The sequence below is a fragment of the Scomber japonicus genome, chromosome 1, assembly GCF_027409825.1.
Source record: "Scomber japonicus isolate fScoJap1 chromosome 1, fScoJap1.pri, whole genome shotgun sequence".
Classification (NCBI taxonomy): domain Eukaryota; kingdom Metazoa; phylum Chordata; class Actinopteri; order Scombriformes; family Scombridae; genus Scomber; species Scomber japonicus.
This window is the reverse complement of record NC_070578.1, coordinates 30,508,548-30,580,636: the sequence shown is the minus strand read 5'-3', so window position 1 is coordinate 30,580,636 and position 72,089 is coordinate 30,508,548. Positions and strand designations below refer to the sequence as shown.

Genomic DNA, 72,089 nt, shown 5'->3' with positions numbered 1-72,089 from the left:
TGATATTTGGAAGACGGTGTTCATGTTTCTACTGCTGTAGCATGAGATTTCTTTAAATTATCAATGTGAGATGCAATTCACATGACAGGGGGAAATTTTTGACTTGCTTCTCTTTGGTTTATATTTGAGAGAGTCAAGAGTGTTAATCGGGGAAAGAGCATCATCTTTGGTATTGAAACAGCACCTGATACTGGGTTTCTTTAGCTCTGAATACACAACTGCTCTGCGTCACTCCTTTCAAAAACACTCCCATCTCTTATCTTTCTACTGTTTACTTTTGTGCACCTTTCCTCCAGTCTGTAGTATTGTTTGTAAAACACGTTACATACCCTCATTTACACTCTGGCACTGTATCCATGTCTCAGGTTCTGCCTCCCTCTTTACACACACACACACACACCTACACATACACCTACACACACACACACACACACACACACTCACACACACACAACATCCCAGCCAGTGCCTAATCGTATTTCAACACGGCGGATGATGCATAATTACATATTTGCCATGTGCTAATCTGCAATAGTGTCCTCATGTTAATTATGAGATGAGAGGAGCATTTGACACTGATCTGATAATCTGCACTGTACGCTGGAATGAGACACAATTGCATTAGATGAGACTCATTTCCAAGTGGAGTTTGCAGAACATGTAGTTAACGTTCCTGTTTATATGGGCTCCAAATAATTGAGAATGTTGTGGCAAGAGTTTTTAACAAGGTCCAAAAAGTGGGACCGCATTACTCTCATTCTTGCCTCTCTACTGGCTCCCTGCTATTTACAGAATGGCTTTAAAATGGGGCTGTTATTTTATACTAAGCATTAAAAAGTCTTGTCTCTGGTTACATTACAGAGCTTCTGAGATCTTCTAACCAAAGATGGGACAGACCCTCTCTATCTTTGCCCCAAAATGCTGTAATACCCTTTGTCCTGGAATGCAATTGTCTCATCCTTTTGAGATGTTAAAGAATGAATTTAAAATCTGCATTTACTCGTTGGCCTTCATATGTGCCTCACGTAACCAGCTCAGGCATTTCTTATGAAGCCTCTATAGGTGTATGTGTGTGTGTGTGTTTCATATGACTATTATCGTCTTCACTCTACAGTACATTACGTTTTGTCATTTGGCAGATGTTTTTATCCAAAGGGACTTACAAGCGAGGCAAGACAATCAAGCGTCAGAGGACAGCAACTCCAAAAGAGCCGTGGTACAAATTCACAAGTAGCTGAACAAGTGTACAATGAGAAAGAGCACTATATAGGTTTGTTTTTTAAAAATATTTAAAGTAAGACACAACTTGAAGTAGACAAGTGAGTAAGAAATATAAGTAAGAAAGAAGTGCAGCAAACAACAAAGTGTTAAAAAAGGTTAAAGGGTTCGAGCTGAGTTTTCAGGCGTTTCTTGAATGCACCAAGGGAGTCAAATCCAGTCACTCTCACTGTTTGTCTTCTTTCTTTGCTCTGTTTTTTCCTTTTCTGGTGTGCTGTGAAGTAGGTTGGATCAACTGTGTTGTGTGATAAGAGCTATATAAATAAAACTGAGTCAAGCTGACTTACACACACTTGCATTGTGGCTCTGGATGGCAATGTCAGGCACACATGAGGTCAACATTTGTGGAGTTAAACCGTCTTGTTTGATTGGCATAAAATTTGGTGACATATAGTCATGTTCCCTCAGGATGAGTTATAAATAACTTTTGATGTATGACTCAGCTATGCTTTGTGTTCAGTGCTAATTAGCAAATGTTAACATGCCAACATGCTAAACTAAGATGGTGAACATGGTAAACAATATATTTGCTTAAAACAGCTATAACTATAATAATGTGTAATATGAGAGGTTTGGCTCATAGTGTAATACCTACAGAAAATGATCAGTGAGTCTGTAGCTCCCCTCGGCTTTACAGAGCTTTATAGCGAGTTTCAGCTAATCGTTCAGCTGTCTGGTTGCAACTAGACTATTCTGGTTCGCTCTCAGCGCTCTCGCTAGTCCTTTTTGGCTGCACTAGTCAGCTGTTTTCAGAGAAAACTTTTGTAATTTGGCATGACTTCTCCCAGTGTTCATGTTTTTAAAGTATGGACCTAATTTGCATAATATCCATTAACCCATAGAAGCGGTGGGAGCTTCATAAAGCTGCACTCTTTTTTTCTCTCTTGTACTCATTGGTTACTCTCCTCTCCACTTCTAGAAAAATGGTCTGCTCAACATGTACTGGTGTGTAAAATCCACATCAATCTCAATTTATCAGATCAGGGTTTAATCAGTGAATTTGTTGTTTGCACTTAGATCCCACTGTGAATGTAATGTGTTGCTGGTAGTAGACAGTGGTTTCTTATCACTGTCTACTAACAAACTGTTTCATGGTAATTCAGGGTAATTCTCTGTAACATTTGTGATTTAATTAAGTCAACTCAACTTTTCAAGAATTTAACAGAAAGAGGCTGTGATGGATTTTATTTGAATCACGAGGAAGCTACAGCATACTGTCACCGGACCCCCTAAAGAAACAGCAGATTTCATTGTTACCTGTCTGAAAAGCTTATTGTGTCCTGAAACCATTTCCATTTCAATTCTTAAAAATGTCCTCCTGTGTCTGTGCTGTAACAAAGGCAGTGCTGATTTGCTGACACAGTACAGCTGTCTTCACCTATTCTCTACCTCTTGCTGTCTTCTGACTTTTCATTATTGTACTACAGGAAGTAAAGAAACAGGCAGCTGTTGTTAGAGATGTGTGTGAGCTTTGACTCACTGCAGGAAACTGTCATTTAAAAAATTATCAACTGTGTTCATTGTTTAGCCTGAACACAAAATGAACAATTTTCACTTTGCTAATGTCCTTCCCTTAAAAGATATCGTCCAGTTGTAGCTTAGCAACCGTACCTAAGCACAACAAGGCTGTAAAGCTTTTGATTTCTAACTGTGACAAAATGGTGCTCAGAATATAAAGAGTTTGGAGGCTATTCATCTTTTTTTTAATCATCTTTATGAACCTAAAACATAGAGAAAGAGTGTAAGAAATGTATTCAACTGTGTTTATCTGTTCTAATGTTAGCTACGATCGTTAGCATGTTGGATTTATAACCTACAGTACCAAGTGTCACTTCCACATCCAACAAATATATTATTAACTCACTACATTAGTTTGTCGTATGACAAACTAATGTCATAAAAGCTCCCAGATATTGGCTCTGTGCAGCTGTTTTTTGGATTTTGGGAATACTTTATCAGCCCCAACCAAAGTAACTTAAGATATTGTTGCTGTCGGACACTGTCTGGCATTTTATTGATAAGATATACTTTATTGTCCCGCAACGGAAATTTGTCTTGTTTCTCCAAGCTGTTGCATCACACAACACACGTCGACAATGGCACAATTCACATGTAGACATAGAACATAGATCATATACACATACATTCAAGTTTAAGCCTGCTTAATGTGTTTAATTGTGTAAATTCACATGATTAGTGAGACAGCACATATGTGGTATAATAATAGGAAATAAAGAAAACATGGAAATAAAAACAATCATTTAAGAAATCCACATATGGTCAAACCAGATTAATAATAAAATCATTATTCCATTACATAAATTAAATTATACATGACAGCTTCTGTAAATAACTGAAATAAGTAGATTTTTTTTAAATGACTAAAATCAAACCAGATAGTAAACAGTCAAATCAAAATAACTTAATAATAAAATCCACTACTTGTAGCTATTCAGCGTCTTGATGGAGGATGAATGAATGAGTTATACTGTACTGTACTGGTTCAGTCTCGATTTCGGGATTCTGAACCATTGGGCTGAAGGCACAACTTCAAATTCAGAGATCAGGATGTATGTTGGATCATTCAGAATTTTCTCTGCCTTTTCAAGCACACATAGATCAAACAACTAACTGATTTTATCAAAAAAATAATCAATATATTAACCAATAATGGAAATAATAATTTGTTGCATACATTCATGTGTTTAGGCCAAGCAGCCAAACAGTGTTATATTAGTCTAATCTTGTCTGTATGATACTTATAATACTGGCACTGACTAGAAAAATGCAGTTTCTTTATTTCCATGTGTTCTAGACAGGTTATTAATAATTAATACATTATATGTAGCCATCAAATGCATATTTAAGATTGTTTTTACAGGGTTCTTCTTTTAAAATGAGTCAGTCAGACAAACAGAATTTTCATCCAATTCATGGAGCTAACGTTAGCTTAATTAGCCGTTGCGCTACTGCTGATAAAAAATGCCAGGGACAGACGTCATTTCAGGTGACAGAGTTGAAGATTTAGCACCAGAAATGAGAAATCTGCTTTTGTCTGCCATGTCTGAAACCAAAGATTCATCATGTAAGACGATGTTTGGGTGATAAATCTACTACTATTATCACTTATAAAGTGAATGTGATGTGTGAAAAAGAAAAGCTTGACAACATAATTAAGAAGGGCAAGAACAGCCAACTAAGGTGAGTCAATCTTAACATAAAGATTTGCTACAAAAGTACTAGAGGAAAGTTATGTTCATAAGCATGACTCAAGTAGCAGTGCGTATCTGTAGCTCTGCATATCATTTCTAAAAAAAAAGAAGCTAATTACAGTTGTGTCATTTGTGTGAAAGTTTAGGGGCCTGTCTGGGTCACAGTTTAACTTATCAGTGAGGGAAGGTGGGCCTGGTGATAATGAGCCATGGGCTGAAATTATCTTCCTATCCAGACCACCAACACAACACAAACTGCCTCAATTATAAAACTATAATTACTGGTGGCCTTGCAGCTATTTTAATGTGCAGAACCCTCACTTGAATGTCTGTTTCTCAGAGTATAATGTTTTTTAATTTAGTGTTGATAATATGACATACAGTGAGCAGCGTGGTGTTCAGCCTCTGCACATAATAGGTAGTTTGAGTGCAAGTAGTCATTAGTGAGTCTCTACAAGCTCCTAAAATACACACATACAGGTTTCCTTTTGGCGACATTGTGGACGATACAACATATGCATCCACTAAAAAGTGCACAGACTCAAATTTGTCAAAGCAGGCTTTAGCCCGGTGATGGATTGCAACTAAAAAAGCTGAGTTTTCATTCGGCTGTCAGGAGGAGCTGCCAGCTTCAGCACTTGTATAACCTCTTAAAAAATGAGCAGCTTTATGGTAATTGCTATGGAAGTATTAAAGTAATACATACCAAGTAATAAGTGAACTGTTGCAATTAATTTTAACTAACGCACAAAATTGTACATTATATTATAACAGCTTAGTCAAATGAGAGTTGTTGAACCTTGCCTTGATATAAGTTATTGTCATATGAATTAGATTGGTTTAGACACATGCTTATGATAAATTAAGCTTGTGAACTACTTTCTATCAACATTTTCTCAAATGTGTGCGTCTACCCGAGGGTATTTTTCACAAAATATGTAATTTCATATTTAAATGACTAAAATCTGTATCTAGTCTTTAATCTCTGAATCTGTCGTGTTGTTAGCATCACATCATCGACATCAAGATCACATCCCATATGTTTGCATTTTTTTGGCATTAATTTCAAGTGAGAGCCGAAGACTTTGGAGTGGATTTGCATGTAAAGATAAACTCCTTGAATACTTTGGTTTAAAAAAAGTTTGTATTCTTCACTCATTCTCCTGTCCTTCACTTTGTTCACTGGTTAAACAGAGCTTCCTTAGGGGGAGAACGAGAGCTCAGAAAATATTTATGAAATAAACACACCCTTGTTCTTTCTCGGTGTCTCTCTGCAATGTTGTACTTTAAGTAAATTAAAAGATACCGGATGCCATAGCTCATGAATCTTTGATGACCTTGAGAAGACAGACAAAGTGAAAAACAAAAGAAGCTCAGCTCATAGTGCACACTGGCTTCAGATCAATCAAATGTCGACACTCATCTCTGCATGCAATCTGAGCTTCTGTGACTCAGTGTTTTTCAAAAAGCATTGAGTGCTAAAATGCCTTTGCTAAATGCAAAATGGTGCGACAGTATGATGTACTAATACTATGCATTGCTTTGCTGACCTGCAGAAATAGGGACACAAGGCTGAAGCTTTACAAAACAGTCTCTATATTATATAGTGTTTCCACAGTTTTGTGTGCATCAAGTGGTGATTCACATATCTATTGAGAACTGTGCTTCATAACATGATATATATGAATATAGACATACAGTTTATACATTTATTTGACTTTGAAACAGTTTTGTGAGTATGTTTGAGCAAAGATCTTAAACTGGGACATTTTGCATGGACATCTCTGGATTAGTGAAGTGAAATATTTATTTTGTGTGATTGTTTTGTTAATTATTTAATTTCATTCATTTTTCATAACAAGTTACAGTGTAATGTGATGCTCAGCACAAATAGAAAGAAAGAAAGGTCTGTTGATGTTTGATACAAACCTAAATTATGATCATAGTATTAGCTCATTAAAAACAGCTAGCTTAGAGTCTTATGTGAAGAAAAAATTCAGTCTATGAAGATGTGCACAGTTATAATGGGTTTAGCTACATTACTATTAGTTATAGGAATAGGCAGGTTTAATAGAGGTCCTGAAGACTTCATTCGAGATGTTATGTCTTATTGCTCGTTAATAAAAATGTCTTCTGATTCTGATTCTGATGATTAGTAAAAGCTTGAGCTCTAAGTAAGAAGCTAGATTCCTGTCTTACCAAATGTTTCACCACTGCAACAGTAATTTTGGTATCTTATCAATCCATGTGAGCTGGAAGCATGGAAACAATATGACTAAATCTGTAACCTGTCACATGCTCATAACTGAATCCTCCATTCACACCATTTGGTTCCTGTTGATAAATCAGTTTCAGTGCACCACTCAGGAATATGAAACAGGATGACTTAAAGGCAATTAATTTCCAAAGTCAACTGCTTCCAGGCCTGTATCAGTTATATCCCAGGGTACCTTGTGTGAAAATTAGCATTTGATTATTTCCCTTTGCTCTCCGCCTTTCATTAGCAATACAACTTTATCGTTCTCAAGGACCAAGAATATAAATGAGCATTCTAACTAACAAACTATTATCAATCCAAATGGTCTCTGTGGGTTTTTGTGTATATTAGGAGACAGTGAAACCACTCTTCATTAGTGCAAATTACAGTGCCACTCTGTGAGGCTCAGTCTGCTTAAAACCGAGACAAGAGATTCGCAAACCATGAACACATCCTAAGTGAGCGCACAAATCACTGAATGACATTCCAGTGCCTGAAAAGGAAATGGTTAGACGTTGTCACATTGATATAGCTGTGACAGAGCAGTTCAATATGAATGTCTGCAGAACGTCTCCATCCTCAATGAAACCTCCCTTCTCTCTCTGCTTATCTCTGTCCACACAGCGCTGTCAGTCAGTTCATTTCTCTTTCTTGTGCCTGAGGTTGATATCAGATACAGAGAGCACCACATTAAAGTAGCGTGCCTACTCTCCTTTTTCCAAAAGTCAAAATGAGAAATGGACTGAGAATACAAATAGCCATAGATCAAATGAATGTTAGGGATTTCGAACGCCTTATCTCACTCAGTCAGTCAGTTTAGAGTTGGCGCATGCTACAAAGACTCAGAGAGAGGAATATGGCCTCAGAGATCCTCCCAGCTATCCTCCTGGCTGCAGTGGAAACAGGTGCATCTGCTCACACATAGTATATTCAATTTTGCCTCCAACATTTAATTATGTTTTGATGGCTCGTTTAAAACAGGTTTCTATTTGCTGCTGCTTTTTTTTTTTTGCTTTATTTTTCCAATCCGCTGCAGCTAGAAATTTTAGGGTAAAGTTCATCCAAGCTTGTGACACTAGTTTGTGCAGCATTTTTAAGGAGGGAATTTGATTTATAAGACAGAGCATTAAGCCCGCTAATCCTTATTTTCTGCTGCTGTCGTTCTGGAATGATTTTTGACAGGTATTAAAAGTAAGACTGGTGTTTGAAGTTCTTTTTAAACAGCTTCAGGGAGTCCATATTTTTTCAACTTGGAGGTAAGTAGACTTTGAGAATTTGAGCCACAGAAAACAGCCAGAAATCTCCTCAGCTGTGCTGTGTTTAATCAGCCTTTGAATGGATTTCTTTCTTTTTTCTTTTTTTCTTTTTTTTAAAAGGAGCCTGTTAATTTCCATAAAATTTCAGTTTTTCTTCTGTGAGTGGAATATGATGGAGATGGCTGCTACTGCTTGTCATTGAAAAATGTGATTAAGCTCTGAAATATTCTCCGCACTGTAGTCTGAAGAACCCTTGCTGAGTCGTCACCAAAAGCAACTCGTATATTCCCTTTCTGCATTCTTCAGTGTGGGAGAAATGAAAAAAGGGAAATTATCTGCTTTGAAATGACTCTATTTAATCCCCAATTCAAATTCTTGGGTCTTTACTTTTGGTTGCAGTACATCTTCCTTTCAACAGCGATAGCGCAGAATATTTCTCTGCACAAAAGGGAATGACTGGATTTGTATGCTGTATGCATGACGAGTGGAGAAATGAGCTGTGAAGTTACATTTTCTTAACATTTCAATCTGTTTTCAGTCCCATTACGCTCCCTACTGTCATCACTGTAAATGATCTTACACAGTATAGCAGTTAGTATGTTTCTCTTCATTCCTATAAGGATCTTGTTTTGGATCAACATGAAGGTTTACAGTTCTCCTGAAAAACAGTATAACTTCTGAAATGCATTGTACAAAAGGAAACTACATACTGCAGCTCTTCAAATTTAGCGTGTCACAGTGAAATGTCGTGTTGAACTTTTTCTACATTCATTTAGAAACCAAATTCTCTCGTTACAACACAGTTCAGTTGCTTTTGTTCACTGGCCATGTCAGGCAGCTATTTTAATAGCTATGAGAAAAAGTTCTAATAACTAATAGAAAGTTTCTTGGCAGTGCACAATACTTTACACTGAAAAATAAAGCACACATAACATTGTCCTCCCACAGTTAGCTTCACACAATGCTTTGGGGAAAACAATATCATGTGAGTTTCTTTGCTTTACAATACACAGTACCAATCCTAGAGGACACACACAGGAACAATATAGTAAAAAGAATGGGAGAAAAATGGCAATGCATATTTTTGAGTTCATATCTGACTTCAAATAAAAAGCCATCAACATAGCTTTATAACATACTTTGAAAAGAGCCTCTATAAGACATTACAATATGGCATTAGTTCTTCATAGCTTTATTTGTTGAGATCGTATGGAATGATTTCTACAGCAAAAACCTACAACATGCAATACATGAACAGAAGTGAAAATCGAATTCTCTAAAAGCCCAAAGTCATGCAACATTGACCTTAAAGGATAGGTTCATACTTTGTCAAGTCTGTCCTAAAACATCAGTCAGGTGCTCACATGAAAATTAAAGGGGTTTTCCACACTGGAGTCGTTCCTCCTGTTCATACTAGCTGTGTAAGATCCCTTTCAAATGTGCTTTCAATGTAAGTGATGGGAACAAAAGTGTATCTCTACAGTCATTTTGTTCGGAAATGCATTTAAAAGTTTAATTGAGGCTTAGTTAAGGCTTCAGCGGTCTGAGTTAGTCATATCAAGTGGATATCTGCCACATTTACAGTCTTTTTAGCATCACATTCTCTCTTTGTGTTTCCCTGTTAAGCTGCAGTGGAAGTATAGTAATAAAAACAAAGACTTTTGAATTAAAAAGACGGTCATGTTGAACGATATCTAGTTGCTTTGATTAATGTGGACGGCTTCATATTAGCATCAGATATACTTTTAAATATATTTTTACACAGAAGGAGTCTTCTGGATTTTAGTCCCTATCACTTACATTGCAAATGCATTATGAAGGGATCATTTAATGGTCAGTACGAATAGGAGGAATGATTACAGCAAGAAAAACCTATTTCAATGTTCATTTGTGCACCTAACTGTTGTCATGAGACAGATTTAAAAAAATGTGAACCTGTCCTTTAAGCTATGCCATAAAGAACATCAATTAACTAAGTTGAATCTATGTATTGATTTTAATAAATATGCTGGACTATGACATCTTATAGCCTCTGTTAGAGCATCACTGCCAGTCAGCCATGGGCATAAGAGACACTTAAAGTGAAAGAGTGAGAGCACTTGCGCAGTTTTTCAAATGTTGCATCATGCTCATGCTGAGATCTCTGCCTGTGATGATATTATCTTCCTTTATTCTTTCTTATAGAGTATTTCTTAAGATTTGGTATCAGCACGCCAAAGAAAGGGGAATAGCTCACTTATTTAAGTCAAAATACTCTCTTACTCCCTCATGCAAAAGACATTAGGGTTTAAAGAAGAGCTAGAAATGGCACTTTACGTGATACATTTGAGAATTTCAACAGTGTTTCTTCATTCCAGTCACAGCACTGCAGTATACTCTGCCTGGTGAGGAAACCCACTCAAACATGTGTACAAAGACGGAAACGCAACAGAGACACTCATCCAATTAAGGATGATGAATTAAGGGGCTGCTGCCGGACAGGATACCAGGAAATACATCGTAAGACTAAAACCATGCATCATTCAGGTGGCCGAAAAATAGTGGAATTAGCCAGCATCAATCTAAACTGCCATTTTTTCCCCCCAACAACATTCATTGAGAAGAGGAAGAGTCATGGTGATAATTGTTGCATTGATCAGACAATTGTTCTCCTCTGAAACAAAAAAATGATAATACTTGAATTTGACAGAAGGACCCAAGGAACTTAAAGGGCAGATTCACAGTTTTTCAAGTTTGCCTTAAAACAACAGCCAGGTGCCCATATGAACACTGAAAGAGGTTTTCCTCACAGTAATCTTTTCTCCTGTTCATACTGGCTTTTTAAAAATCCCCTTCAAATGTGCTTTTGATGTAAGTGATGGGAGCCAAAATCCACAGTCTGTCCACACACTTATTTTGTGCGAAAATGCATTTAAAATTTGATGTGACACTTAAATGAAGCTTCAGCAGTCTGCGTTTATCATATCAAGTGGATATCTACTACATTTACAGTCTTTTTAGCATCAAATTCTCTCCTTGTGTTTTCTCAGACAGCGTTTCCCTGTTGAGCTACGTTGGAAAAATAGTAACAAAAATTGAGACTGTGACATTAAAACAACTGCAACGCTGAAATATATCTACTTTATTTGACTAATTCGGACAGCTGAAACTTCATATTAGCTTCAGATAAACCTTTAAATACATTCAATACATTTTTGCACATAAATCTTGTGGATTTTTGTCTTTCATCATCACATTGTAATTGCATTATGAAGGGAACAATTGTGAACCGGTCCTTTAAAAAGATTTCTTCCCTTAGCCGACAATGATTTAACTTTTTACCTGCAGACATAATAATCAAGACTTGGCCTGAAAAAAGTGACGGATGCACTGTGATGAGAGATGATGGTGAGATTATAGGAGAGATTATAGGTGTGTCTCATGACCACAAGATGCTGTGATATATGATACATGATGTGGTGCCTTCTAAGATGCCATATGCAGGTGCAACAGTGGGACACAAGACTCTCTGTCATAAAATGAAAGCATTATTTAGGCAACCCAGTGTTTCTTGCAAGGTTTCTGCACATAAACTCACACGCTTTCCTCTATTGACAACATGTTTCAGATTAATCACTGACTGAGACCAGGCAAGATAATCTACATTATCTGACTCTAGTTGGTTAGTTGTAGTATTTATTGTGTCCAGCTCACAGGGACTGACACAGCACCAAAAATACTGCTGCAATGGTGAAACCAAGAACTTTAGTAAAATAAAATCTGCTACAAAAAAGGTTTGAACTCTTTTTTTCTAATCCTCCAACGAGAAGAAGAAATCCTCCAACGAGAAGAAGTTATCATAAAATACATTTTACTAATGAACAATACAATGAAATTGACCTGATCTTTATTCTTATCTTTATATTATACATCTGTTTGCACAATTATACAACAAAGTCTATATTTACATTGTAGTCATCAATATAGATTGGATTAGGTTCGATTAGATTATATTAAGGTAAATAGTACTAGACAAGTACTAAACAATGGTGCAATTGGCTTTTAACCTTGTTGGCACCAGTTGGCACCCCATTTTTTGTGCACAAGCCCGAAAATGTACCCAAAGTAAGGTTACAATTGTTCAACATTGGTCTCATTTAAAAGGTAAATCCTACAATTTTACAACCAACCAATCATATCATACTACTACGACTACTACTAATAATAATGATGATAATACATTTTATTTATAGAGCACTTTTAACAATACTCACTTTACAGAATCAAAGACAATTCAAACAATAAAACCATACAGAATAATTGGGGAAGGGGGGGGGAAAGCAATAAAAGCAAGGCAGAGGAAAAGAGACAAAATAGAAAAACAAGACAAGAGAAAAACATCAAACATTAAAAGCAGATTTGAAAAGGTGAGTCTTGAGGAGAGATTTGAATTTGATTAGGGTCAGTACCATCACAGAAGGATTTGGGGAGTAAGTGGGGGCAGCAACTGAGAAGGGTCTGCCCCTCCAGATATAGGCTTGTCTATACATCACTTATACAAATAGTCAATAAAAATGAGTGGTTTCACACAAAAAAGTAGGATAATTTAATATTTATTTTATTGTATATGTCACATTTGCCTCTCCAGTCTTCTCCACTGGCTCCTCTCTCCTGCTCTGCTCTGATTGGCCCGTGGATAACCCCCCGAGATTTCACTGTATCTCGCGATACTGAGATTCCTTCCCAGTGAGCAGCGGATCCGGAGCTGAAGTCAGTCGCTGTTGTGGCTGCAAGGCAACTCAGTCGGTCAGTGAGCCAGTCCTCTTCTCTCTTCAACCGCGATTCACAGCCTGAGGTTAACCCCACGAGTCTTTTCAACTTACCCACCAACTACTGCCGGTGTCCCTTGAGCAAGCTGCACCCCTTTACTACACCTTTACTCCCGCAGGTAAGGCTGCTAACGTTTCGTCTTGTTGGCTGCAGACTCTCATATGCACACAGCTAGCTCATATGTTCACACTTCAGTTTCTTCCCACCACCACCACTTAAACCTTACTTGTCTTCATTTCCTCTCCTCTAACATGTCACCCCCGTTTCTTTGTGAAACACTTTACCGTCCTGTCTTCATGCCCACCTCCTCCGGCTGGTCTGCTCCTGTTATCGGAGCCACAGCAGGAGGAGGAGGAGGAGGAGGATGGAGGAACTTCAAAAGCTCACTGTTGACTCTGTGTCTTTAGCTTGTATGCTAACGACACATCTGCTTAGTGTTAAACTGGCTGTGTGCGGGCTCACTTTGCTAGCTGCGGAACACTAAAAAACAGCTCCTGGTGTTGTTGTCTTGTTGTGAAAGGTTAGCAGTGACAGGGTGGTGTTTTAGTTGGTGTTTGTGTTTGAATGGAGCTGGGCAGAAACTGGACAAACTTAACTTGGGTAGCTAACCTCCAGCTGGTGTTTGGTAAAGAACTGATTTGTGCACTTACGCTGCTGAAGTCACTGAAACTTAAAATCCCACTCCATACCAGGGGCGATTTTAGACCCTCAGCACCCCTAAAAATAAATGATAATGATCATTGTATTTTTCCCCCTAACAATAATTTTATACGACTTTAATTATTTTGCGAGCCTGTCTGTCAGAGATGGGACAAACACTTATGCTACAGGTTCAAATTGTTTTATTAACAGCTTTACTGTACTTTGGATAGTTCTGCCATTAATATATAATCTTTCCCTCAGGGTTCATTTATTATCTAACCCTAACCTCTCTGTAGAAATCTGTCATTGTTTATTCAGAACCATTATTATACACTATAGTAGACCACTCTACTGTATATTTCTTGTTTTAATTTATGTTATCCAGTGAAATTAGTAATTTAGCAGGAGGTTTGAACCCTTGCAGGGCATTGAATGTCAAATTCTCATTAGGAGCTGAGCCCCCTAAAGGTCGCCCCTGCTCCAGACATTTATTAAAACATTTCAATAAAACAATAGTAGGAAAAAATATAGTAGGAAAAAAGTAACATTATGTACAAAAGTAATATTGGTGTTAAATGATAACATACCTGAGTTTGATATTTTTATTGTGGCAACTTTAAAGCGAATATATATATAGTAATGTAGTGCAGTAATGTAAAATTCCCCATGGAGGGACTAATAAAGGAATATCTTATCTTATCCTATACTGGACCAGGATTGATCCAAACTAGTTGTGATGTTCCAAATCATGCTCTAAGGCTCGCCCTTTAAAAAAATGTATTTTAAAGAACCACAGAGAAACTTTCTTTCTTTTGATTTGAAGGAAGTCTTAAAAGGCAAAGTAAACGTCCTGTCTGACTGTTAGACTGTTTTCTTCTTGTTCCTACAGTTGGATGTTTGAGCTTCACTGTGCAGAGTTTGACACTTGGAGGCTTTTTTCACATTCAGCTGTTGAAAGAGTGTTTAAACAGCGTTAAGGCTTTTTCTACGATGTCTAACATAGTGGAAGTTCTGCAGAAAGAAGAATCGGCCACTAAATATAATTTATGTTTCCCCTAACTTTCGCTGTAACTGCTGAATCAGATGCTAAACTCCATATTGTGTTTTCACCCTAAAGCTGTAGCGACTGAGTGGTTAGTTTTGGTTGTTTACTCTGATACTCCTCAGTGTCTTTCCAATGTGTGGAAACTTGAAACATCCTCGAAGATTTTTCCCCTCCCACGACATTTCCTCCCACAAGCCACATGTACTTACCGCTGTCTTGTTTGTATTAACTGAAGGTAAACGACCACTTATGTGCCGTTGTGCTTCTGCTTTTAGGAAAACAACAATAACAAATGCAGTGACGTTAAGTTTCTTCTCAGTGGCTGATACTGACCTTCACTGCACATGTTACTGCCTATCCATGCCATTCATTTACAGTCTAATCCTTTTCTGTTTTAGTAGCTACACAGCTGTTAACAGCGTGCATTTTAAGGATCTGCTGTAGCTGACATTACGCTATTTTCGGGGTACTGACTGGAGCTGTGTGGCCATACCAGTCTAAGTGTCCTACTGAGAAGATAAGATAAAACATTGTTTACCTCAGGGGAATCTGTATGTGGCAGAGATTCTTGATATGCATGATGAAAAAAATAGAATAAAAGTAGGGCAAAAAGAACAAAAGCAACCTGTAAACTAGTGCAAATTGAGGGGGCAAAGCATCAGTGAAAATGGAGGGCATTGGTTTCAGTGTCCCAGATTACAAACAGTCTATAAACTGCACATAAAGGTGTATCTATCCTGCATGCAAAACTATACAGAAACATGCATCTGTACTGCTATGTTACAATTTACGGTATAATTTACTGCATATTCTACAAGCATAGAAATGTCCAGTATGAATGAAAAAGAACTAGATCTGCAATTTGTCCATTAATCAGTTAGTCGCCAAGTATTACATTAATTGAAAATGTGAGTCATTTTTAAGAACATTTTTAGACATTTTCTGATTCCAGCTTCTAAAATGTGAATATTTTCTAGTTTCTTTAGACTTTTATTACAGTAAACTGTAAATGTTTGTGTTGTGAACTGTTGACCGGGACAAAACAAAACATTTTAGGTTGAATCTCGGGCTTTGGGAAACAGCTGCTTGATTAATTGAGATATTAACGAACAGACTGATAATGAAAATAATGGTAAGTTGCAGCCCTACATTGAACTGTATGAAAGAGTGATTACACTGCAAGTAGAAAACAAAATGAAAACTGGGGGGAAGAATGTCGTACATCGTTCACTGGTGCATCTTTGTTGTGTCGGTCTGTTCCTGTGTAAGACATTGTTGTTAATAGGTTTTTTGATTTTTATACATTTTTTTCTTACCAAATATACATTATCTTACTAATTGCTTGTAAATTAATTGATTTAACAAGCATTTGTACCCCACTCACTGATGTGAAAATGTAGCAGCACAGCAACATGTTTATCCTCATAAGCATTTTATTTTTCATTTTACCTTTATTTAACCATTTTGAGATACATTATCTCTTTTTACAAGTTAGATAAAGGTAAATAAACACAGTATTTTTATGGGAACAATTATGTGCTAATTTTCATTGATTCTCTGCTATTCTGCACCCTGCAGATCTCTGAATTGAAAGTATTCCTCACAGGCAGCGGTGTTACTCTGCGTGTCCTGGGCCTTCTCATGTGTTCCCAACACAATGAATAACCTCATGTCTGTGGTGACAAATAGCTGGTTGAATGAATGGAGTGGGTTGAACAGCTTCTCTTTCATGGCTGCTTTAAGGAGGTCAAGTGTCAGATTGTTATGATAAATGTTGTACATGTTTCAAGCTGCAATGATTTGGGTTTCATATGTCAAACCACACCACAGACTACCAAATACTTGAAATAGTTAACATTTTGCAAAAGAACCAGCTGAAACATGTTTAAATCTTCTCTAAATTCCTTCTTACATATCAAGTCCATCTCTCCGTGTGTGTGCCCATGCGTGTATCTACAAGCACTGTAAAAACCCAGTTATAGTCATAATTGGTTAGTGCAGGACTCGATTAAACCACTTGGATATTTACTTAGGCGCTATGTTTATTCTAGCGTGTACATGCATGTTTGATGGAGTTCAAGAAGAAGAGTTTTCCGTTTTGGACCAACCACATCAACCCATCATCTGTTACCCAGATATGCTGAATCTCAAAGCAGGTGTGGAGTATATAAAGCAATGACATAGTAAACCACCGCTGGTAATCAGAGGCGTATGAATGTCGAGGCAGCTCAACAAAAAAAAAATAGGAAAGAGAACCAAAAAACTTGAGATGCAAAGCAGAACTAATCAAGAGCAGGGAGCAACTGCCAAGATCAAAGGCAGATACATCAGCAAGACTGAACAGTGGACACCCCCACACTCTTATTATTATTCCACCTACTGTAATTTACTTCTAAAGTTCAGCATACTAATGTGAGTGCAAAAGTTTAAAAAGGAGTGGTTAAGCCCATGCAATGGGGTCAAAAATGCAAGTCAACGGAGCTTTAGTTAAGATTTAGTTAAACGTATTAAACTAATGTCTATGTAACTGTATCATTTATCCGTCTCTGATATATGAGGTGTAATCACAGAGAAACTGTCAATTGTAAATGATAAAATTATAGCAGCCATTCTGTTGTTTCTCAGCTGCCAGCCTGGAAACCATCTCTAAAACTTGCTGTCCGGTGCTGTCTGGTCTCATTTGATGCTCTGAGTTTACACATGAACCAGAAAGGCATCGGAGTGAAGCGGATGCAAGGCAGAGCTTCCTCTAGTGGAAAGTGAGGTGGAGGCAGAAGTGAGCAGCAGCAGTAGTTTTCAGGGTATGACCAAGAAATTAAATTTCACATTTATATTGTCTGCTGGCTTCCAAACGTCCCTCGAAACAGGAACATAATCATCAAATACATTTTGAATTGATTTACTGTCAACCATGTAAACTCTAAATGAGCAGTTTTTTAAGTTAAAACATTTTTCTAATTAATGTTTTTCATGGTAGTTAGGCTACATTGTGTGTGTGTAATAAGTTTTTGCTCGTATGCCGTTACCTAGAAAAGTGTCTCTCTTTGTCTCCTCACACTCTTCACACTAGTTTAACATATTAAACACACACTCATACTCACATCTTGCACTTATTCACACTCCTAAATGAAACACTAGCTTGTTTATGTGCAATACTCACATGAATATGTTTGTGTGTGGTTTTTATCGGATACAGAAACAGCTCATGCAACATTTTTCATTTTTCAACATTTCATTTTCTAGTCTTTTTGTACTGTAGTAGGTTGGTTTATTTATTTATATTTGAAAATCAGTGCAATCTTAATGTTATGAGAGACATCTGGTAAGAACATGTTGGAGTGGGCTGAGTTGTTTAAGCAGTAAATCTAAAACCTACACTTTTTTTTTTAATTTCAGCTTTTATTTTAATTTAACATTTTATTGCTTGTGTGAGTGTCTTGGTGTGCGCCTTACAATCTATAAAACTAATAAGAAATGCAAGCTCAGTTTAGCAGAAAATACTACATTAAACTACCTAGGTGACTAAAGCAGTTTAAACAGTGTGCAGGTTTGTACCAGCTGGCTGGTGGGAAGTGAAAAATAGTTGCATGTAATGGCAGAATTGGACTAAATCTTATTTATCATTATGGGGATAAGAATAAGAAGTGTTTACGTGGTTTGGAGTATTGTTCAGTAATAATGAGAGGCATTCATAAAAGCAGTAACAAAGACGTAGAAACAAAAACCTTGTTCCACAGAGTGTGGTGCTGTGCTATTTTTGAGTGGTGACAGATTGCAGTAACGCTGACAGAAGTTGGCAGCTTGCAAACCAGAACACAGAGTAGATGGAAATGTCTAGTAAACAGAGAAAAGCACACTGCAAAATATTGTGTATGTAGTTTATATATATATATATATATATACACACAATGCCAGCCAAAAGTTTGGACATGCTTAAATGAGAAAGGCTGGCACTGCAGGTGTAGAATATGTAATAATAATAATGATAATAATAATAATAATAAGGCTTAATTAGGAAAGGCTGAGGTTCTGAGTGAAACCTAAAATACCAGCAACCAGTTCAGACCCAAACAAAGAGCTTTGACATCCATAAATCTCAGCACCTAGCAAAGTAATCCTTTAGTCACTGTTATTGATCAACAGCTCTATTCACTCCCTCTTAAGGTGTATTAAGGCAATTTCCTGCTGTGGTGCAAAATGTACCTTTTTCAGAAGTTGTTCCACCAACAGAAAAACATCATACAGCGAGATGTTTTTATCCACTTTCATTACCACAACTCCTTTTTATATAGTGTATAATCTTATTTTGACTCTTTGTTTTTAGGTGTGTATATTTAGGACACACACACACCATAATTGAATTTAGTCTTGCACATTTTCCTTTAGTTTCCCAAGTTACTATCTTTAGTTATTATCTTTATCACATAAAAAAGGCACAATCACACAGACTCATAGGAAATGTTGCTACTTGCACAGTTTTACCAAGTCTTCACGATTCTGTGATATTAAACATGTCAAAGTGGTGTTATTAAATGCGTACTCGCCCATTCTGTTTGTCATCGCCAGTAAATATTAAACACAGGGCTCCTATCTGCCTCATATCTGCTGAATGTGGTGGAGTGCAGTTTTCTGCCGTTGTGCTTTGATTTATCGTTGATGCATATCCTTCCAAAGCCATTTCAGTCTCTTCTCTGATGAGTGCCCTTAATCAGCACATTTTGCCACTCCGCGTCCTTGTGGCTGAACTTTTTTTTTTTCCTTTTAGTGTCAAATATTTAGTCCATTTGAAACATCGACGTGCAAAGGATAGAAAGCTGTCAAACGCTAGTGGTGTTTTTATCATGGACTCTTAAGTTTGAACATTTTTTTTCAAGGCACTCGTGCTGCAGAGTGATCTCAAAGTAGAAGCCAAATTCCTTTCTGTCCATTCCTGTGCTGTGTATATTTAGTAATTGCTAATTTGCTATCCTTAAACCAGATACCGTTGCTGGTTGCCTTTGATCCACCGGCAGGATATGAATTATGCAGCTACTTATAAAGGATATCGTTCCTTATTATTATGCTGTAAAGTATGAGGTTCTTCCAAGTCTGAACATGCCCTCTCAACAAGAATCAATCACAGCAAGGTCTAAAGCCACAGTCAGACGGACTTTTAGCTCTATGTGGAAATAAATACAGCCTGTCCTTCTACACAGGAAACTGGAAGAGGAATTTCTCCCCTTCCTGAGCGTGCTTCCATTTCTTTTCCTGTTAAAGGTTTTTTGGGGGAGATTTTCCTTATCTTAATCGAGGGTCTTGTGGATGGAGGATGTTGTGTTGTGGTACAGATTGTAAAGCCCCCTGAGGCAAATTTGTGATATGGGATATTGGGTTATATAAATAAAAACTGACTTGAGTTGACAGTCCAGTGATACAGCAGTGGTGCCAACACAGAGAGCTAAAAAAAAATTAGTAGGCTCCACTTTTGCTGCAATGCAATGCGATGTCATCCAGCACGGCGCTGTGGTTGCCAATCAGATAGATGTAAGCACACATTCCTGTTAGATTACTTTATTATATAAATGTCCCCTCTCTCTACTCCTGATTGTTTTGACGATAGATGAAACAATTATGGTGATAACTTTTCAGCATTTTAAAATCTTGTCTTAACAAATGTGTTTTGGCATTTGATAAACCGTCAAACTCATGGATTTATTACTCAAACTGGACTTCGTGGATGGTATTTCACTTCTCAGTAGTACCTGAAGCAGCATAAACTCCACAAATGCAGCCAATGTGCATTATAGTAGGCTTTATACATTATTTAGCAATACATAGACCTGTCAATATAACTTTTGTTGGATGATATATTGTCTCAGAAATAATCGTGATAAACAATATTATTGTCATTTGAAGCCTATTTTATACCACTAATATAATGATAATATAATAGCATAATAATGTAAGGGGTACCGGGATATGGGATTGGAGAGTGGGCGCCACGCCTCTGTAAAAAATGCTGACTGCCATTACGGGTCAAGACAGAGTTATTTACCTTTAATTCCATATAAGCCTATAAGTCCCCACTCAGGACAGGCATAGTGAAGAATGGAGGCAACTGCTTTACTTAACCAATGTGACATGAATAGCCTCTTAGCTGCTAACGTGAAACGTGGCAATACTGAGGAAGAAAAAATGATCAAGGTCATGACCATGTATCATACAATAAGTCAATATATAGACATGATGATGTAGATAATTACATTATTGTACCAGAAGTCGATAACTATTATTGTGACAGGCCGAGCTATGTATAGACATTATTTTGATGTCTGTATGCCAATATCTGTCTATAGCTTTGAATGTAAAAAGGTAGATATTATAAGCTTGTCAGCCTGCAGCTTATCGCTCAGAAATGGCCTTTTTTTAGTTTGTCACTGTTTGTAAAATAACATCATTATTTACTTTAGTTATTTACATGTGTATTTGAGTGGCATACATTTAAAAATGACTGAAATGAACTAAACTAAAATTCTAAAGCATAAGTCACTGTGTAGCACGTCACTTAAAGTGAATGCTCCCTTTCTTTGGCCAGCTGATGGTACGACTGTAACAATGCTTATCATATTTCATGCTTGACTCTAGTAGTAACTGCCATAGTGATAAGATGCCTGCTAATGTAAGTACTTTGTCTCTCCTTATTGTGGTGGTTTCTGTAAATTGTGCTGCAGGCTAAAAAGTGTCTTTTTCTGTCTATTGTCATCGACTAATTAATTCATTCTCGATGAGACACTTTTTTTTTCTCGTGTGAAGCTAGAAAGCAAATGTAACATTTAATTTCATCTGTGTTTACAAGACCTCTTTTTGGAGTGTGTTTATCATCTTAATTAAGCTTTAAAGGAGAGGTCTGCGTGACGATGCTTTTCTCGCACTCTTGAGGCTTTCCCATCTGTTTTCTACCAGCAGCCAAAGAAGAGATACTGCTGCCAAATCATTCAAACATTATCCTTTGTTTTATTGTTCTTTTGTCGTCCTCCACATTCATTTTCAACCCTACAATGGTAAAATGTATGGACTAACGAGTATATTAATTATTGATTAAGATTGTAAAAATGCTCATTACAAATTCAGAGTAACATGTTCAATCAACAGTCCAAAAATGTAAGATATTCAGTTATTATATAAGATGGAGAAAAGCAGCAATATTCTTATTTGAGAAGCTGGAACCAGTTTGACTTTTATTTTGACATAAATTAATCAAAAATATAGCAGATGATGTTATTTTCTTTCATTGAGCCTTGTTAGTGTGCTATTACAAACGTTAAAGATATATATGCTTATCTGTATTCAGACTAGTGATTAAATTAATAATGCAATAAATTCAAAAGCTAAGCAAGTGGTAAAAGTTTAAAAAAAAATGAATTTAATACATTGTTTTTCAAGTTTTTTTTCTTGCTTTTCAAACCCCACCATCAACAGGAAAGCATAAGTGTTGCCTTGTGAATGTTAGCACATGATTAACTTGTGCTGATTAGCCTACTGATGGGATGGATATAGATAAAAAAGGATAGTTTTAATATCCATCTCAAACAAAGAACAGCCTCTTCTAGTTTTTTACAGTTCATCTTTGTCTGATGACCAGTTCGAGGAGTTCCCTTCATTTGGTAAATAAGCCAGCCAAATGGGAGAAGTTCAATTAACAAAGGGCTAATGTCCTAAAGTCTTATGATTTTATCAAAGATACAGAAAAGTACCCCTACTCCTAAAGACAAAATATAGCTCAGCAGTTGCATTCATGTAGGGGAGAAATGTATAAATTATTAAAACTAAAGTCCAAGATGAAGACAAAAGACATGTCAAATGCACTCTTCTTTGATATACCACACTGTCATTGTCTGGACAGTCCACACCCTGTAATAAAAGTACTTGATGTTCTCTCTCTCTCTTTCTCTGGCCTCTGAATCACTCCCAACTTGGACATGCTGGGTGTTTACTTCTGCTCTCTTTCATATGACATTGGCGCTTTCACTGAAAATAAAGTGCTGTATTAAAGGTTTACTATGCAGGGTTTGTCCGTTGGTGTTTGTAAACACAGCATTCAAAGTTGGGCCCCTCCTCCCCCGCCTCGAGCTGAGAGCACAGCAAGGGCAAGAAAGAGCAGAGCGGTGGCGGTCGAGCTAACTAGCTAGGGAGTGAATGAAGACAGCGAGCACCACTAGCGGGGGAAAAAAAAGCTGTGTATCATATAAATATAACATTATTTTCTGATTGTTTTACAGTGCTTAACTTCTAAAGAACAAATAAACATGCAGGAAGTTGCAGTGTTGTGTGAATGCAGAGCTTCATCCTGTGTGTGTAGCTCTTTACACATCCATGACACAGAGAGCAGAGAGACGGAGACATTAATGTAACCTTCTTGCTACACTACATGTCCAGACCTCACACCCTTCACACTGTTATTAGCTGGGAGTTACACACCCTCTGCCCAAAGGTTGAAGCTCAGAAGAGGCCTCAACACAGCAAAATAATAACAAAATAAAGGCAGAGGGCAGATAAATACAACACTGCACATTTCTATTGGGTCATAAGTGATGACTGAGAGTCTACATATTGTTCTTAATAAAAATAATAACAATAAGCTTTATTTATATAGCACCTTTCAAAAAAATGTGTTTACAAAGTGCTTCACAAACATAAAAACAAATATACAGTTGCACATTTCAAAATAATTGCAATAAAATCAAGAAATAAACAAACAATTGTATACAATGAATGTAATGAACAATAATAAAAGTGTAAGTCAGAAAGAACTCATTAATTAAAAGCTAACCTATAAAAAAAAAAGTTTAGTAAAATCCTGCACTTTATACCTTTTTTTTTAAATGTAAATCAGTGCATGAAGCCTCACATATTCTACAAATCTAACCTTGAAGAACCAAGGTTCAGAGCACAAAGACAACTTGAGTGGAAAAAAAAAAAAAAAAAAAGATTGTGGCATTGTATTTGTCAGTGGAGAAGCTTCTCATACAATAGCATCAACTCCAAGTAGTGAATAAGAGCGATAGTTTCCTGTAAATAACGGATGCCAAGCTGTTATTCCATTTTTCTTCAAGTTGACTAAATGACGTAAATATCTTTCCATCAGTTTGTTTCAGCTCCTTGAACTTACTCGTGCTGGGATTTTTGTCTGTAATGCGGGCAAAGCCAGGTCGACCCATGGTGCTTAATAATAGGCAAATGGACAAAGGGCTGCTCTGTTTGGCTGCATGCGTAACACTTCCTAAAGCCTGAACCCCTGAAGCGCAAAATCCCCAGTCACCGGAATTATCACAGCGCCTCTGATGGCTATCTAACATTGGTATTAATGGTCATTAGTCTTCTCTTTGTAGTTCATATTTGACTTCACAATAATTCATTCAACTTGTGGACTTTACAATGCTGAAATCAGACTACTTAAGACCTCTTAAGTTGAATCAGACGTGGCAATCATGGAGTTATAAATTCTTGCTGTGACTTGACAAAGAGGCACGGCTACACTGACCGATCATAGTTTGCCTCTTATATGACTTGCTTGCTTGATAGATGAAGGAGGAAGTTCCAGGGATCAACAAACATGGTTCTTTCTCTTTTTACTCGCCATATTTACAGAAGATCATGGAAAACACTGTAAAAGTTGTCTAATTCTGTGAGAGAAGGCATACAAATTGTCGACACCCTAGCCCAGTCCATTGTCCCTTCAGCTGTGTAGATTGTCTTCCAGTCAGACCCACCACATGGTACAAAAATGAGAAATTATTGAACCTGATGCTCATGTGTGTTCCAGATGTTAGAGCTGCTTTTTTTCTTTATTGCACAAATTCGCAAAACCGTTCAAACTATCGCTTTCTGAACTAATAAATCATGCAAAGATATTCTAGTAGAGCCCCAGTAGTTAAATATAGACCTGGAAATGTGCTGCAAACGTCCCTTTCTACGTTTAGGCTGGTCTTGTGTTGTTGATATAAACTCTAATTCTATTAATCAGTAGACCTCTTCACTATTTGTGTCCAGTTTAAAGTTCACAGAAACAGTTTCACAGAGTCATCCCTTGTGTTTATTTCAGAAGACTGTTGTGTTACTATTGTGTAAGTTGAGAGACACTAAACCAGACTCAAATTTCATGAATGTGTGAATCATACTTGGCCAACAAAAAGACGATTTTGATCCTGAAATGGAGAAAACTCAAAAGTTCACACCCCAACAAACACACTGCATAATGGCTGCCTCTGTTAGCATTTGAGCTCCATGTTTCTTGTCCTTACATCCTCCATTCTGTGTTCATTCTTGGCAGTGGACTGAGGGGGTTGGATGAGTCCAGACTCTCTGTGGGATGTTGTAAACCCTTGCCCTGTGACCCTTAAAGTACAGCCAACCATGGCCTGCTTCAAAGGCAACACAGACAGCTTATGTTTGCATACTTTGGAGCCCAGGCCTTCCCCCAGGCACCTCTCTATTCCCCCTCTATGCTGAATACCAACCTCCCCTTACAACAAAAGAAAGTGGCCTCAGTTGCCCCCAGCCACGCAGACAGCAGATATGAACCTATGCCCCCCCCCCCCCCCCCCAACACCACCAGCACCACCACCACCTCCTCCTCCGTCTCATTATTCACCATACTTTGTTATAATGAACTAGACTCTCAGAAAAATGTGGCTGTTCCACTGACTTTGTATTGTAGATGTAGTTCAGATTAAAAGCTGGTGGGTCCAAACTGGCTTTCCAAGGAATTGTAACACTCTGTAGGGAGCAAATGCTCTGGTTGGCTGGCTCATGATCATGTGTGGAGGGCTTGGGCATTTTTCCTCGGTAACCAAACCCAACAAGCACCACTGCCCTGCCCCTTCATACACCACAAATTCTGGCAATAATGCAACTCGACTCTGGGCCAGAATTGTCTCACATATCAGTCTAAGTGTCTATTCAGTATTCGTGAATAGCGATGCGGTGGTGTTGTTTCTCATCTCTGTGCTCTGTGCAGCCAAAGTTAATAACGCCCCTTGTGTCATACTAACAGAATGAATGCTTCCCACTTCAGTTTTTTTCCTTTTTTTTTTACTCGCTACAGACTTCCTGTGTCATTCTCTTGTTCAAACACTTGTAGTTCACAATGGAATAGAGGCACAAAAAAAACAACTTATCTTGGCACCAGCTAGACAAACATGCAGTTTATCTTCCCTGTCCTTGGTTGTTGGTATTGGAGCCAGTAGAGTGTGAGCATTGTCTTTGTCTGTCATTGTCATTTTTTTTATACTGCTCTGTGGTTTTTGGAGATTTAACGGAAAATTCCAGTGTTTTTTCCAAATTGAGGCCATTGTGAGTATGGGTCATGCTAACTTAGTACTTGTCACACCTTTTAGAGATTTAAGACTCTTCAAAACAGTGTGTATCTGTATCTATACCTAAAGCTTTCGAAATAAATTTAAATTTGACATAAAGGTCAGGATGTAACTACTGATCATTTTCATTATGGGTTAAGGTTGTGAGTAAACACATAGGAACCTACTTTTATGGGAACATTTAACATGCCAAATATGAGAATAAACCCAGGCTGATAAATAAAACTGGATTAAAAAAAAAGAAAAGTTAAAGACAAGAATGAAATTGAATACATGACGTGTATTAACACCGTCATTTCCAACTTGACTAGATATTAATCCAAAGCGCTGATGGTTTGCTCATTCAGATACTGTCGGTCATTGACACAGATTTGACCCATGTCATTGTCAGTCTGAATTGGGTGTTACTAACTCAAAACATCTATGCATTATTTCTATATAAATCCAGTTTATAATAGCCACAAGCCAGAGTAAAATTGAACTGAAATGTCAGCAGGAATAATAGAATAGAAAGCTCCTGCATGTAGTGTTCAGTTTGTGCAAATATTTGATTAATATTGCAGGGGAGGACTGAACTTCATTATAGTTCAAACAGTAACCCCTATTTGTTGCATTAATGGTAAAAATGGGAACAGAGGAGTAAAAAACATCTGACTCCTGCATTGTGTAGGTGATAAGAAGCTGCACACATGCACATTTGAGCAGTTGACCTTGATGTCCGGCTCAGTTGGGGACAATCATGCTTTGGCCTCGCTCTCAAACAGGAAACAAAAACTGTGTTTTTAATGTTCCTGTTACCAACTTCCCAGAAGAATAATTTATCCCTGGAAATAATATCATATTTATGAAGGAATTATTTTCCATCCAGTTTGATAATTAAAGGACTCTGTGCATAAACATTGTCTAGTGAAACGTCCCTCGGGGGCCATTTTTTTCACTCACTCTCATAAGACCCATCTACTCTTCCTAGCCAGTGTGGATAAAGGATGTCTTAGTTAATTGTTTTAATAGCCATCTTTACAACTCGACACCCTCCAATACTGCAAAACCGAGAGGCTCTGAAGCTCTCATTTTCCCCCTGAACAAAATTAGCCTTCCACGACCCTCCTTCGCTATGCCTCTGTGACATTCACACTTGATTAGGCTTGCAAATGAAGTTTTCCTTCTTTTGAGGTAGGAGGCGCGACCTTGGCCCCAGAGACCTGTTAAGTCTTTATTGGATTGGCTCGACATACTAAGCTAGAAGACGTCCCAGCAGTGTTTCTCTCTGCAGCCATTGCACCTGCCTCCTCAGCACTTCTTTCTGCTTTTTTCCCCCACTTGTAGCCTGTTCGGTCACTTGGTAGCATCCCCTGTGCTTGAGGTAAAGATAAACTACTTGGGGTCAAAAGAGTCCTCATTTATCAGTTGATTTACAGTGAAGATAGCCGAGCTGTTAGCCACTTCGGTTCCTATAGCTTCCTGACACAACAAAATGTAACCCTGCTGTTATTAATTATAGATGTATCATTATAAATGCCCCATGGCACTGATACAGTAGATTGTATAGGGGTGTTTATAATACACATGGGCTGTGTACTCTGCTCTTTAATGTTTCATAAAGGCAGAGTCTTATAATTAAACTAATTTAAATGAAAAAAGGAGGTAACTTCTAATATTGTTTTTGACATTGACTTGTCATAGTAGGAAAAGCACAGGTGTTACTAATAACATCAAAGATGGCTCCGTCCCAGTAAGTCATGAAGCTGTGACAGCGAGCCAGCATGAATAATACCAGGATCCAGAAACCGAAACGACTAGATGGAATCCAGCCATTGTTACATTTATTAGTATATCTACACCTGTGCTTCTCCTGCTGTCTGTAAATGTCACAATATTAGTGCCACAGGCTTTTTATATTAACACTGTGATAAGTTTCATATATAACTGTTGCTCTGTTTGTTATATTCTTTATATATTCATATTATTCACTTATTGGCTTAAAAATATATTTAATTTACTTTTGTATACATATTCTGAAGTATATTATTAACACACTTTTATTGCTTTGCTGGTTAAATATTATACGCGCATTATTTCCCTCCATTATTTTACATCTTTTATTGACATGATTAAGTGTAATCTGTTTTAATTGTCTTAATCAGTTTGTATTTCTAATGAGCAGCTTTTAACATTATCAAAAAGAAAAGATTAAATCACTGATCTGATTGTATGTAATTATCTCTATCTGTAAAATGAGGTTATTTATTTACTTATTTGTAATCATTTTAGCTTTAGTCTTGCAAATGTACCTTCCACTGCTCTTGTACCACTGACAGATGAACAGGATATATTTTTTTTGTAATTTCAGCAGCAGCTCTGCTAATGAGTTTCTCCTCAAACTGGCAGACCAAAGAGGATTTAAGTTGGAAGTAACGAGTCCATTTCAGACAACTTTTTTCAAATACACCACATAATTAGAAAAGCATATACATGGAAAAGAAGGAAGGGACAGCAGTGTTTCAGTGGCCCTGAGTTCACCTGCCCCCCGCCCCCCCCCCCCCCTGAATGGATACCCCACTGTCCAAAGAGGAGCAGGTTAGGTGAACTGGATTCATGGGTGTAGATGGATGGTTTGATAATCTGAATCAGTTCTAGGAGCACAAATAATATGAAATATTTAGTGAATTTAGTCTTATTCCCCTTTTAAGTGTCAGATGAGTGGTGTAAATCAGTACTGGCTGATGGTGTCTGATAGAGGCTCAGGTCTGAGTGGGAGTTCATATGTAAAAGAAAAAAAAAAGGCTTTGGTCTTTAAGTTGTGAGCATCAGTCAGTTGATCAGCTGCACAAAAAGCATTTGATGAAAAAACCTTTTCAAGACTCCATATCTGCTAAGTCAACTACAGGTCATTCTGTAATGTTAAATTTAGTGGCGTTAATTTTATTCGCTGTTAAAAAAAAATCACCTCTGTTTGCTTTCATAAACCAGAGAACAGATTGTTTTTGATCTTTTTTTTTGCATAAGATTTAAATTACGCCTCCTCACTGTGAGTGCTGCAAAAGTCTATAAGCTCTGTGAATGCTGACTACGGGAAAGGGAGTGAAATTGCTGTCTCTGTGGAGCTCCACATATGAGGAAGTGCAGCTGAATAAGTAGGCTTTGCAATACCATCAAAGTACAGACATGCCCTCCATTCCTCCTCCTCCCTCCCCTCCCCCTCCTCCTCTGTCCCTCCTAAGCCCTCACCTACTGCACCTCTTCCTGAGTAGCACATTCACCATTCAGCTCAGCTCTGACAGCCCTGTTAGCAATGACGAATTTGATGGGCCATGCCTATCTCAATGTCATATCTTCAACACACTTTATCCATCTAATGTGCAAAGGATTGTACAACCAGGGGGAGCGCCTTGTTTGTGTGCGATGATTAGATGGAAAGGTAGCGCACATATCCATCAATCAATAAATCAGATTTTATTTGTATAGTACGGTACTGATGTTATAGTAATGTAACACAAAGTGCTTTACATAGTAAAAAACAACACAAAAAAACACCCAACAACATTACACACACACACACACACACACACACACACACATACACACACACATTAAATGACTATGTGACAAATAATGACTCAATAAAAACAGGAACTGAGGAAACACTATCATAACTCATGAACTGCAATGAGGAAACACCAGAGGTAGGATCAAAATGTAACAATTCAGAATATCCACAAAAAAAAGATAATGGAAGATTAATGAAATATAATAAATAAATAATAAAGTCACTATAAGTTACATCTAATTGGATTGTCACAGATATTTATAGTTATAGAAAAGAGGAAAAAAATGATTGAAACACAGGTGTCACTTGTAAAACTGAAGCTGTGTTTTGTTTGGTTTTTTGGTTGTTAATAGTGTGTGTTTGTTTCCTCAGTGGTCCTTTTGTTATATTTTTTGCTTTTGCATCATTACCTACAGTGGCAGGTTTCAGCTACCACTAATAAATGTTTCCACCTGCACTAATGAGGGACATGCAGCAGCACCTGTGATTATTTTTTTCATTTTAGACTACAACAACACGATGTAGAGATCTCTCTTTCTCTTCGGCTCCCAGGAAAAGGGTCAAACCTGGAGTGAGGTCGCAAACAATTTCGTCTGAATGTCTGTGAACAATGACGCACGCACCATTTCCCTCCCCCCCCACACGTAAAGCTGTATTATAAATGCAGGCAGAATATGTGCGTCTCACACAGTACTTCAGACCAGGTGCACACTCCGTTTTCAGGAGTGAGCTGGAGGCGACATGATAAGGTGGAAATAATTTTTACCTTAAATATGAACGACTTAGAAAAGTCAGTTTCAATATGAGCTCTGTAAAATTAATAATTCAGGACTTACTGATGTTTGATCATGAAGACTGAGATATGACTGCTGTAATGATTTTAAGTACATGTGATGAAATAATGAGGTGTAGTAATACGAGCACTATGAGCAGGCAAAGCAGTGTGTAATAGTTGTGTATTGAAAACTGCTCTACCTTATCAATTTGGCACAACTGGTGAAATTGTGTTATGTATTCTGCTTGTTTTTTTCCATTCATTAAAACTGGTGCAGTCGGCAGAAGTATTAATATGCACAATTGATTTAGGATGTGTCTACATTCATTTATGACAAACTCTGGGTGTTTAAATCAGGCTTGTATACACATGATTTCACATTGATCTGAGATTTACAATACAAAAAAAAATGCATGTACGTATGTCTGTGTTTCTGCATACAGAGAGGTTGATGCATCTGGCCTCTGGTCTATTTTTGTTCCACTCTCACCTAAAAATTGCTCATTAATCATGGTTTTAATATACAGAGAGAGAGACTGATTGAAATTGGGCTGCAGCTAATGATTATTGTCATTATCGACTGAATTGCTGATTACTTCCTCAATTAATTTGGTAATAAAGCATTAAAAAAAATGTGCCGTCATAAAAACATGTTTCATCTGGCAGCCACAAACTGATGAAAAGTTTAAGATTTAAAAAAAAAAAACAACTCTTATTTGCAAATTGATTTTCTTTTGGATTGACTAATTGTTGCAGCTGTAGATTGAGATGTTTCAGCCGAGGCTTCACAGACAGTCTGGGTTACAAAATGAATTACAAGCTGATAGATGCTTACAGACAGATGACACACCCGGATTACCAAAATCACAAGCGTACACCAGTTCAAATAGCTTTAATGCCCTCAAGATACTACCGTGTGGCCATAGAAATAAATATGGTGTAAGGATGAACTGAAAGAGCAGAAACTGGCCTAAGAGCTCAGCAGAGAGGTTGAAGGGATTTATCCAAGAGCAATTACAGGGTAGAGAGAAAACAGAAGATTGGCAGCACACTGCTGCCCTGACTAGAGTGTTAATTTGTGTGGAAGGGCCACTTATAGGTAACCTTGCAGAATATAGCAAAGACGTACGTACAAGGTCAAGTAGAAAGAGCCATTTTTAAATCGCCTCGAGGCTTTTACATTTTCCTGTGAACACTCCTCTCTTTCTATATGTTCTAGGATGTTGATAGCCTACAGACTCTTGACATTTCTGGGTAATTCTGTGGGTAGTTTTGTGCTTTACATATTGAATTTGACAACAGACTCAGCTGTGTGCAATCTTATCTTCAGTGTGATCAGCTCTCTTTAGGTCTTGACTTTTCTTCATGGTGACTATGGAAGTCCGAGGTGTTGTAACTGGATTAAATCATTTCTCAAAGGCGCTGGCCTCATTCCCTGTGAGTCAAGGAAGAACATATTAAACTAAATCTACTCTCTTTACAAAGTGATGGCTCATTTTCTCACTACGAGTTATTAAATCAACATGTTTGGCCAAGCATCATACCAATAAAATAAAAACAAACCGTGCATTCATGTCTTTAAGTCTTTTAAACGAGGCCTTGCTGTTTCTGTGAGGATTCTTGCAAAGACCACTGCTGATCTCATCATTTCATTGGAATGTGATCGTACATTTGTCCCTACATTTTGTTTTCCTGCCCCACACAAAAATAATAGCAACGTTTTGTACTCTGCTCCCATCACATCTCCCCTCTTCTTCTCCTTCTTCATACTGACACAGTATCTCTCTATTCTCAAACTCTCATTAGTGTTCCCCCGACCAGCAGTGGACAGACGGCAAATCGAAAGCGAGTTTTGAAACCTCCAAAATTTCAGTACATTTTGGTTTCCCTTATTTTTGTCATAGAGAATAAAAAGAAAAGCTGATGCGCTTTATAGCAGGGAACAGTGCTGACATGTAACTTATTTATTAATGCTGTAAATGTGCTCTGAATTTGAACATTACTGGAAGTGAGACAACTGCATTTACCTTACTTGAGTGTGGCTGTTATGATAAATGACCTGAAACATTTCGGTGTCCCATTTTCTTCTTTTTTTTTTTTTCTATTTCTGTATCCCTCGTTCTCTCTCTGCCTTTTCATTCAGAAGTCGTGACATTTTAAGAGCAAGACTCCCTGATTGAGGAAAATGATATGCATATGCAGAATTCAGAGAGGATAATAACCTCTACCACCCTCTTCTTCTCAGACGCCCTTTGTTCCCATCTTTATTTTTTCATTCCGTCATATCTGCTGGAGATTGAGCGATATATACCATCAAAGCCTTTTTGAAGCTTCCCACTCTCTTCCAAAATCCTTTTGATTTCCGACAGCACGAGCTGCTTAATATTCCAAACTAGTCGGTGGCCTTTTCAGAGAACTAACAAGGTTCTGAAGATGCAAGTCTTGTCTTCGTATGAAAGGCAGCTGGGGCACAGCCCTCTTCTTCTTCAGAGCTCACATCGAGGTGTCTGTGCTGCTAACAAGTTCAGAGCTGTTCGTCAGATACACAGAAGCCGGTAGGAAGTGTTCTCGTGTCATTTGACTTTCTGTACTTGGTCTGCGAGACTGTCCTCTCTTCAAAGACACGACATGCTGTATGCTTGTTTGTACAATAGGTATGGCTCTTTATTTTTGACTTTGAGGTGAAGGAAAATGGGGGATATGAATTTGTGTTGAACATTATATTTGGTTTTCTCCGGTCTCGGAACAGCAATCTGACAGTCGATTAATCAATTAGCTGCTTGGCAGAAAATAATTAGCTGCTCTTATGATAATTGATTGTTGTTTTTTTAAGTAGGTGCCAGTTTCTCAAATGTGAGGTTTTCTGCTGTTCTATGTAAGCTGAAGCAGTTTGTCAGTTAGTTGCTGGCTATTAAATTAATAGCTAACTATTTTGATTATCAATTAATTGTTTGGAGAATTTTTTTTAGGGAAAAGTCCAAATTCTCTGATTTCACCTTCTCAGTTGTAGATAGTCTCTGGTTTCTTTAGTATTTTTATAATAGTAAACATAATATATCTGGAAAATATGTTGATCTTGTGTTGCCTTCAGTTTTGGGAAAAGTTGATCAACATTCTTTGCCATTTTCTGGTATTGTATAGACCACTGTTTATCGGACAAAATGAGCAATCTGCAGACGTCATCTTGGACTGAGGGAACTTTTACCAACTAAATGATTAATCAAGAAAATAACATGCAGATGATTTGATTTTGAAAATATTAGTGATCATTAGTTGTAGGCTTACTCCTTTTTAAAAAATAAAAAAACATGAATCAAGGTAAACACGGCATGAAACTCCTTAATTCTTAAGCTAGTCAGCAAAATGAAGTATCAGTGCTTAATGAAGTCTCATGTGGTCTCCACTTTGGAGGCTCTAAGTTTACAATTTCAGCTTTTGCATACTAAATAAGATAATGAATAATTCTTGTGCCTTAACTGGTTTATTGCTGTTGCTGAAAGTTGTATCTTGTGTGTGTGTGTGTGTGTGTGTGTGTGTGTGTGTGTGTATATTTATCTTCTGCGTCTGTGACTTATTGCTGGAATCTGATGCCATAGCTTTTTTTTCTTTTTTTTTTACTCCATCGCCTACAAGCATGAAAGCAGAGTTTTCTACAGAGAGAACACCACAGTCTTGACAGGCACCAAGGGTATTTACTCAGCTTCCAAAAACTTCCAAACTCGTATTTACTTTCATCTTGGCTTCCTTTTGCCTTTTTTTTTTTTTTTTTTTTTGCTGCCTCCCACTCCAAGCCTTATCCTCTCATCCTATTTCTCCAGTTCAGAGTTTGGAGTGCAGTGCAGGAGTGGCTCTCAGAGAAGTGTCAGTCCTCAAGTTCCTGTGTTTTATGTTGCATCTGCGCCACTGACTCCGCCTGCCCCTGCCCCTGCCCCCCCCCCCCTGAAGCCCGCTTGCTTTTGTTGCCTCAGCCTTCAACTGTGTCACTCTCACCATATTTTTACGATGATTAAATAACCGCGAGGCCGCTTAGAGTGTGTGTCTATCGAGAGGGTAAGTAAAGTGTGCTAGTTTGGGAATTAACTAATAAAAAAATAGTTAGCGTATGGGAGGAAACTATAGCACACACAATGGATCAACAGCTGCGACCCCCAATCTGGGTGTAAGTCGTAGCATTTTTTCACACGCACACAAAAAAAGGGAGAGTCAGAGCCCGAGCCCCTAAAATGTATGCAAAGAACCTATTTAAAAAACAGGAGAATTTACTGTCTATATTCCTGAACGCTTGTGACAGCCACAACACATCTCCCAGCATGTGACGCAGGCCCACTGAAGCCCTCTTTGTTCACAAATCCAGTGTGAAAATTACCCTAATGTTTTGAGAGTTGGGAGAGGTTGGCATGGGGCCGGTGCTTAGGGAGAATATGCCTAGCGTGGGTGACGAGTTTAGGGCCCCCAGGTTTGTGCCTTTTTTTAAAAAAAAATGTAGCTCACTGATGTAAAAAATAATTGGTTTTATTCTGATATGAGGTTCATGAAGCAATGCATGAGTCATTTTTAGGGGTGAAGTAAAGGTCTACATTTTGGCAATGTCCTGATTTTTTGTGTGCAAATGTCTTTTTTATTTGATTTGACCAGTATTAAAGCAGAGCATTGTATTCCTTCAATGCAGGTTAAGATGAACCCTGAATCTTTACCAGTTGTGACAGGTCATTATGAATCAGTAATAAGCAGGAGCTTCAATTACCTTTTTAGAGTGCATATATTATTCAGCCTTTAGTATAAAACATGCATTATGTAAATTAGCACGAAAAGAGGCTGTTTCTGTTTTGTCTCTTAACCAATGACGAATTCAATACTCTTCTATCTTTGAGAATATTAGCTTGTGTCCATATTGAATCTGTTTGTCAGTAATGTTGCTTTTTTTGTGATAATACTCTGTATAAGCAGCCAGCAACTGGAAGAAGAGAGGGCTCCTTAGCCATGCAGCAGCCCTGATATTGAGCTCTAATTGAATTGTAACCCTAAAATTGAAAGATGTATACGATGTGAAAATGTGTGTGTCATGATGCTTCCGGTTTCCGTCCGTGCGTGTGTGTGTGTGTACTCGGGCAGATTCAAAGTTGATGAAATGTGTGATAAGAAGTAATCACATTTAATCAGTTTGCTCCAGCTCTGCAAGCAGAAATCTCAATTAGTTGAGCTTTTCACTTTGTAGACTCCAAATTCTTGGATATTGCTCCGGGCATCAGATGGTCAATGATGGCTGGCACCATGGTGGCATCAGTGGTGTGATCATTCAATGTTTGGCCAGCCATTGACTCCCCAGAGAAAATGGATGTATTATGGATGTCCAACAGATGGGTCTCCATCTCTCTTTGTACCCTGACTACGAGTCCTGATAAATGGCTGCTTGTGTCAGGGTGGCAGCAAATGAGGAGCGACTCGAATAATTAATGACCTAATATCATTCTCAGTCAAGCCGCTGTAAAAGAAATATCCTCAGCCTAATGTTCAAGATGTATTCACAAGAGTGAGCCATAAAGTTGATGTTCATGATTCATATGCAAGGTGTCAACTGCTTGCTTAAGAAAGGTCGATTGAATGGGACAGTATGTAAAGGCTATGAAAATGGTGTCAGTGCCGTGCTAAGCCTGGAGAGCCACATGCTAAGCCACCTTGAAGAGGAGCTGGAGTGCTGCTTCCCTTTCACTGCCCTTTATTACACATCCACTAGTGCAGCGCCTAGTTAAAACGTGCCTGTTGAGAGTGGTCCAATTGCTCATTATTTCTTGAGAAGCGCATATATATCAACTGACAAACATATCAATTAATTTTACCAGTGAGATTTAACTTTGGTAAACTGCCTTCCATTGGTTGATTTTGCTGCCACCTATTGCCTAGCTTTGTTTTTTCCTCCTAGCTTTCTGCGTTCATTTTTCTCTCTCGGGCAGTTTAACTAATTGGGGCAGCCCAGAAGCCCCACCCCACTACGATGTGACAGTGTTTATATCAAACGGCCCCTACTGCTCTAGGACCCAGCACAAAGTGGTTTGCTGTTAGCTCGTTTATTCAAATTTTTCAATATTAATAGTTTCAGCAAATGCGACACTGTACGTCCTTGGGTGTACACCTGCCGAATGTGAAGTCGATCAGATGAGCAATTCAAGACCTACTGTATGTGAAGGACTTACCGACCGACTTTTTGAACAACAATGATCTGAATAGTGAATAACCCAAAAAAGAAAGGGGGGAAAAAAAGAGCTTTAAAGATCTATCTGTATGCAGCGTTGCCTCCAGGAAATCTGTTAGCAGAGTGGGTAATCAATCACCTGCTGAGCTAAATCAGACAGATCCCGACACATCTCATCATCAATGTAGTTGATGGTGTAAATAGTCACCTCACTCATTAAACATTTGGCCTTTTCTGTATGATGAAGCACCATCACCGACTCTCCCTGAAGCTTAATCAAAGTCAAATATTTTGTATAAATGTGATAATTTCTTCAGATGATTGCGCTCTTGGTGGGGAACCTTCATAATACAACACTTTTAAGATATTGTATTGACACTTAATGATATTTTCTTGGATGTTTATACTGTAAAAAACACCAATAGTCACATCCACAATAGGCACCAGTGTACCACCCTGTTTTTTTTTATTGATTATATTAAAATTAGAGAAAGAGAGATTCCTACTTGAGACACACTGCTCTGTACTGTCTCAAAGTGCATAATTAAAAACTAGATAGCGTTGCTTTTTTGATGACCCTTTGCTTTATCGCCCAGTCAGCTGTTTTCAGGGGTGTTTTAATGCTTTCAATTGATCAAGTTGCACCCAGCTCTTTCATGTGGATGCTTGTGCAGTGACTCAACTGAGATGCATCTCAAGCATGAAGAGGCAATATCCAGATGTTCAGCGAGAGGAGATATCTGCTCGAATGAAATGAATGACATGTTGCTCAGAAAATGCCTCGATGGCAGTAGTGGTGCAGGATAAGCTCCAGGAAGAATGAGCTGCTCTGGGCTGAATTTTACTCTCATTTTCTACTTCTCGCCCCCCCGCATGCAGCTCACCTGCCTCCAAAAAAAAAAGCAAAACGAGTCAGTATGCCCATACTGTAGCCAGGGAATATTGATTAAGACTGCTGACATTTCTTCCTCCCTTTCACTCTGGCTGGGTACAACATGTGCCCTCTTTCAGATGAAGGCTGGTTACTCACACACCAGCACACACATCCATACTTTGTGGATCAGAGCTTAATTATGTCAGAAGTGTTTGGTCAAAATGTCATTTTATATACATTTAACATTCTGGTTGTAATTGGTGATTTTGAATATTAACTTATGGACTTGATTTTGGCATTAATTAATCAAAAGCCTCTTTTGTAAAGCTGGTTCTAGGTGATAATCTTATTCTGCCTCACCGTTCTGTATATAAGTAAAATGGTAGTTCGAGCATCTTTAGCTTCTCTACTGTGACGTATTTTTCAGTGACGCAATGTTTCAGTGGTGTACAGTTGCAAGATGGATTTGAAATCAAGTCCTTCATTTAGTTGGGCTTTAAAAACAAAGGTTGGGGGCTGAGAGTTCAGTATAAAATGGAGCTCCAGAGTGTTGGCTGCTCACGTGTGGTTAGATCACCTAAGTCACATTTGATTGGATGAATTCTTGTAAATGCCCCTGACTGCATCGCACAATCATTTTACAGGATTCTGATGTAAAAAAATATCTATCTATATATATTTGTCATATAACAAGATATAAGAACTATTAACAAAGGATGAAAACCGGGACAAGTATTTTTCATTTCATGGGGCCTTTAAGCCACGAGGAGAACATTATGCCGGCTTTGTTTGGTTCAGTGTAAAAAAGCAAAAACCAGCTTAATGATGAGCGTTCTTTTAAAGCAGTGTGGCAGGATCTCTGTTTAAAACGGGCAAAAGCTTCATTTTAAAATGACCCTCAACTGCAATATGTTCAATTTGTTTTGTCCATTTCACCTTCACTTCCTCTTGGTCTTTTTTATTTTCTCTTCGAGCACTCACTGTAAATACGTAGTGGTTCATGCAATGTCTGAAGGGAGACTAGCTGCTAATTTAAGTGCTTTGTCAATAAGCACATTTCATAAAAAAGATCAATATGCTCTCTTTGGTGTGTCGATTTAGCACCTTCTTTAGTTTAATAGCCTGTTTCAACAGGAGCTAGAAATATATTGGTGAAATTAATTGCAGAGTAAAGTATCCATGTCACTCTCCGCACATTTGTACTGATAGATTGGTTGTATATTAATGACCCCGCTGCCGGAAAAACACAATAAATTCATCATGGCTGCAATTACAAATATGTATTTGTTTCCTTGTCTTAATTTATAGTGCCTCGATGTGAAAGTCTACGGAGTATTGATTTAAGGTTATAATAAGCCACGGTGAAAAAAAATTACAACAGTTCATTTTGTTTTCCCCAGAAAAGTTTGTATTAAAAAGCTGCTTTGCATTCAGGAGCAATCCATCATAATTTACTTCTGGAAACATTCAGCCTGTTAAAGGATTTCATGTGAAGAATGTGGAGCCTGTGTGCAAAGATACACTGAAGAATCTGTTCCTCTGCGTGCTGATCATATCTGTGACTACAGCCTTTAAACCTTCCCAGTCATGTGAATATTTTCCATCACAGAACTGAGCCTGTGATGGACCTCCAGGTCAATGTGTCCAGCTTTCAATGAATGTTTGATGTGATAGATCCAGCCCATACCTGCCCCCTTTTCACCTTCATTTGACCCTGAATAAGCAAAAAGCAGCTACTGGAAATTGATGGCTGAATTGTAAGAAAGTGGCTGAGTAGCGTGTGTCGGTCGGTCGGTGGAGGCCACTTTGGTTGAGTTGGATATAAGGAGTAACGCAGACCTCTGATGGGGATTTTAGACTTTTAATCCTCCTTTTTAAAAGTGATAAGACTGAAGTGAAAAGGTCAAGTAAAAATATGCTGACAAAAATTGTTGCAGTATGAAAAAAAAGAAGAAGAAGGGAAATCATGTCTATAGTAAAACATGCAGTACTGCTGTATATACTGTACCACATCCCTATAAATACATGCACTAGTGCGCCATATGTTTAATTGCTGTCATACACAAGTGTGGGCCACTATAATGGACCTCCTCTTTCCTCCTCTCTTATGTGTAGGTGCTGCAGCAGCAGCAAATAGAAAATACCAGAGGAGCCACCAGTGGAACGAGACGGTGGTGAATGTCGACAGGATGTCCAGCCAGATGACCGTTTCTATGTGAATGGATTAGGTATGTATCGATATTGTTACAGCCTTCACTATCAAGATTCAGGATAAGATACAATACAGTGCCAGTAAGCGCATGCAGATAAGCAGTTATACTTCAGATGTTAATAATTATATGTTTCATTTATACAATGCTTTTAAAAGGCACTCAAAGACGCTTTACAGAGATAAACCAAATGGCAAAAAGCAGTAAATCAGAAATACAACAGAGTAGCAGGAATGACTGTTAAAAGTAGAAAACAAATGCAGTAAAAGATGAAAAGGATATCATCTAATTTTAAGAGTAACTGATTGAAAGCTGAGCATCAGTTGAATACAGCTTGAAAAAGGTGTAAACATTGGTTGGTTTTCTTTAATGAAGTGAAATAACATGTTATATGTGAAATGAAATGACATACTGTATTTCAGGTACAACCTCCTCTGCATGCTGGTGTGTGCTCAGTTCAGTACATGCACAAATGAAACCATGAACTCTTTATCCTTCTATATCTGCTGTGCATCGCTCGGTCTTGCTTGTATGATGAAATGATAAAGCAGAGCTAACACAAGTCTCTGTGCGCCCTGCATTTCTCCTCCTGTCATCACTGAGTCATCTGTGATAGCATAAGGAAAGACGGAGCTCTTTGATCTCTCTCTGGGTTTATTAGCTGGTATAACACGGGTAATTGTGTGTCTACGTAAAGAGAAACTGCTGGACTTGTGACCCTAACACGCACACGCACACACACACACACCCGTACAACACCATCATAATCTCTGAACAATGGCAAACTATTCAGTACCATGGCGGAGATTTGAGAAGGTATAAGCCTCTATTTCACAGAATTGTGTCATTTGGTTGACTATCATGACATGAAAAATGTAAATATGGACAAAATAAGACATTTGAAGATCAAGTCGCCTTGTGCACTAGGATATTGCGACAGGTGTTTTTTTCACTGTCTTATGTTTTATAGACATAACTATTCATTATTTGATGCAGTAATTTGCAAATTAATCAATTATGAGAAAAATCAGTAGTTGTAGCCCTACCTAGAACTTGTAATGCTTAACAAAATGCACTTTTGTTTGGTAAATATTGAACTCACTTATAATGAAACAAGACAAAGACAGCCATGTTAGCAGCTCTGTGAGGCTGCATTCAAGTGAGCTAATTGTTACAGTCTCATCATGATAATGTTAGGATGTTGATGCTTGACAAGTATAATTTTTTATCATCCTGGGCTGATGGGAATGTGATTAGTTTGTATATATTTTGTCATAAAGAAAATGACTGGGTTAACTGAAATGTAGTCATGATGATGTCTCTAGATTAATGTATGTACTAAATTTCACCCAGCAGTGAGTCAGTGGACCACCAAAATGATTAGGATTCATCCTGCGCCTCACATGAATGTCGAATGTCATGGCAGTCAATCCCATAGTTTTCCAGACATTTCACTCTGAAACAAAAATGTCAACTTGCTGAAGTGGCTTATGTGAGAGTCATCACAGTCAGTAGGATTCATCGTCTGAGCACCATGGATTTTTTTTACATGACCACATGACCTCAATCGATCCACTTCTGTTGGAGATATTTTAGTCCAAAGGTGTGGACAGACTGACAGATCACCATGGATCATCCGTAAAGCCATGGCTCAAATAATAACAACATTTTTATGATATTATTGTGTACATTTCAAGTGATTGGAAGATATTGTAGTCATTCTGTTTTTACTTTATGAACTGGAAAAAGACGAGATGCGAAGTCCAACTGAAAACAAAATAAATTAGCAGAGATTAATGCCAATACAAACAAACTGAGAAAATCAACTCTGCATGCTGCAGTTACGCTGTTCAATCTAGTTAAAGGACCATTTTGAAGCAGGTGATGAGGTGTCACGATTGCCATTTATACTTATTTATTTATTTATTTATTTATTTTTAAACATTTTAACATTTTAAACGTTTTAAATAAGAGTCTGAACATAACATATGTTTTTTAGTAATCTGAATCCTACTCATTTTTAGTAATGCATGTGAACACATATGTATCTTGTCTTGTGTCTATATGTAAAGCGTCTATTTTATCTAATGTCAAATTTGCATTTTTTCAGTATTTTACTCTACTGCAAGCATGAATTAATAAAATAAACACAAAGCCATAAGGACGTGTAAAGACAGTGACTTTGTATTTTATCATTCATCCAAAATGTTGCTAGCCTGGGTAAACCCAAGCTCTCATTTGAGCGACATTCCACTTCACTCAGAAAGTTAGCATGTCCACCAAGACAACATTTTCACCTGAGATAGGGAACCAATCACAGAACAGGGAGGCGGGCTCAAGGCGATGACGAGCGTAGAGCGACTCTGTTTACATCCAGCATGGCGGCCACGGAGGTGCAGCAACCGTTCAAAGCAGCAGTAGATTGTTTGCTAAATAAATTGGAAGGCAAGTTCACTTTGAAAATGGAACAAAACGGGATGTGTTTGCGCTGCTCCCTACAAGCTCTGAATACTTCGTGTATTGTTGATATGATTGGCTGCCTGTAAGTTTGTCCAGTAGCGTACAGAAGCATTTGATCGACATTCGTTGATCCCACCTCAAATACGAGGAAATGAACGGCTCCTCGCCAGACCCTACCTCAATTGTGGTAGGGTCTAGGCCGAGCCAGGCTAAAATTTTGCAGTATGATTCTTTAAATTCATCTGGGACATAACTATTAGGATTCAAGCACTATTAAAAACACAATCAATTATTGGTGCAATGGTGCGATTTCCCTAAACAGCTTTTACAACATGGCCCGGATTCTTGTTGCCCCATGTGAACTTATATCTAACCCATAGCGTGATTTGTTTCTTCACTTTTAGTTTCTTATATCCACATTTGTTTTTATGTTTATATAGGACAAGCGGTGGATTTAACCTGCCTCTAAGAAGATGGTTAAGGGTTGCTATAATTGCACTATGAAATGTGTTTATATATTTTTGTCTTGTCTCTCCCCCGTTTGATAAGGAGTTTGCTTAATCCCTCAGTAGGCCTCAGTTATAAGCTTTTTGGTAATGACCTGCTTAATCCTCCAACGACAGATAAAATACACAGGCGCATTAACTTCACAGCAGTTAACTCGCTCCCTAGCTTCCTCAAAACAATATTTTATTATTGAGCTGTGATGCAAGTTTACATGTTGGTCTGTTGTGTTGGTGTAGGTTTGTTAGCTGAGCGTCTGCTTTTCTTTTAAGCAATGCAACAAGAAACATTCCCACATCTCCAAGGCTGGAGTAAAATAGCTGTTACGAACAATTTTGTAACACTGGATTTGGTGACTGTTAAGACCCTTTTAGCACCGTTTATTTAAAAAACAAAACAAAAAAAACCCCACTGACTGTTTGAGTAGACATTAGCAACAGTACTTTTTCTTGGAGATTCGTCAGTGCTCTACCATGAATATGCAGGTGTCCATGCTCACTGACTGCAGCTCTGCAGTGTCAGCTGCACTCAGTCAGTGAGAGAGAGTCGACATGATCAGTCGATCACACAGCAGCCAGACTGAAGCAAGTAACTCGTCATAGACTCCTTAGTACCAATGTAAGATAGCTAACTGGTTCTGGATACTAGTGTCTTACCACCAAACTGGTCCAGCATATCAGCTTCTTTCTTTTTCTCACAGCATTGATTTATTGCTGTATTGTAGAGTCCCAAAAAATTAAATATTTGTACTGCTTTAAAAGTCACTGACTGACCTCAGATCACTTTGACATTTATGACACACACACACACACACGCACACTGACTCACACACTATCACCATCTCCACAGGACCTAACATACCGCACAGCTTCAACATTAGTAGATGATTTACAGGCAGTCTCAAACTCATATACTGGTAAAATAAATGAATAATGCACGTAGTAACCGTAACATCACCCATTAGTTTGTGGACTCCCATTTTGAAGCCTTGAGATTGGCATCTTGGATTTTTGGAGCCAGAGATTACCGTATTTCCAGGAGAGGGTGAAGCTGACCCTAATTCTAACCAAATTGGTTATCGCGGTGCCTTTTGAAGTTTATGGTTAACTGTGATAATGATAATGAATATTGTTGCTAGCGGAAAACACAATAAAACAAAAAACCAAAATCTACTTACAGGAAAAACTGAACATCCAAATTCTTAGAGGGTCTTCTAGTACAACCAAACACTGAACAAGACTGTTCAGGAGACCAAAATGTTAAAATTAACATTCATGAAATGAAAACACACTGAAATAGCGACACCTATACTTACGTTACCTAATCAGTGTTGTTGCCATTGTAGCGTCTGGTCAATCACAATGTAGCCGCACCCTAAAGCATGCCCTGCTTTACCGTCTATTTTACTCTAAATTGGACCATAATTTACAAAATGAACATCATGCTGTATTGAACAAGACTTGAGACTAGCAATTCAGACCATAAACTCATTAGAAAACTTTACTGAGGTAATAAATCAAGTGAGAAGTTGGGTCATTTTATACAATGGGACTTCTCAGGGCTACAACACCTGCACCTCATGCACACACTGGGCTTCTGCTCCAATAGCTCCCCAAAGGTGGCTCACTCGCACTGTGCTTTTATAGCTGTGATGACTGCTTGTGATTTTTACGCCAGAGGACAGCAGGAGAAGAAAAACAACTCCATTCCCCCCATCGCTATGCTCAGTGCTTCAGCCACTTGGACATGTTGTAAATGGTGTACATAGATTCTGCAGAGGGGACCAGGACAGAGATGAACAGCTAGTTTTAGTTTAACAAGGTCACAATTTTATTTCATGCACATCTCAATTTTAGACTCTTCCAAAAACCACCCAATACTTTCTCATCATTAACAAACTATTGTGGTGTTAGGATCCTGCTACAGTTTTCCCTAGCCTTGTAACCAGGGATTTAGTGGATAAAGACATCCAAATATTTGCACGTGTTAAAAAAAGAAGTTTAGCTGTTATCTATGTCAGGTGGAATTAATTCTGGTAGCCAGGGGATCACTTGCTACATTTGATGAAGCAACTGCCAATAGATCCCTCACATGTTACACTTCATCACAGCTCACAGGCAAATGTTGGCAATCAGAGTCTAAAGCCTTTGATGATCTGCAGAAGCAGTAAAAAAGCTGTGTATTATTGAACGTGTGAGCACCCCTAGGACCTCAGGGATTAGGAGCTGTGAAGTTACTCGGCCTATCAGTCTGCAGAGAAAGCGTTTGCTAATGCAGCTACAGTGCAGAGCTGTCAGCAGCAACATTTAGCAGGTGTCAACCAGTTGTCGTTAGGCTTCTGCAGTGTCGGATTTAAATGAGTTATTGTTGAAATAATTTAAGTGGGCCTTTGTATTGTCACCAGTGAATATAATGTTCATTTTCAACGCCCTGAAGATTTGATTCAATTATTGAATAATGTTAAGTATATCTTTGTATAATATGTTTCCAAATAGATGGATTAGTAAAGGTTCTTATGACAAATATTACTTTTGTAGTAAATGTACTTTACTTTTTCAGGTTGTTTCCAGTCTTTGTGCTAAACCATAGCTAAACACATCACATCACAGAAATGTGTGGCAAACTTCATCTTAGCTTATTTAATGACTTATTGTGTTTTACATTTTAACATTTTATGCCTTGAAAATGACTCTCAGCGAGGCTTTTGTTAATCTTAGAATGTAAATAATGTGCTAATTGGAAAAATGGATCTATTCTATATGAAGTGTTATAGAGATTAAATAATCATATGGATCAAACTTTATGCATATTTTTTTCTTGTTCATCTCAAGTGAGGAGAAAATTACTTAAATTACTTTAATTTATATCATTTTATGTCAAGAGTGTGACAGAATGGTGCCAAGATGAAAACTATAGTATAATAATTATCGTCATCATCATTTTCTTCCTTGAAAAGAGAAGTAGTGGGCAGAGCTCAGTGGCTACAGCTATGGTATAATCATTGTAATCGTTAAGTAATATTCTGCCTTTATAAAAACTACTTGGTGCAACAGTGCTTTTGGTCACAAAAACACTAAACATCAATGCTTCTTTGAATTCTCACTGTGTGCTGCTTTAAGTATATACTGCACAGCCAGATTTGATCATATTCACAAAGATTGATGCCCTCATATAAAAATCGTCAGTCTCAACAAGTCACTACCTGCTATTTCAGGCACTTTTCAATTTCCTGACGCAGGACAGTGGGACCATCTAAGCTGAAAAGCTGCTTTTGTTTTGCAGTGTCTTTTTCCTTAATCTGTTAAGCACGGAAGACTTGTATCCTCCGACACGATTGTCTTTCACCTGCTGTCTTCTCGCATCTGTTTTTTGTTTATATTTTATGTCAGTGTCATTTTCCCTCCAGATCATAACAGTGTTATTACCAGAGGGATTATATCTGTGCAACACTCCTGAGCTGATAACCTGTGGATTACACAATGGTGCATTCATTTCTGATAGATTGCAAGCTGTCATACCTGAGCAACAAAAATGAAATGACCCATATCTCCAAAAATCACTCATACAAACATTATCCCATCTTCCAGCGCTAAAGTTAACGGGTAATGGTTAGCTAAGGATTGTGGTTGTTGTTAAGGTATGAAAAAAAGAATAAAAGAATATTGTATGTATGGTTAAAAAAGAATGAAGTCGACAGTAGAAGATGGGATGCAAACTGCAGTCTCTGATGTTGAATTTTTTACATGTTGCACACTGAACTAACCACTGCGACCTCCTTCTCTAACAAGTTTTGTGATGATACAACTCCCCGCTCCTTCTGTGAGAACAGTCATTATCCACACAACTGAAGAGGTTTCTTATCAGGAAAAACATAGGTCATTAAAAGCTTTTGAATAAACAACCAGTGCTGTTGTTTTGGTGGTGAGAACAGACTCCTAATAGATGTAAGTGAATTTGGGTCATACTACACCAAAGACAATGCAGCTACTGTCTGAGTAACTAGCTAAATGTGGTTTGTTTGCCTTGTAATTAAGTCATGCACAGCAGTAGATATGATTTACAAACATCTTCATTTGTGGAAATTTGAGCAAGAGAACAAGTGAAAGCAGTGTTGCACTGAAATCTTTAGTGACAACTTAGTTTACAGGAAAATATTGTAGAACTCAAATGTTATTACTGCATATGAATGTGCAAAAGAAAACAAAAAATAAATAAGTGAATTAGAAAGCAGGAGAAGGCTCAGCTGCCAATGCTCTTACAGCCTGCTTTTAGCGCTGGCCTTGAATCCTAATTACACCCCCCCCCCCCCCCACCATAAATAGTCCTATTATTTGGAATATGAATTAAAGCCTCTGTAAAATTGGCTTGAACCAGTAAAATGCATATATGGTGTAAAGGTTGAGTGTCTCATTAAGAATCCACAAAAATCTAACTGAAAATAAACAATCATAGCTATTAGAAAACCTTGTTCAAAAAATTGAACTCATTTTGATGTTCATACCATTTCTCAGGACTGTGTAGAGGTGGCAGATGACGTTTTCACTGACACCCACACCGCCTACTGGGGTGACTAACTACATTATCATTATCTGATTAGTGGTTTGGTCTATAAAATGTCAGAAACAGCAAATTATGAAAATTATTGACCAAATGTTGTCCTGACCCACAGGCTACAATTCAGAGATATTCAGTTAACTATCATAGAAACCAGAAAACATTTATAGTTACTTAGAACCAGAGATTTTGGACACATTCTCATAAAGGTTGACTTTAAGCAATTAACTGATTATCAAAATGGTTAGTGAGGAATTTAATTGTTGGCAATTAATCAACAAATCATTACAGCTGTAGTCCTGTAATGATTACCTTGAATAAGTCACTCTGACAGGTGAAATTTTAACAGTATAAAGTGTCCTCTCCTCAGTCTTTCTAAATGTTGCTGAGTTTTATCGCCTATTTTTAAATTTATTGAAATAATATATGGAACAAATAGTTTCTTTTTTTGTTCAGCCCTCTTGCTTGAAAGCTTCTCAACCTATTACTCTTTAAAAAAAATAAAATTGTGCCTCTAAGTACTTTCTAGCTAGTTTCAACCAGGTAGTATATAGGTAGAAGCTTATTTGAGTGTCATGGATTGGTTTAGAAATAAACACTGTGTGATATCAACTGAATAATTAAATACATTGAATTAATAACATTCATGATTTTTGATCCATAATCAAACTGCAACTTGTAATTTACTAGCCTGTGACATAAACTCCTCTTCCAGTCTGCCTCTTCCAGCATCAGGGTCTAAATTACGTTCAGGAAATGGGACATGGCTTCAGACGAATGGTCTACTAGTCAGACGCGTGGCATTAGGATACTTTCCACGCTGCAGAGCTTAAGCCCATGTCTATCCACCTTGAGCCTGAGCTCAACACTGCCAACGAATCACTATAAAAAGAGCCAATTATTTATTGTCAGTTCCCTGACAGGACCGGTCCTACTTATCTTTCTGGGTGCAGTCCCCAAGCCTTCTGCCTCAAATTTTCAGCATTGTCAGAGCTCCCGTGGGCCCGATCTTTCATCACTGCGCCAGACTGACATTTCTCTAAATATCCATGATAGTTTTTATGTGCAGCAATAATTTATCAGGCAAGTAGACTAAAGTTTTTTTTCTTCCACTGGCTGAAAGACAAATGTGGAAAATATTAAACTGGAGCTTTTAAGAAAGAAAATATTCAAATTGTTCTTTCTCCATTTTTTGAGGCAGAAAAATTCATCTTTGTGTCGTGGGTGAAAGGACATTCAGTCCCTACTTGAGTGGACATTTCACATCTCAGCCACTGTATTACATAAGCAGAACCTAGATTCAGTGTTGCTCTCCCAAGCCCTGATTTAGAGGGAGCCTAGTTTTCGTCATCTTTTGCTTACACTACCTCAGTACTTGCTTGTGAAAGCACTCTGGAAGTCCACTTTCCAATTTATAAGAGTGTAACTTGTTCAAGTGGCTGCTTGAGCTATAGTTTGACTCTGCGAAGATTACTATTGTCCAATTAATGCATATTAATTGCATTGACCTTTTTAGTAGTGGCTAGTTTAAGCTGAGTTATTGAAATGAACTTGGGGAGTAATGATTTTCCTCCTCTCCTTCCTCTGTCATCGGACGACCTGGCTCTGTTTGCTGTAATAGTAAATTCTATGAGCAGTAAGCTGTAATTAGTGTGGAGGAGGGGACCTCAGAATGTGCATTGATTTCTTACTGGCTCGGTGAAAATGCCACGGAAACACCGAGGACATGAAAACGCACATCCCCATGGATTGGTCCAGAAACATGTCTCCTTACTTACTGCAAACAAGTTGAGTCACTTTAATTACAGATGTTATGCAAAAGTGCTGCAGACATTAGAACACATCTAAATAAGTTCAGTAAGAACAGAAGAATATATAAATTACACACGCAGAGTACACAGAGGTTATAAAAGGACAGACAGAAAATATACAGTCACAGTAACCTGTATGTAGACTCAAAAGCTAAAGTGGTGGGTCTTAAGACTGGATTTAAAATGTCAATATAAGACTTAACGGTGCGTGATCGTGTGAACCAACAGAATAAGTTACTGGGCAGAGGATCTTAGGTCCCTGAAGCTGGAAGAGACACAGAGCAGGTCAGAGATGCAAATTCCTTAACTGAACTCTAGATTATAAATGTTTCAGATAGAGGAATAGCGATGCACTCACAGGCCCCAAACATGTGAGAAGAGCTGCCGAGGGTTTAAATTTTAAATACTGAATAATAAATAGAAGAGAGAATGAGATGAAATGTACAAAGTATTGACTAGGAGTAAACAGTATATGCAGTTTTTTAGTAGTAATGATAATTCGCGTTGCGCCATGGCAGATCAAAGATTACAAATGTGAAAATATGACATTATTGGGTCTTGTTGTAATGTAACGTCTGGTTAGTCATTTTTACTGCATTGTCCACAGACATGTTGATTTTAAAGAGGTCAGGACAACAGGTCTGTAGTCGTTGAGTCCTTTGGTCTTTGGTTTTTCAGGGATGGAGATGATGGTGGAGGTCTTGAAGCAGGCTGGTACATTGCATGTCTCCAGTGAGGTGTTAAAAATGTCTGTGAACTCTGGAGACAGCTCATCGACAGAGCGCTTCGGGGTGGATGGAGAGACAGAATCTGGTTCAGTGGGGGGTTCTATCTCTTGAACGGCCTGTTAACGTCTCTCTGCAGGAGAGTCGTCATTGTAGTAGGGAAGGAGGAGGAGGAGGGGTCCTCAGTAGTGAGCGGTTATGGAGAGGCCTGGGCCCCTGCTGTGGTGGGGGAGGAGGAGTTAGTGGAGTGAATGGTGTCACTTATTGTCCCATTGTCTTTCAAATCAACAGTACGACTCATTCAGGTCGTTGGTCAGGCGCAAGCTATCAGTGGAGGGGGAGAGGCTTTCAGTTGGTGATCTGTCTGAGGCTCTTCCACATGCAGGCCGAGTTGTTTTCTGGGTCTCTCTCATGTAGCATCTCTCACAACCTCGCTAAACCTGTATTTAGGCTCTTTAAACCAGTCCTTGTCCCCACTAAAGACGACCCAAATTCAGTTATGTGGTATTCAAAGCACAATCCAGAGCTTCTTAGTGGTCACAAACCTGCTACTTTGCATGTGTAACAACACGCTGTTTCAATTATCCACCCTGCAATTACCATCTCTGTCCTCAGGTGCATCTGACTCATCCACCAAACAAAAGTGAGAAGACCAAGCAAAAAAACGTGTTTGACACAAATTACAACTTGTCATCTATTTAGGGAAAGTTGTTCCAAGCAGCATCCTCTCGGGTTCGTGCTGTGTTTGATGAAAGAATGAGAGAATCACAGTTGTTTTCCACAAGCTGCCGTCTTTCATCAGGCAGTTAATTTACATGCAAAAAGTTGGTGAAATAGTTTATATTTTCCCTAACAACCTAACTTTATTTAATAATAATAATAATGATATATATTTGATAGAAATGAACAGATAATCCAGTTAACTAGAACATTAAAGGGTTACAGGTTGGTTATCAGATTACAGTCGGCCCGTCTGCAGTAAAATGATTTCTTAAACGTCATGTAAACGAGAAACTCGAAGCAGTATTCAAGATATGAGATTAGAGAAACCTGACTCTCCCCAGGTTGATACATAATGGAGGAAGCTGATTTCTTGACTAAATTCCGTGTGTGTGTGTGTGTGTGTGTGTGTGTGTGTGTGTGTGTGTGTGTGTGTGTGTGTGTGTGTGTGTGTGTGTGTGTGTGTGTGTGTGTGTGTGTGTGTGTGTGTGTATGAAAGACTTAAAGAAAATATTGTCATCACAGCAAACTTTTGACTGTTTGTCCTCACTGCATGAATATATTGAATTTTTAAAAACTCTCACAAGTAGAGATGCAACAGTTTGTCCTTTTTAATTGTTTAAGCAAAAATGGCATAAATTCACTGATTGCAGCTTACCAAATGTGAACATTTATGATTATAATAAACATATTATCTTTAATATTTTTACCATTAGATTGTCTTTAGACTCTGGTCTGACAAGACGAGACATGTCGAAGACTAACACGGGCTCTGGGAACTTGGAGTGGACATTTTATGAACCATATGAATATTTGATTAGATGAGAAAATGATTGGAAGGTAATAGGTTAATTGAAAATAATCGTTAGTTGTAGCCTTTCTCGCTGTCGATCCACATGTCCAGACAAAAAACTGTCCTGTAAGCCCTGGGAGAAATGATTACTGATTTGCTGAAATGAAAACTTCATAATAACAAGGTTGCTTGTTAACATGTCATCTGATTTCCTTTGTAACCTGATTTCTGTTGTATTCATGTGAATATATTCATTTGCTCTTAAATAATAGTGATTCAGTGGAATATGATGACTCAGTACTGTTTGGGCTTTTGACCGATAAGCTTGCTATCTCATATTTCACTGCAGGCTGCTGGTCTACGGTGCTGACATTTGACTAGATGACATCTTAGTTTGCCTCAACAAAATATCAATCGTAGGTGCTTCTAACTTCATCCTGTGTGTTTGTGTCCCTGCAGGTGAGTTGTGACCATGCGCTGCCTGGCTGCTCGGGTGAACTACAAGACCCTCATCGTTATCTGCGCCCTCTTCACACTCATCACTGTGTTACTGTGGAACCGCTGCTCCAGCGACACCGCCCTTCACTTCCTGCCCCGCGCTGCCTTCGTGGCTCCAAGTCCCAGGGTGGGAGATGCTAGCATCAGCAGCCAGCAACACCCTCCGCAGCCTCCAGAACCCCCACCTGTCGTCGGTGTTGTCAATGGGATCAAGTACGAAGAAATCGACTGCCTGATCAACGATGAATCTACAATCAAAGGCCGGCGGGAGGGTGCAGAGGTCTACCTGCCCTTCAGTTGGATGGAGAAGTACTTTGAGGTGTACGGCAAAGTAGTGCAATATGACGGCTACGATCGTTTTGAGTTCCAGCACAGCTACTCGAAGGTGTACACACAGCGTGAGCCCTATCATCCCGATGGGGTCTTCATGTCCTTTGAGGGATACAACGTGGAGGTCCGCGACCGTGTCAAGTGTATAAGTGGAGTAGAAGGTAAGACTTTAATTTATTTACAGTCATCACAGAGACATGTTAGAATATTTACTATGTAAGATCTTAAAATCCACATATCATAGGTAGGGTTGCAAAACAGTCAAAATTATACACAAAAATAAAAAAATAATAAATAAAAATATATGTATAATATATATTCCCAGCAAGAAAAGCTGACACATAAATAGAGGAGAATGAGACTAGGAGACTAAATATTGACCAGGAGTAAACAAGATATGCAGTGTGCAGTTAATAATGCAATAAGAGGCCGGCTGCAGACAGGAAGAAACTCTTCTTGTGGCATGAGGTTTTGGTCTTGACAAGACCTCAGCCTCTTGCCGAAGGGGAGCATTACAAAAAGTCAGCGGTAGGAGGGGTCGGCCATGATCTTTCCTGCTCACCTCTGTGTGCTGGAGGGACGGCAGATTGCAGCTGATTATAAATAATTAGAATAAAATAATAATAAAATCAAATAAACAACTTCAGTAACAAAGGATAGTGACAGAACCAGAATAAAATAGATGGAATAAATTCCAATCATGTAAAATAAAAAAAAACTTCAAGTAAAATCAGAATAAGCTCTGAGGATAAAAGCATGATTTAAGACAAGATTTTAAAAAGCCAGCCTTATTTTCTCAGGCAGATCACTCCTGCCTGAGGAGCTGAAGTGGTGCTTGCATAAATGTAATCATTATGCATATGAACATCAGTATTTTAAGCATCCCTAACTTCTTCTGCTCAGATACAATAACTATTTTACAAGGAAGGGCAAATAAAACATTTAAATACACTTTCTGAATTCACAGCTACATGTGACACATTTAAACTACTTTAAGACGTGTATTAAGGATCGAAAAGGAAGACACAAGATGCAAAGTAGATATTTTTCCACTCAAAAATTCCACCTTTTAATCAGAAACGCTGCATTTTCATGAATGTATAAAGTGAGATGAGATTCAGCATTCGGTGGTGTTTTCTCCTCCATGGTGTCAAAACCACCCGACTTCCACATTCTGTTGCATCCACCACCCACACAAGGCAGACTCAGTGTATGGAGTCCAAATACGTCGAAGTTACTACTAGAGACATGTGATGTACAGAATGAGGTCTGTCTCAAACAAGTGATGCATCTTAAATTCTCCCATTTGATGTGTGTGAAAGTGAATTAAGACTTGATTAACAAGATAGTTCAGAACCCACTCAATCTCTGCCACCTATTCCCAGACGCTATTAGCCTCTCTGTAACACTAACGCTATCAAATGTGATTAATGTCAAGTCAATTAAAAATGTTTCTTTTCTTCATTGAGACTTATTTTTTTCTCTTTTTTATTTTTTGGAGATCTTGTTGGATGTCTGTGAAGTGAGAGTCCCTCCTCAAAAGTTGTTTTCTTTTCAAGGTTCCCGTTAAAATAATTGCCAGGAAGGATCGATAGCTCATTTTAAAAGGCTATTAGTCGAAACCACATTGTCATTAATATAGTTCTGTCCTCCACTCGCTTGAAGAAGTGGCACTGTGTACTCGCCTGAAATGACAAAATAGATATTCATTATCCTTCTTTTATTATCAATAACCTGAAGCTGCCAGTAAAAGAAAAGATAAACTGAACCTCATCAAGGACTAAAAATACAGTTCCTTTACTTACCTACTGAAATATGGTTAAAAGTGAAGGTAACAGGAGTAGAAGTGGAGTCAGTCCTGAGTCCATTTCCACTCAAGAAGCAAGCCTTTTGTTTTTGTGGTGAGTTGTAATAAATGATATATTCATTGGTAAAGTGTCAGGTTACCTTGATGAGTAATGATAGCCACTGTCTGTGAAAGTAATTGGCCGGCAGTAAATAGGTATTTTTGCTGAGATGGATAGTGCAATTTCCCACATTGGCATTTGTTTTTTGTTTTTTCAAACGTGGTGACAAAAATCTGCTTTTCTGTTCATCACAGAAACGGCACAACACTCAGGAGTCCTGTGTGTTATTCTGTCACACACTTTTTGTGAGATTGTGACATCATCAGTCAGTCGGAGAAAAGCAATTTATGACGTTTAAATTATTTTAATAAATATATAGTTTTATTTTTGCAGAACTTATTGTCACTTTTAACTGAAACATCATCCATATAAAAACTTCTGTAAGTCACAAATTATGCCTCTGTAACCTTAAATCACATCAATTCTGTCTTAAAACAACAGTCAGATGCCTTCCAAGAACATTTAAACAGGTTTATAATCATAATCATTCCTGCTGCTCTTCCTGCATAAAGACCATAAGATCCCTTTATAATGCATTTAGAATGTACAGTAAGTGAAGGGCTCCAAAATCCACAGATTAACTATTAAATGTGTTTTGGCACAAAATGACAGTGGACACACTGTGGATTTTGGCCCCATCACTTACATTGAAAGCATATTTGAAGGGGATCTTATAATAGTCATGAACAGGAGGTCTGAGTTTAACAAGGAAAACCTCTTACAGTGTTTATACGGGCACCTGACTGTTATATTTAGGACAGACTTGAAAAACCGTGAACGTGTCCTCTAATTGTTTCACAGGTATTAAAGTGAACCTGCAGCACAAGTCAAAAGTTTAGACACTCTTCCTTTTTTATGTGAATGGAAAGGTGCGTCCAAACTTCTGACTGGTGTTGTATATAGTGGAAAATGGGTCAGCCGAGCCAAATCCATTGGTACCTCGGGGCCCAGCAGAGGGGAGCCAAGTTATTCTCACCCTCCCATTTCCTGTCGACCATTTCTTTTTGTACAAAACCGAGGAAACACATCAACACTCACACTGGCGCACACACACACAATTTACAGAGGCCCATTAATTAAGCTCAAGGCTCCTTGCTATTTAGCACTCCGCGTGCACAAGCATACTCACCTCTCTTCAACTTAGCACATTTTTATAGGTGAAAATAGCAGTTCATTAACTAGCCTGTCACAGTCAGAGGTGCCGCAGAGCTTAAACAAGGTCACAAGAGCATTTCCATTCTAACGCACCCTGCTGTCCATGGAAAAGTTACTAAACAGGATCCTCAGCAATATGCGGGAAATGTTTTGATGCCTCTTTTTTTCAATACATCAATTTAGCTCCTAACATATTCTGTTGGGATGTCAAAATCTTGCATCCAGATCATTAAACTGGTATCTCCGGTTCAAGCAGTTGCTGGTTTCTTAAAGCCATGATGGGGTTGGGCAGAAAACTGCTTAACATCATCGGTTTTTCAGACAAATTAGTCCTAAACTTACAGTTAGTCATTTTAATGCAAATGTATTCTCTCAAGGCTCATGTTATTACACGGACTCTGGAAAAAAGCATCACAAACAGCACTTTTATGTGCTTTAACTTGTCACATCCCCTGTAGGGCTTATGGTTTTATAGTCGAGGGTTAGAAATGGAGGTTTTTACTTTCACTCGTTGCACCAGAGACTCCAGAAAAGAAGCAAAGTGAAGAATAATGACACTCTCATTAGTGGAAGTTGTTAATCCGGTCTTAACAACACTGTCTGAAATCAGGATCTTTCTCCTTTTGGATGAAATGCACACATTCACACTCATGCAAACATGTACATGACACATCCTCTCCTCTGTTACAACACCTGTACACACTCAATCTGCTGACCAAGATGAGTGCAGCACTTTGATGTGAAGGCATGTGAGGACGAATGAGTCTTTGAACATACTGAAGGCTAGGCACGTTGAGGCTACAGCCCGGTTACAACGACTCCAAACCACAAATTAAATTTGGGCGGACAGTGTTTCAATCCCAGTTGGATCTTTGCCAAGTCAAAAATCGAATGAAGTTGTGGTTTTAGCGAGCGTGCAGGCGTTACTCTTTTCATCTGTGCTGCTGTCCGAAAACCTTTTTCATGTTACCAGCCAGGGTACAAGCAGCTCCTGCAGAGTGTCGAGTGTTAAATACAGATGTTAAACATGTATGAAGCTATTAGGCCACTAGAGGGAGAACACAACATTTTTGCTATGAATAAATACCCAATACATCATTGACTTTTAAAACTGGCGGGGCGAAGGCTAAGGAACCAGGATAACATAAGCATCCCTCTGGAGTCATGTGTAAGGCCAGCTCATACAAGTCCAGTTATCCACTTTGAGCAAAATCCTTGTTTTTTTCTTCACACATTTATTTCTACACTTCAGCTGTCTGAGTTTGTTTGCTTTAAATCCAAAATGGTTTAGCTAAAGGAAGCTAAAAGCTACAAAGAGACAAAAATTAGTCATAAATCTCAGTTAGTTTGTGAGCAGTTCCTTCACATTAATATATGAATGTTTTTTTTTGTTCTTGTTTTTTTATTCACAGCTAATTATAATGATTAAATTCCCAGTGAGTTTCAGAGCACTGACGTCATTTTATACAATGAAGTTTGTTGTTCAGCTGTAAAATATCAATGTCCATTACATATCTTCACACTGTGTAATTCAATGTATATTCTGTATAAACGTTATCTGACAATAAGTCAATATGGAAAAATTGTTCGTATCAACCCCTAAAATCCAGTATCGGTCTACTTCACATTGCATATTACAGTCATTTTGTGTATTAATTTAATTTTTTTTTCATTTAAAAGTGGGTTACGTCTCAGAGAGCGGTTTGATCTGCATATGGTTATAGGTATATAAAGGGCCATCCACACTAAGAATGATGACTGTAACGATAACGATGTCAACGTCCACACTTATGAACTATAACGTCCTATAAACGGCGATGTCAAGCAGGTGCTGTGCGCTCCAGCTGTGTCGACAGCAAATGAAAATAGATAAATTATTGATGACCCATTCCTGCTGTATGTTGTACAGAAAAATATAAAATAAAACTATGCAGGTTCACCGGCTGGTTCTGATTCAGTGTATTCAGAAGTATTTGTTTGACTCTGGGACTGAGACAGAGTCCAGGGACAGTGTGCTTGGTGAGACTTACAGTCACTCCAGCACAATATTTGCACACAGTGACAGCTCTGATGAAGAGTTTTTGGACTCCAGTAAGCAAATAGCTTCCTGTGTTCTTTTAAAAGGTTTAATTGAAACTCATAGCCTAACCTGAACCCAGTCTGAGTTAATATACCAGTCCAGTTCAGTTAAACAAATCAAACTGAAACCTTTAACCATTAACCCGACACACTGTTTCAGATGTAATATGCGTGTTTTGATTGTCTTTCAAATAAAAGTAAATTGAAAGGAGAATTAATATATGTTAATTATTATTTTATAATTAATAACTACTGGTGCATTCAAATAAAGCAGTCTCTAATACAAAAATGTTTTTCCCAGCATAACATCCCCCAAAATAGACTGCGTCTCATACACCGGTGTGACTTATACACCAGTTTTTACGATCAGCTTAAAATATTTCAAATGTTTGTTGACAGGTGAGAAGTAGAAAAAAAGGCTAGTGTTTTAAAAAATAAGGAGGAAAATAAGCTGCAGCTACTACGAGTAATAGTGAATCTTCTGCTACATCAAATGCAGTAGGCTAAGAGCCTGCTTTGATTGGCAAAAGACCTAGTTTCTCAGATTTCTAGAAAAGTCATCTCGGGAGTTGTGAAAATATGTGGAGGCTTAACAGTCAGTTCCACACGGATTACTCAGTGTTATTCAGTGAGAGGCACAGTGGTTGGATTTTGACAGTCATTTGACTTAAGTTGTCAAGGGAGATGCCAGTAACAAGATGGGCATGGAGAACTGTTTGTGTGTGTGTGTGTGTGTTTGTGTTTGTGTGTGCGTGTGTGTGTAGGAAGGGGAGGGGAGGGGTGGGATTTGGGTTGTTATCTACACATACATCAAATCAGTTCTCAGTCATGAGTTGTTTGTGACAACTTTGCAGCTATAATGTGGCATGCAGCACTGGCCCGTGCTACATATGTGTCCCCAAAAAATAAACATTAAACAAATAAATAAATACATTTGTGCCCTCATTTCAAATAGTGATCAAGCCTCATAGAGAGAGGAGGGGGACGGGGAGACACAGAATTGTTTCTCTACAGAGAGAATGGAGTATATTTTAATGATAGCGTTGCACTCCATCAGTGTTATTGGTCTCTCATTTGTCATTGTGACGGCAGTGACACCACAGGCTACCTTGGCTAAGCTGGTTAGCATATATCCAGTAGTGTGCTAATGGTGCACCGCAGGTTGAACTCGCACTGTAGAATTATTGTTCCACATGTCTTTGTGTATGTGGGTTTGTGAATTATGAAACTATTTTGATAGTAATTGTTTGGGTCACAGACTTTATTGTAACAGCTGCATGCACCAAACTATAGCGTCCATACTGTGATGGTTTGGGACAAATGCACGTACTGTTACAACGTTAAAGGCAAAAAATAGAGTGACAGATATGTATTGATGTGTATGTGTATATTTGTATATACAGTATTCTGAAATCAGTCCTCTTATTGTACATATAACTTGAAAGTTTTTGGATATTTTTCTTATTTAAAAATATATGGATATTTAAATATCTAAATAAGAAAAGAATTAAAGAGTACAGTTCAGTGATTAAATGATAATTAGTGATTAATCTCTCATTTGTTTTCTGGATTAACTGATTAGTCGTTTGGCCTATGAAATGTCAGAAGATGACACCTAGTGTTACAACCAAAAGTCCACAACCCAAGATTTTCAGTTTACTGTCATAGAAAAAAAGACACTCAAAAGATCATTTTGCCATACTTTTGCCAACACTTAGGTTTATTTCATTTTGTAGTCCAAATGTTTGTGAATGTTTTTTGCATTTCGGGCCAACAACAGAATCTGCATGTCAGAGAACGAGTCTTTTGTGCAAGATCCTTCCTGTTGGATACAATAAAACAGAGAATATTAAATTACTACATAAGGAGTCTAATCTGTGTATATTCTGGTCTTCCTCTCAGAAGAATGGGGGGTTTGAGTTACACTTGTGCTCTCTCTGTCAGAAGCTCTTTAAGTGAACTATCTGTTAATCAGAGTGATTCTTCTGCTGGAGCTATTTCTGGCCATGTAAGCAGGGAAACTCGCCTCTGGTGAAACACGGTAGATTAACTTGAATTTCACCACATTTACCAGAGCAGGTGCTCTTTCTTTCTAACCTCTTCTTTTTTTCTCCTTCTCTTTAGCAGTGGCCATTTTCTATTGTCTTCTGTGTCTGTGTTACAAGAAATTTGTCACAGCCACAGTCAGCCCCGTCAGATTACTAGTGAGATTTGTGTTTGGCATCACTAATTAATTTCAGGACAATTTTATCGATATGACAGTGTCACTAACCAACAGATTCAGTTTTTCCTCAAGCCAAAAAAAAAAGGCGTTATGACAACTGCTATCCAAAAAGGAACTTGTGCTTGAAATTAGCTTGAAGCATTTAAACTGATAACCAGAAGACGACAACCAACCACAGACACATCTCACATGTAAGGAGGTCATTTTCTATATTTACTTGACATCATTTTCCTCCTTTTCTTCCCTCTCTTCCACCCAGGTGTGCCTCTGTCCACTCAGTGGGGTCCTCAAGGCTACTTCTACGCCATCCAGATCGCCCAGTACGGCTTAAGCCATTACAGCAAAAACCTGACTGAGCGCCCGCCCCACGTGGAGATCTACGATACAGCTGAGGAGAGAGATAGCCGAGCCAGCACAGCACCCTGGAGTGTGCCGAAAGGTTGCAGTCTCAGCCGCATCTACGACAAGACCCGCACCACCTCCGTGCGTCAGTTCAGTGCTCCAGGTACGTAAGCCGTCCACAAGCCCAGATGGCCTGAGGGCAAGGAGCTTATCTCCTGTTAACTGTGGCTGTAAGAGGCTCGATGTGTAACGACACCCTCAGGACGGGGATGATAGTCTGCGGTGAGTCACTGCCACAGCGTTAGAATACCAGCAGACTGCGTTCATCGATGGTGGACTCAACACATTATGACAGATTCTGTACAAAAATGATAATTAAAGAACCCACATCACACATTTCCTCCTATTTTGTTCACTTAGTCAGACATTGTGCCGTGTGTGGATGTATTGTGAAGATTCCCAGTGGTGGTAAAGACAGAAAGTCTTGTAGTCAACATTGATTTCACTGCAGACTTTAGCTTCAGCTTTTAGGATGAATACCAGTGTTTGAACTGACTTGTTGTCTGCAAACGTTATCAGCTGTAGCCAATTATGCTTAATCCTGTTTGTTGGTTAAAGGACGAAATAAAGCTTTAGGCTGTCGTCTGTCCGTTCTAATGAAAGCTAGAAGACTGTTTGCTTATCAGAGAGACCAACAGCGCGTCTCTTCGGCGAAACAGTGCAGGTGATCGTGCCACGCTGTCAGATTAAAATGATCAACAGCTGGTGGATGGAGAACAGTCATCAGAAAACTAAAGCTCAAACTTTAAAGGATGGAGCTGAAACTATTGTGTTGTTTTATTGTCAATCCCATAAACATACAAAGTCCATCTTTCAGTACTTTCCATGTTTCCTACCTTCACTGTGTCACTCTGCCCTAAGTCAATTTGTTCCTACTGAAGAAGTAAATATTAAAAAATGGACTTGAAGCTTGAAAAATGTGCTTTCACATCTAAAAAAGCAGCAGGACAGTTTGGGATCCACTTAAATTAAACAACATTACTAGACTTTATTGTAATGAAGGAACATGTCAGCCTGTACTCTACAATATAAAGGCATAAGCTACTTTATATCAGCTTTGACTTCAAAGGCAATATTTCTCTAGCAGGATCAATTCATTGTCAATTTTAGTCTATAAATAAGTATTTATCATCAGTAAGAGGAATATTGAATATCACCAGGTTCATCTTTTATCATGTCAAACATATTAATCTATTAAGTTTATCAGTCTAGTCTCTCTCCAGGATTCGAGGCTTTGAAGCAACTCGTGCTGTCAGTCTGTGAAGCTAATGTTAGCTCTGAATGCTACAGCGGAGAGCACTCAATTGTGTCATTTAGTGGTCGTCAGTCAGATATCATCAACTTTAACATTGTCACAAGTGATTTAGAAGAAGTGAAGGATTAAACAAACCGTGTATTTTAATCAACCTTTCTGTAGTTAAGAAATTATTCTCATAACATGATAGAATCATTTGTTATGATGTGAAGGTCTCTGATGAGTTGACACAAAAATGGTATTTAGCTAGATTTGAGAATTGAAAATCCCCAAATGATCTGTTTTATATCACAAAAGTGCTTAATTAATGAATATGCCTTCAGAAGTGACACTGACTGAAGGATGTCACTGTCCTTGGTGGGATATTGCACCGCTTCAACTCCAAGGGGCTCTTAATTTAATTTACCGCAGTCACATTGTATCAGAGTCTCCTCCAGCCTCCCTCAGACTGTACAGTTGATCATTATGTGCATATTTCTCCTTTATTTATCTAAAAATGGATCTATAAGGAGAAAAAATATAAAGAAGGGGGAAAAACTCCCTCCCTCTTTAGTTCTGTTGTCCTTCGTCTCAAACAGGATTGTATTCAGAGCTACAAAATGCTGCTTTTCTTTGTCTCATGTGATAATAAATTTAATACCTTTAGGTTTTGGACTGTTGTCCGACTAAAGAAGCAGTTTTAAGATGTCATCTATTAACTGATGGATCAATTAATCAAGAAAATGATCAGCAGATTAATTGATGATGGAAAAGTCCTTACAGGAGACACACAGTGTAACTTTCATATTTCCATTAAAAACAGTTTTGGGTAATTGGGTACAGACTGTGTGCTGTACACCTGTTAGTGGTTTGAATATCTAAACTATAAATAAAATGATGATAACAAAGATTGGAAGTCTGGCCTAGTTTCACAGCTGACCATGGCCACTAGATAATTTTCAGAGTTATTTTTGGAATTGGGAGAAATCAAAATGTTTTAGCCGGTGCTGACAGTGAGCTGTCTGATCTCCTGCTGATATTTCCAGGGCGCCCTCTCTCTCTCTTTCTCTCTCTCTCTCTGTCCTCTGTTGAGATGCTGTCTCTACTGTAATTTTCCTCTCCTCCTAATTCTCTCTCTCAGCTTCTTATCATCAACAATTTCTTTTCATTTCATCTTCTCCACACTTTTTTTTCTCTTTTCCCTCTCTGCTCCTCGCTCACCTTGTCTCACAGCTCCAACTCCCCATCATTGCTCTCTCTCTCTCTCTCTCTCCTTTCTTGTCATCATCATGTTTTCATCATCACTCCTCTCATCACCCACTCGGCCCTCCCTCTCCAGTGTTCATTCTCCATTAATCTTTTTCATCTACCCCTAGATTTCAGTCTCTCCTCCACCACTTTCTACCCATTTCCACCCACTTATCAACCCCTCAGCCCTCTTGTACTTCCTAAACATTGCAATCGTTCTTTTTTCTATCTGTTTATTTTGCTCTCTCATCAGAAAACTCATCTAAAATTTCCTTGTTTTCTTCCCTCTGCTGTCAGTTTCTCTTTCCGTCCTCCCCTCCCTCCACATCCTCCTACTCCTTTCTTTCTGTTTGGGTCTCTCATTTTTCCTCCTTACTGTATCTAGGGCGCTGGTGTTGAACAGCCTCTCAAATCCTCTGACAAGTGGATCAATCGTCTGTCCCTTGATAATAACCTACCATCTACCATCTGCACATTCCTGCACGAACGTGGTCCACCACTGAGCACCTGTATTTTCTGAATCCGCTCATGGATAAAAAGTTGTTAGTAATGAAATAATAACCGTATTATAAGTTATTATAAGTTAAGTCAGGGTGGCACCTTGCATGGTAGCTCTCTGCTGGTGTGTGTGTGTGTGTGTGTCTGTGTCTGTGTGTGAGTTTGAATGGGTAAATGAACTGTGGATAAAAGCGCTATATAAATGCAGCCATTTACCATTTAATCAATTATGAAAATAATCATTAGCGTCAGCCTTGTTTACAATATTGAATCAAAGCAGATATAATGCAGGATGCTTTTTTGGCACTGATCAAAAAGAAAAAGTCCCTTTTTAACGTCAAACCAAAAACACATATCTAGTGGCCGAGCCAGAGTCCAGATCTCAATCTGAACTTGTGGTTGGACTTGGAAAAAAGAAGTCTATTGACTCCTGATCGTTGTGCAACCTGCCAGAGATTGAGCAGGTTAGCAAACAAGAACTGACGTGAGAAAAATATCAGTTTACAAATGTATAAAACTGATAAGAGACAAAGTCAAGGCTGCAAATTCTGCCAAAGGTGCATCGACTAAATACTGACGGGGAGGAGGTGAATACTTCCACAAACATGCAAATTGTGTTTTTACTGAATTATGTTTTAAATTAATTTAGATAGGGCAGCAACTAATGATTATTCTTGGTCTTTAAAATGACTGTTGCACTTTGTTTGAGATGTTAAATAGAGATGTTAGATGTTAAATATATTGTTTCATCCGATCAGCAGTCTTAAACCTGAAGATAATCACTGTAAAGAAAAACAAAGCATTTGAGAAGCTGAAAACATCAAATCGTTTGCATTAATGCTTAAAAAAATGACAATTAATTATCATAACAGCTTCTGATTAATATTCTGTTGCTCGACTAATTGTTGCAGCTCTAAATTGAGATCACTTTGTGGAGATCTGATTTCACTTTGACATTAAAGAGCTTTTTCCGCTGATTAAAAACAAACAAACTGTCAGACAATAAAACATTATTTTTTATTTTTTTTAAACTTCCAAGGGTGGTGAGTATATTTATATAAGCTATGTGTGTCACCAGTCAGTGTGGATGAATAATCACATGTGCTTTGTGACTGATGTCGCTTGGATCGTCACGTGCGCAACACGTACACATACATGTGTTAACAAGTGTTCGTCTCCCACTCTCACTCATGTACACAAGCGTCGATTTACGCTGACATATTTCCAGCTGCATGTCATCCCCGTCTCATTTCTTATTGCTAAACAGGCAGAGAGCAGAGCTGAACTGAGGAGGTGGAATCTCGTCTATATTCCCTGCCCATCCTTTATTGATGGCAGAGTAATCACGGGGCCAGAGTACAAATCCACTTACTCTCTGCATTGCCTTAAGTAATGGATTTATGAGTGCATTAAAGAGCCGTAGTCATCCAGAGGCCCCTGCCAGACTGGCTCTCTCCTTCATTCTCCCCCTGATCGACTGTCTTTGTGTCTCTGTCGGCCTCGTCTACTTTCGCTCTCTCTGCTCATGTCATGCGAGATCTCTCCGTCTCTGATTTACAATTGTCTTCTCACCATTGGCTCATTTTCACTCTCTTCCCTTTTAAGAGCACTTGTGCGACCCATCATTCCATTACCCTCCTTTTTTTTCCCCTGACTCCTACACTCTTCTCCCCCTCTCCTTCCTTTGGGGAGCTGTGATTAGGAAAGGTTTATTGGGGAGTTTTTTCGCTGCACAGACCCAAGTAACAAGGCCAAAGGAGAGATTATTCCAGAAGCTGCCGGCGCTTCGGGGAGTTGAAATGAATTCAGAGCAGAAGTGCCTGAACTGAGCTGGCACAGAGTAGATACAGTAAAGAGGAGTGGTGGCTGCGTGGAAACCGAATATCATCTCAGTTGGTGTCTTTGAGATTCGCCGGGAAGAAAATGTGGAGATGCAAATAGAAAAGTTGCAGCAGTGTATCATCTTCTTATTCTCCTTCTTCTTCTTTCACTTTCTTCTTCCATCCTGCTGCTGTTCTTCTTCCTCAGATTTCTGCCTCTCTATTCCCTCGCTTCTGTCCTCCTCCTAATTAAGCTCAGTGTGCAGTGACACATCTGTACTGTACATCTCATGAGAGGCTTGTCTCTGTGTGTGTGTGCATCTTTCTCTTACACACACACACACACACAGACACACACACACACAGACACACAGAGCAAGGCGCTTCACACATGTAATAACGATACAAGACCGCTGGTAATAAAAAAGATACTTTGACCGTAGAATTTCTCTAAAGTTGTCTGACTGTTCTTGATCATTTAAGAATGAGACTACAGAGTGAATCTTGGGAACAAGAAGTCGAGCGATCATAGAAAACACACATCAAAGCAGAGTGTGTTAAAGGAGGCAGACACCCTGAAAAAAGCTTGCAGCCAATGTGCTTAAAATAATCCATTGTCATCCAATATTCATCACAAGTTTTTTTTTTTTTAAATCAGCCAAATGAGGTTGGTCGTTTTTTTGACCTGATGCACCTGAAGAAACACTAGAAAACTTTTCTGCTGCAGTTCAGGTTCGTTATGTGTGTTTTTAACATCTTCCCTATTTATCTGCACCCCCCGCCACCTTCACAGAGTCTTCAGACGGCGTGTCCCTGCAGCTGGGTAACTCCAAAGACTTCATCCTCAGCTTGGACATCAAGTTCGTCACCAACGGCAGTGTAACTGTGATCCTGGAGACCACAGAGAAAGGGCCGCCCTTCACCATCCACTACGTGACCAGCTCACAGCTCATTGCCTTCAAAGATCGGGAAATCACCTACGGCGTCGGGCCGCGAACCGCTTGGAGCACTCTGACCCGCGACCTACTCACCGACCTCAGGAAGGGTGTCGGACTGTCCAACACCAAGGCTGTGAAGGCCACGAAGGTTAGTGTGATGTTGTTGGTTGATTTTAGTAAGCTATGATCTGTAATGCAAAGTATTTTTTAAGTGTTACTAAACTTTTTTTAAATGCTGTATCTTTATCTCAATTCTGAAGTATTTGAAATTGTTAGAATTTTAAAAAAATGTAATTTATGATTTATTAAGATATGAGCATTTAAAAGCAGATTTTCAAATTATAAGACGTTGGACACTAGGCTCTCATTTCAGTGTTTTAATTGTTTTGTCTGCATTTGCACATGATATCTCTCTCAGATCATGCCCAGGCGGGTGGTGCGATTAGTCCTACATGGACGTGGCTTTGTTGACAACGTCACTATCTCCACCACCGCCCACATGGCCGCCTTCTATGCTGCCAGCGACTGGCTGCTGCGCAACCAGGACGAACATGGCGGCTGGCCCATCATGGTCACACGTAAACTGGGGGAAGGCTTCCGGCCTCTGGAGCCCGGCTGGTACTCGGCCATGGCCCAGGGCCAGGCCATGTCCACCCTGGTGAGAGCCTACCTCCTCACCAAGGACCAGGCTTACCTCAACGCTGCCCTCAAGGCAGTTGGACCCTACAAGGTGCCTTCAGCGCAGCACGGGGTCAAAGCTGTGTTCATGAACAAATACGACTGGTATGAAGAATACCCCACCACGCCCAGCTCCTTCGTCCTCAATGGTTTCATCTACTCCCTGCTGGGACTCTATGATTTGACTGAGACAGCTGGCGAGAAGGTTGGCAGGGAGGCCGGGCAGCTGTTCAGCCGCGGCATGGAGTCGCTGAAGGCCATGCTTCCGCTCTATGACACTGGGTCTGGGAGCATCTATGACCTGCGCCACTACATGCTGGGCACTGCGCCCAACCTGGCACGCTGGGACTATCACACCACGCACATTAACCAGCTACAGCTGCTGGCATCCATAGACAACGCCCCCATCTTCAAGGATGTGGTGAAGCGCTGGAAAAATTACTTGAAAGGGATTCGGGCCAAGCACAACTAGACAAACCGTCTAGTTGTGCTTTGGCCTGCTATAATATACAGCTGAGATGATGACTGCAAAGAGGCTGAGTATAGCGTATGTGTGAGGATTGAATGAATGATGTGAGGAGGCGGCTCACATCTTGTGTCCCAGTTCTGTTTGAGGTTCATAATCTAAAGGATGAGTTCAGTCTGCTGCAGCTCTCAACACTCAAAGTTTCTCGTGTGCTCTGTTGCAGGTTTTATACTTTCTGCAACATCGACTGTAGCTCTCCTCTCTTCTTTTTTCCTTGAGCTAGTGTTTGTAATTATGCACAGACCTAGTTTCAGAGTGTGTGTTTTTGTGTTCAGGAAGAATGTGTGTTGTTTAAAATAACAATATATGACGTTTAGAGAAAGATAAAACTGCTCGAATAGTTAAAACAGAATCACTTTTCCGGCATTCTTTGATGCACCCGCCACAAGTCTCTTCTGCAACTGTATTTTTTTACCATTTCATCCCAGATTAACATAGTTTATTGAAGCAAATAAACTGTAAATAACAGAATATAATATAAATTATTTGGAGAAGGATGTTGGAAAGAAAACACGCTAATCTTATCAATATGAAACATTTTGGATTTTATAACAGTTTTTTTTCAAATCTCATAGCCTTAAGAAAATAAAATCAGTTTCAAATCAATGAGTTACAGTAATTTTAGTAGATTGTGTTTTAAACTGTTAGATGAGAGGTAATAATTTGGCCGTCATGTCTTTACAGAACGGTTGAGCCTGACGAGCTGCTTGAAATCAGCTGTTTGATTTGATGGTTAAACCAGCTCCACCACCAGATAGTCTCCTTGAGTCCATCCCATAATTCCACTGTGTTTAGCTCACACTAGCTGACCAAGAGCTCCCGCATAATCGTCATGTGACTTACACTGCTACCAGGCTGCAGGTCCTAAAATGATCCTAATTAATAATTTATCCTGATTGGCTGCCAGAGCTGAGGTGTTGCTATGCTTTTTATGCACATCGCAGAAGGAAGCTAGAAATACTTCAGCTTAGTTAGTAAAACACACAGCTGCCACTCCGGAGATCCTGGGTTGTGATCTCAGTCGAGCCAATTAAGCACCGAGATTGGTCGCAGCTGATGACAAATTAATGTTTGCTGGAGAAAGGCAGCTGAGATTCACTGATCAGGGACCATTGTCTCTCTGTTAGAGAGCGGCCGTGATCTAGATTGAGTCAGATTTTCCATCAGTCTTTTTTTCCATCAGCCTTGAAGTGAATCCCCCGGCGTGCGGACTTTGAATATGCACGTGCTTGTACAGTAAGCTTTCTGATCCTATAATCAATCATTTTTTATCTGCTCAGAAAAGGGGCCGCACATGTAAAAGAGTCAGTACTGGCTAACTCACATTTACAATTGAATTAATGTCAGTTAATATGCACCGTCCCGGATGGATAAGATGAATACTGTAGAAAAATCCCCTGAAGTGTCACACAGATCAGTCAGACGAGACCCTCTGGTGATTTTTAAAAATGCACACAAGATGTAACTTTGAACATTATCTTTTAGTAAATCCTTAGACATTCACTACATATTAAAATCTTTATATCTCTGGGTTTGAACACCATTATTTGTAGCTACATTTTCACGCTCCTTTCTTGACCGTTTTACTTGGAAGCTCATCTGAGAAGGATTTTGCCTATAACTCATGTTTCCAGATGATTATTGCAGCATATGAGTGTAGGTGGTGTAGAAGCCTGTGATGTGCGTTCAGCTAGAAATCCATGTGGGCAGCAGCTGCATCGCACTAGCACGTCGGTTTATAACATTTTAAATAGACAATGCCAAGAGAACTGAAGCCCGAGGTGAATTCTTGACAAACGTAAAGAGCCTGTCGGTCCCAGAGGGCTCTCGATTCTCCTCTCAGCTGCCGTGGGTGCATGAACTCACCGTTTTTAATCTGAGCGCTGCCCTGTCGACTGCTGTACGAGGAGAAGGAGGCTCGAAGAGACACCGACAACTCACCCGGCTAATAGGCTGGAGAGCCTGAGCGCGGTAAGGCAGTCGGGGATGAGTCAGCGTTCGCTGGCGTCACGCTCACAAACAAAACAAAGTGGAGCCCTCAGCATCAATGAGGCCTTCATCGATCTGCCTTAAAGATTATTAATGGGAGGCAGAAGAATCAGAGGAATCGGGCATCTCTGAAGTGCAGAGGGCGGATTCTCTTTGATCATTTTCATAAACGCTGGTGTAACCTTTTGAGGTGAAAACATATTCCCAGACAGTGTTCTTCCCAGCTTTCTGTTGTTGTGTGAGCTGCCAAGAATGAATCAAAAGAAGTGTCGGGTTCATTTGGATTTAACATCTGCGAGAAACTAAAAAGAGAGACAGCAGAGTGGTCAAATTACTTCAAGTAGCTTTCCCTGACCTTCCAGCTTCATCTGTGACTGAAAAAAAGTAATGAAACATAATGAGTATTTTGAGCATAAAGTCTGAATATTTAAAGAATAAAGTGTGAATATGAGAAGGAAAAAGTTTTAATATTATGGGATTTATGACTCTTTGGGCACAAGGAGTGACACAACGGTAAAAATAGATAACCAAATACATGAAAATGGAATCTAATTTACCCAATTATGTAACATTTGCTCTCAGATGAACTAGTAATGCAAGGACTTTAAACTGATAAACTCACAATATTATACCTACTTTCTTGAGATATGTCTTAAAATTAACTGAATTGGATTTACAACCTCATTCTTAAAACATTTTGACTTTATTCTCTAGTCTTTTCTGAAAAGTGGCCCTAATCCTCCGTCATGAAGGTTTATCCTGTGGATGGAAGGAATTATGTTGATGTTGATGAGTATAGGTTTTGTTAATCCCAGTTAATCTCTGCTTGATTTATTCATTTCCTGGTGATATTTTCTTCCCATGAACACACACGCCATCATTCATAGGCCTACATTCATTTCAACAGGACAAGTAGAAACATGTAGTTTAAATGGAAGCTGAACATTCAGGAAAGGAAGGTGTGTGTGCGCGTGTGTGTGTGTGTGTGTATGACTGTCTTCATTTTGTTTATACCAAAGTCCATTGATTTGAATTTGTATATTTTTGTGCAAACCGGTTTCCATTCAGCATTTAATGATCTTAAGTCTCCTTGGAGATGTCACGAAGAGACACTGCCTTTTGAGAAATGCTACTTTTTCAAATGTACAGTAGGTCCAATAGATTACTGCAAAAACAAGGTATGTAAAACTCGCTTATCGTAAAGGGGACGTGTGCAACTAGAGATTAGCATTTAGTCGGCTACTGTTTAAAAGGGAAATGAGCCAATAGCTGCAAATTCTCCTTCAAAGGTTTTCTTCTTTTCTTTTTGTCTTTTTGAAGTGTGTGTTTGCATCATTCATAATTTCTTGGAATAATTTGCAGACGTTTCAGATTTTTTGCTCGATAGACAAAAGCACAATTGCCGTTTTCGTTACATGATTTTTGGTCGTATTTCTTTTCAGATGACTTTGTTTTCGTTTCAGGACAATGTGCAACGCCTTCATTAAGAAAGCTGCTATTATTGTTCACTGTGTAATAGATATAAAAGTTTCTTTCTCCTCATTTTCTCTGTCTTTCCACTATCTGTTTAAACTTCAACATATGACCACTGAGGTCAAATGTGATTTATGCAATAAAATGTTTACTGGGATTGAGTCACCACAGGAGACCCAGAGTGGTTGTACAGACTTTGCAATCCAAGCACAATGTGCAAACGCTACCATTTTTTAGTCCAAGCAAGAGAGTTGTTTATATACAGAGTAAATCTTTGTGCTTTAAAACTTGCTTTTTAAAAGTGTAAAAAAAAATTAAAATCATTTTTCTTAAACTCCTGGTCTCATCTCTTCTTCTCCTTCGTTTAACAGAGACTCTGCAGTTTCACATCACAACAGCATTTTAATGAAGAGTCAGTCCAGATGTTTTGACTGGTTTATTGTCTTTTATGTACATTTTAGAGCAGAAACAATGATATGATTAGGAAAATTAATCTGCCGCTGTTCTGATTCTTTGGTTTCAGTCATGAAGATTTCCTGCTTTTCTTTGTCTTCTTTGACATCTACTGTATATAATACTTTATTTATTATATACCTTTCAAAAACAAAGTTCACAAAGGGCTTTGACAGACAAGGCAAGCAAAAGCATTACAATAAACAACAAGACATACAACATAGAGAAAGGTAACAAGGCTAGCATTGACAGGATGAGAATAGAGGACAATGGAATACAGTGGGAGATAATGAGAATGTAAAAATATATAAAATAATTACGACAAAGTAATAAGAAAAATGAACAGACAAGCAGATGACATCACATAAAAGCTAGTCTGTAGAAGTGAGTTTTCTGAACGTGCGAGCCTTATTTCCTATAACATTACATCTAGTTCTTACCTTGTTATCCGTAAACATAAAAAAAGATATATTCAGTCCATCTAACAAAGAAGGAAAAAAACACTTCAACATTGAAATTAAATCTCTAAGAACTGATCAAGGTCATTGGCTGCAGGATAAATGGCTTCTTATCGTGTCTTTTGAAAGCTCCAATCTGAAGATGAGAAGGAAGAGAATGTGATGTACCTTTCGCTTCCCAAAGAGCTGTCGACTGGCTGTGTGGCCTTCTGATAAGCTTACTGGAACACATGATGACCCTGGCCAGTTTCATATTGATTTTTATTTTTATTATTTTTGTGACCGACTATTTTTGTTGCTTATTCTCATGTAGATCGGTATTTTTTCAAGGATGCAGGAAACATAACAAAAGGAAGTGAATGCACTCATACAAAGAACATAAATTCCACTTGCAAAAACAAACTGTCAACATTTTACATTTTTAAATAAAACAACACACTAAAGCAGCTTGTACCCACATACTGGTTACCTCTACCTCTAAAAATGGAAACCATAAAATATAGCTGCCAAGTTTACAGTATATTTTGGCATACAGTATATAGCATTACTTACAGAGCAGAACACTTTCATTAAGAGATTTATAGAATACAAATCTGCTGTAAAATTTTCTTTAAAAAATCGTCCGCATTAACATTTACTATTTACAAATATTCCTCATCTGTAGTTTCCACTTTGATTATGAGCCAAAGCTTTGTTCAGAGCAAATAATCACTTCCTTTGTTTAACTGGAATTAATCTCCAGTGAACTCTACTGACACCGAGAGTGGAGAGCAGTCACATGGTTCAGGCCTGACACACTGTATAAAACATAGTCTAACTATTAGTTAATCATTCAGTCCACTGTCTTTGATATGAAATTATTTTTATATTTCATTTATCATTGTATTTTGAAAAGAGGGTGTATTTAACCCTCCTGTTGTCCTCAAGTCAAGGAAGGAAGGGAGGAAATATGGAAGGAAAGAAGGAAGGAAAGATGGAAGGAAAGGAGGAAGCAAAGAAGGAATGCATGAAGGAAGGAAGGATGGAAGGGAGGAAGAAGGAAGGAAAGAAGGAAAGGAGGAAGAAAGAGGAAGGAAAGGAAGGAAGGACAGAGGAAAGAAGGAAGGAAAGAAGGAAGGAAGGATGGAAAGGAGGAAGAAAGAGGAAGGAAAGGAAGGAAGGAC

At 38.6% G+C, this 72,089-nt stretch overlaps 1 protein-coding gene across 1 annotated transcript; it reads left to right on the top strand.

Annotated features, from left to right (window-relative positions):
* The first annotated feature begins 12,758 nt into the window (after nt 1-12,758).
* glceb (glucuronic acid epimerase b) lies at nt 12,759-70,349 on the top strand. Its single transcript, XM_053323638.1, has 6 exons — nt 12,759-12,930; nt 39,355-39,467; nt 51,476-52,005; nt 59,469-59,714; nt 65,205-65,497; nt 65,768-70,349. Exons 3-6 carry the CDS (start codon nt 51,489-51,491, stop codon nt 66,497-66,499), a joined length of 1,788 nt encoding a protein of 595 aa, XP_053179613.1. The 5' UTR covers nt 12,759-12,930; nt 39,355-39,467; nt 51,476-51,488; the 3' UTR covers nt 66,500-70,349.
* The last annotated feature ends 1,740 nt before the right edge of the window (nt 70,350-72,089 follow it).

Excerpts from the sequence above, each read along its gene's own strand:
- glceb (XM_053323638.1), top strand. The coding sequence starts at position 51,489 with ATGCGCTGCCTGGCTGCTCGGGTGAACTACAAGACCCTCATCGTTATC. Across the intron at positions 52,006-59,468 it reads GTGTATAAGTGGAGTAGAAG|GTGTGCCTCTGTCCACTCAG; the intron begins GTAAGACTTTAA and ends TCTTCCACCCAG. Across the intron at positions 59,715-65,204 it reads GCGTCAGTTCAGTGCTCCAG|AGTCTTCAGACGGCGTGTCC; the intron begins GTACGTAAGCCG and ends CCACCTTCACAG.